The sequence below is a fragment of the Sceloporus occidentalis genome, unplaced genomic scaffold (genome assembly GCF_023333645.1).
Source record: "Sceloporus occidentalis isolate IW3139 unplaced genomic scaffold, rSceOcc1.0.p SCAF_19, whole genome shotgun sequence".
Lineage (NCBI taxonomy): Eukaryota > Metazoa > Chordata > Lepidosauria > Squamata > Phrynosomatidae > Sceloporus > Sceloporus occidentalis.
The window spans coordinates 5,233,344-5,305,432 of NW_028316999.1; the positions used below are offsets into that span (position 1 = coordinate 5,233,344).

At 43.3% G+C, this 72,089-nt stretch overlaps 3 protein-coding genes across 3 annotated transcripts; all 3 read right to left on the reverse strand.

Moving 5' to 3' along the window:
• Positions 1-23,019: 23,019 nt before the first annotated feature.
• Positions 23,020-31,336, reverse strand: LOC149302338 (retinol-binding protein 2-like). The gene is made up of 4 exons (XM_089482427.1): positions 31,264-31,336; positions 25,852-26,030; positions 24,088-24,186; positions 23,020-23,055 (listed from the first exon to the last, which is right to left on the reverse strand). Exons 1-4 carry the CDS (start codon positions 31,334-31,336, stop codon positions 23,020-23,022), a joined length of 387 nt encoding a protein of 128 aa, XP_089338553.1.
• A 6,468-nt stretch (positions 31,337-37,804) lies between these two features.
• On the reverse strand, positions 37,805-41,805 carry LOC149302339 (glutathione S-transferase-like). Its single transcript, XM_089482645.1, has 6 exons — positions 41,719-41,805; positions 40,456-40,507; positions 40,069-40,201; positions 38,682-38,823; positions 38,151-38,276; positions 37,805-37,927 (listed from the first exon to the last, which is right to left on the reverse strand). Exons 1-6 carry the CDS (start codon positions 41,803-41,805, stop codon positions 37,805-37,807), a joined length of 663 nt encoding a protein of 220 aa, XP_089338771.1.
• Positions 41,806-64,517: 22,712 nt separating this feature from the next.
• LOC149302340 (glutathione S-transferase 3-like) lies at positions 64,518-68,896 on the reverse strand. Its single transcript, XM_089482643.1, has 6 exons — positions 68,810-68,896; positions 68,014-68,065; positions 67,320-67,452; positions 66,731-66,872; positions 64,994-65,125; positions 64,518-64,661 (listed from the first exon to the last, which is right to left on the reverse strand). Exons 1-6 carry the CDS (start codon positions 68,894-68,896, stop codon positions 64,518-64,520), a joined length of 690 nt encoding a protein of 229 aa, XP_089338769.1.
• Between the last annotated feature and the right edge of the window lie 3,193 nt (positions 68,897-72,089).

The following is a 72,089-nucleotide window of genomic DNA, read 5'->3' on the forward strand; positions in this document are numbered from 1 at the left end:
TTGTGAGACTGGCTAAAGGCGACGGTGGTGTCTTTTGGCACATCCGGCCTAAGGCGACCGTGATATGGGTGTATGTGAGACTGGCCGAATGCGACGGTGGTGTCTGTTGCCACAACTGGCATGAACTGAACGTGGTTTGGGTGTATGTGAGATTGGCCGATGACGGCGGTGGTGTCTGTTGGTGCATCCAGCTTGAGGCGGTCGTGGTAGTGGTGGTTGTGAGACTGGCTGAAGGCGACGGTGGTGTCTTTTGGCACATCCGGCCTTAGGTGACTGTGATATGGGTGTATGTGAGACTGGCCAAATGCGACAGTGGTGTCTGTTGCTATAACTGGCCTGAACTGAACGTGGTTTGGGTGTATGTGAGACTGGCTGAAGGCAACAGTGGTGTCTTTTGGCACATCCGGCCTAAGGCGACCGCGATGTGGGTGTATATGAGCCTGGCTGAAGGCGACGGTGGTGTGTGTTGGCACAACAAGCCTGAAATGAACGTGGTTTGGGTGTATGTGAGATTGGCCGATGACGGAGTTGGTGTCTGTTGGTGCAACCAGCTTGAGGCGGCCATGGTAGTGGTGGTTGTGAGACTGGCTGAAGGCGACGGTGGTGTCTTTTGGCACATCCGGCCTTAGGTGACCGTGATAAGGGTGTATGTGAAACTGGCCGAAGGCTATGGTGGTGTATGTTAGCACAACCGGCGTCAACCGAATGTGGTTTGTTTGTATGTGAGATTTGCCGATGACGGCGGTGGTGTCTGTTGGTGCAAACAGCTTGAGGCGGTCATGGTAGTGTTGGTTGTGAGACTGGCTGAAGGCGACGGTGGTGCCTTTTGGCACATCCGGCCTAAGGCGGCCGTGATATGGGTGTATGTGAGACTGGCCGAAGGCTATGGTGGTGTATGTTAGCACAACCGGCCTGAACCGAATGTGGTTTGTTTGTATGTGAGATTTGCCGATGAAGGCGGTGGTGTCTGTTGGTGCAAACAGCTTGAGGCGGTCATGGTAGTGTTGGTTGTTAGACTGGCTGAAGGCGACGGTGGTGCCTTTTGGCACATCCGGCCTTAGGTGACCGTGATATGGGTGTATGTGAGACTGGCTGAAAGCGACTTTGGTGTCTGTGAGCACAACTGGCCTGAACTGAACGTGGTTTACGTTTATGTGAGACTGGCTGAAGGCGACGGTGGTGTGTGTTGGCACAACCAGCCTGAAATGAACGTGGTTTGGGTGTATGTGAGATTGGCCGATGACGGAGTTGGTGTCTGTTGGTGCAACCAGCTTGAGGCGGCCATGGTAGTGGTGGTTGTGAGACTGGCTGAAGGCGATGGTGGTGTCTTTTGGCACATCCGGCCTTAGGTGACCGTGATAAGGGTGTATGTGAGACTGGCCGAAGGCTATGGTGGTGTATGTTAGCACAACCGGCCTGAAACAAATGTGGTTTGTTTGTATGTGAGATTTGCCGGTGACGGCGGTGGTGTCTGTTGGTGCAAACAGCTTGAGGCGGTCATGGTAGTGTTGGTTGTGAGACTGGCTGAAGGCGACGGTGGTATGTTTTGGCACATCCGGCCTAAGGCGACCGTGATATGGGTGTATGTGAGACTGGCCGAATGCGACGGTGGTGTCTGTGAGCACAACTGGCCTGAACTGAATGTGGTGTGGGTGTATGTGAGATTGGGCGATGACACAGGTGGTGTCTGTTGGTGCAACCAGCTTGAGGCAGTCATGGTAGTGGTGGTTGTGAGACTGGATGAAGGCGACGGTGGTGTCTTTTGGTACATGCGGCCTTAGGTGACCGTGATATGGGTGTATGTGAGACTGGCAGAAGGCGACGGTGGTGTCTGTGAGCACAACTGGCCTGAAATGAATGTGGCTTGGGTGTATGTGAGATTGGCCGATGACGGAGGTGGTGTCTGTTGGTGCCACCAGCTTGAGGCAATCAAGGTAGTGGTGGTTGGGAGACTGGCTGAAGGCGAAGGTGGTATCTTTTGGCACATCCAGCTTAAGGCGACCGTGATATGGGTGTATGTGAGACTGGCCGAATGCGACAGTGGTGTCTGTTGCCATAACTGGCCTGAACTGAACGTGGTTTGGGTGTATGTGAGACTGTCTGAATGCTACAGTGGTGTCTGTTGGTGCATCCAGCTTGAGGCGGTCATGGTAGTGGTGGTTGTGAGACTGGCTGAAGGCGACGGTGGTTTCTTTTGGCACATCCGGCCTTAGGTGACCGTGATATGGGTGGTTGTGAGACTGTCTGAATGTGACGGTGGTGTTTGTTGGTACAACTGGCCTGAAATTAACGTGGTTTGGGTGTATGTGAGATTAGCCGATGACAGCGGTGGTTTCTGTTGGTGCAACCAGCTTGAGGCGGTCATGGTAGTGTTGGTTGTGAGACTGGCTGAAGGCGACGGTGGTGTCTTTTGGCACATCCGGCCTAAGGCGACCGTGATATGGGTGTATGTGAGACTGGCCGAATGCGACGGTGGTGTCTGTTGCCACAACTGGCCTGAACTGAACGTGGTTTGGGTGTATGTGAGATTGGCCGATGACGGCGGTGGTGTCTGTTGGTGCATCCAGCTTGAGGCGGTCATGGTAGTGGTGGTTGTGAGACTGGCTGAAGGCGACGGTGGTGTCTTTTGGCACATCCGGCCTTAGCTGACTGTGATATGGGTGTATATGAGACTGGCCGAATGCGACGGTGGTGTCTGTTGCCACAACTGGCCTGAACTGAACGTGGTTTGGGTGTATGTGAGATTGGCCGATGACGGCGGTGGTGTCTGTTGGTGCATCCAGCTTGAGGCGGTCATGGTAGTGGTGGTTGTGAGACTGGCTGAAGGCAACAGTGGTGTCTTTTGGCACATCCGGCCTAAGGCGACCGCGATTTGGGTGTATATGAGACTGGCTGAAGGCGACGGTGGTGTCTGTTGGCACAACCAGCCTGAAATAAACGTGGTTTGGGTGTATGTGATATTGGCTGATGACGGAGGTGGTGTCTGTTGGTGCAACCAGCTTGAGGCGGTCATGGTACTGGTGGTTGTGAGACTGGATGAAGGCGACGGTGGTGTCTGTTGGCACAACCAGCCTGAAATTAAAGTGGTTTGGGTGTATGTGAGATTGGCAGAAGACGGAGGTGGTGTCTGTTGGTGCAACCAGCTTGAGGCGGTCATGGTACTGGTGGTTGTGAGACTGGCTGAAGGCAACGGTGGTGTCTTTTGGCACATCCGGCCTTAGTTTACCGTGATAAGGGTGTATAGGGTGTATGTGAGACTGGCAGAAGGCGACGGTGGTGTCTGTGAGCACATCTGGCCTGAACTGAATGTGGTTTGGGTGTATGTGAGATTGGCTGATAACGGAGGTGGTGTCTGTTGGTGCAAACAGATTGAGGCGGTCATGGTACTGGTGGTTGTGAGACTGGCTGAAGGCGACGGTGGTGTCTTTTGGCACATCCGGCCTTAGTTGACCGTGATAAGGTTGTATGTGAGACTGGCCGAATGCGACGGTGGTGGCTGTTTCCACAACTGGCCTGAAATGAACGTGGTTTGGGTGTATGTGAGACTGGCCGATGACGGCAGTGGTGTCTGTAGGTGCAACCAGCTTGAGGCGGTCATGGTAGTGGTTGTTGTGAGACTGTCCGAATGCGACGGTGGTGTCTGTTGGCACAACCGGCCTGAAATGGACGTGGTTTGAGTGTATGTGAGATTGGCCGATGACGGAGGTGGTGTCTGTTGGTGCAACCAGCTTGAGGCGGTCATAGTAGTGGTGGTTGTGAGACTGGCTGAAGGCGACGGTGGTGTCTTTTGGCACATCCGGCCTTAGGTGACCGTGATAAGGTTGTATGTGAGACTGGCAGAAGGCGACGGTGGTGTCTGTGAGCACAACTGGCCTGCACTGAATGTGGTTTGGGTGTATGTGAGATTGGCAGAAGACGGAGGTGGTGTCTGTTGGCGCAACTAGCTTGAGGCAGTCATGGTAGTGTTGGTTGTGAGACTGGCTGAAGGCGACGGTGGTGTCTGTTGGCACAACCAGCCTGAAATGAACGTGGTTTGGGTGTATGTGAGATTGGCAGAAGACAGAGGTGGTGTCTGTTGGTGCAACCAGCTTGAGGCGGTCATAGTAGTGGTGGTTGTGAGACTGGCTGAAGGCGACGGTGATGTCTTTTGGCACATCCGGCCTTAGGTGACCGTGATATGGGTGTATGTGAGACTGGCCGAAGGCTATGGTGGTGTATGTTAGCACAACCGGCCTGAACCGAACGTGGTTTGTTTGAATGTGAGATTTGCCAATGACGGCAGTGGTGTCTGTTGGTGCAACCAGCTTGAGGCGGTCATGGTAGTGTTGGTTGTGAGACTGGCTGAAGGCGACGGTGGTGCCTTTTGGCACATCCGGCCTAGGGCCACCGTGATATGGGTGTATGTGAGACTGGCCGAAGGCTATGGTGGTGTATGTTAGCACAACTGGCCTGAACTGAACGTGGTTTAGGTGTATGTGAGACTGGCCGATGACGGCGGTGGTGTCTGTTGGTGCAACCAGCTTGAGGCGGCCATGGTAGTGGTGGTTGTGAGACTGAAGGCGACGGTCGTGTCTCTTGGCACATCCCGCCTTAGGTGACGTGATATGGGTGTATGTGAGACTGGCTGAAGGGGACGGTGGTGTCTGTGAGCACAACTGGCCTGAAATGAACGTAGTTTGGGTGTATGTGAGATTGGCCGATGACGGAGTTGGTGTCTGTTGGTGCAACCAGCTTGAGGCGGCCATGGTAGTGGTGGTTGTGAGACTGGCTGAAGGCGACGGTGGTGTCTTATGGCAAATCCGGCCGTAGGTGACCGTGATATGGGTGTATGTGAGACTGGCTGAAGGCGACAGTGGTGTCTGTTGGCACAACTGGCCTGAAATGAACGTGGTTTGGGTGTATGTGAAATTGGCCGATGACAGAAGTGGTGTCTGTTGGTGCAACCAGCTTGAGGCGGTCATGGTAGTGGTGGTTGTGAGACTGGCTGAAGGCGACGGTGGTGTCTTATGGCAAATCCGGCCTTAGGTGACCGTGATAAGGGTGTATGTGAAACTGGCAGAAGGCGACGGTGGTGTCTGTGAGCACAACTGGCCTGAAATGAATGTGGTTTGGGTGTATGTGAGATTGGCCGATGACGGAGGTGGTGTATGTTGGTTCATCCAGCTTGAGGCAATCAAGGTAGTGGTGGTTGTGAGAGTGGCTGAAGGCGACGGTGGTGTCTTTTGGCACATCCAGCCTTAGGTGACCGTGATATGGGTGGTTGTGAGACTGGCTGAAGGCGACGGTGGTGTCTTTTGGCACAACCAGCTTCAGGCGGTCATGGTAGTGTTGGTTGTGAGACTGGCTGAAGGCAACAGTGACCATGATAAGGGTGTATAGGGTGTATATGAGACTGGCAGAAGGCAACGGTGGTGTCTGTTGGCACAACCGGCCTGAAATGAACGTGATTTGGGTGTATGTGAGATTGGCTGATGACGGTGGTGGTGTCTGTTGGTGCAACCAGCTTGAGGGGTCATGGTAGTGGTGGTTGTGAGACTGGCTGAAGGCGACGGTGGTGTCTTTTGGCACATCCCGCCTTAGGTGACCGTTATATGGGTGTATGGTGCCTTTTGTCACATCCGGCCTTAGGAGACCGTGATATGGGTATATGTGAGACTGGCTGAAGGCGACGGTGGTGTCTGTGAGCACAACTGGCCTGAACTGAACGTGGTTTGGGTGTATGTGAGACTGGCTGAAGGCGACGGTGGTGTCTTTTGGCACAACCAGCTTCAGGCGGTCATGGTAGTGTTGGTTGTGAGACTGGCTGAAGGCAACAGTGACCATGATAAGGGTGTATAGGGTGTATATGAGACTGGCAGAAGGCAACGGTGGTGTCTGTTGGCACAACCGGCCTGAAATGAACGTGATTTGGGTGTATGTGAGATTGGCTGATGACGGTGGTGGTGTCTGTTGGTGCAACCAGCTTGAGGGGTCATGGTAGTGGTGGTTGTGAGACTGGCTGAAGGCGACGGTGGTGTCTTTTGGCACATCCCGCCTTACGTGACCGTTATATGGGTGTATGGTGCCTTTTGTCACATCCGGCCTTAGGTGACCGTGATATGGGTATATGTGAGACTGGCTGAAGGCGACGGTGGTTTCTGTGAGCACAACTGGTCTGAACTGAACGTGGTTTGGGTGTATGTGAGACTGGCTGAAGGCGACGGTGGTGTCTTTTGGCACATCCGGCCTTAGGTGACCGTGATAAGGGTGTATTTGAGACTGGCCGAAGGCTATGGTGGTGTCTGTGAGCACAACTGGCCTGGACTGAATGTGGTTTGTTTGTATGTGAGATTTGCCGACGATGGCAGTGGTGTCTGTTGGTGCAACCAGCTTGAGACAGTCAAGGTAGCGGTGGTTGTGAGACTGGCTGAAGGCGACGGTGGTGTCTTTTGGCATATCCGGCCTTAGGCTACCGTTACATCGGTGTATGTGAGACAGTCCGAATACGACGGTGGTGTCTGTTGGCACAACTGGTCTGAAATGAACGTGGTTTGGTTGTATGTGAGATTTTGCGATGACAGAGGTGGTGTCTGTTGGTGCAACCAGCTTGAGGCGGTCATGGTAGTGGTGGTTGTGAGACTGGCTGAAGGCGACGGTGGTGTCTTTTGGCAAATCCGGCCTTAGGTGATCGTGATAAGGGTGTATGTGAGACTGGCAGAAGGCGACGGTGGTGTCTGTGAGCACAACTGGCCTGAACTGAATGTGGTTTGGGTGTATGTGAGATTGGGCGATGACAGAGGTGGTGTCTGTTGGTGCAACCAGCTTGAGGCGGTCATGGTAGTGGTGGTTGTGAGACTGTCTGAAGGCGACGGTGGTGTCTTTTGGCACATCCCGCCTTAGGTGACCGAGATATGGGTGTACGTGAGACTGGCTGAAGGCGACGGTGGTGTCTGTGAGCACAACCGGCCTGAAATGAACGTGCTTTGGGTGTATGTGAGATTGGCCGAGGATGGAGGTGGTGTCTGTTGGTGCAACCAGCTTGAGGCGGTCATGGTAGTGGTAGTTATGAGACTGGCTGAAGGCGACGGTGGTGTCTTTTGGCACATCCGGCCTAAGGCGACCGCGATATGGGTGTATATGAGACTGGCTGAAGGCGACGGTGGTGTCTGTTGGCACAACCAGCCTGAAGTGAACGTGGTTTGGGTGTATGTGAGATTGGCCGATGACGGCAGTGGTGTCTGTTGGTGTAACCAGCTTGAGGCGGTCATGGTAGTGTTGGTTGTGAGACTGGCTGAAGGCGACGGTGGTGTCTGTGAGCACAACTGGCCTGAACTGAACGTGGTTTGGGTGTATGTGAGACTGTCTGAATGCGACAGTGGTGTCTGTTGGTGCAACCAGCTTGAGGCGGTCATGGTAGTGGTAGTTATGAGACTGAAGGCGACGGTGGTGTCTTTTGGCACATCCGGCCTAAGGCGACCGTGATATGGGTGTATGTGAGACTGGCCGAAGGCTATGGTGATGTATGTTAGCACAACCGGCCTGAACCGAATGGGGTTTGTTTGTATGTGAGATTTGCCGATGACGGCGGTGGTGTCTGTTGGTGCAAACAGCTTGAGGCGGTCATGGTAGTGTTGGTTGTGAGACTGGCTGAAGGCGACGGTGGTGCCTTTTGGCACATCCGGCCTAAGGCGGCCGTGATATGGGTGTATGCGAGACTGGCCGAAGGCTATGGTGGTGTATGTTAGCACAACCGGCCTGAACTGAACGTGGTGTGTGTGTATGTGAGATTGGCCGATGACGGCGGTAGTGTCTGTTGGTGCAACCAGCTTGAGGCGGTCATGGTAGTGGTGGTTGTGAGACTGGCTGAAGGCGACGGTGGTGTCTTTTGGCACATCTGGCCTTAGGTGACCGTGATATGGGTGTATGTGAGACTGGCTGAAAACGACTTTGGTGTCTGTGAGGACAACTGGCCTGAACTGAACGTGGTTTACGTGTATGTGAGACTGGCTGAAGGCGACGGTGGTGTCTTTTGGCACATCCGGCCTAAGGCCACCGTGATATGGGTGTATGTGAGACTGGCCGAATGCGACGGTGGTGTCTGTTGCCTAAACTGGCCTGAACTGAACGTGGTTTGGGTGTATGTGAGACTGTCTGAATGCGACAGTGGTGTCTGTTGGTGCATCCAGCTTGAGGCGGTCATGGTAGTGGTGGTTGTGAGACTGGCTGAAGGCGACGGTGGTGTCTTTTGGCAAATCCGGCCTTAGGTGACCGTGATAAGGGTGTATAGGGTTTATGTGAGACTGGCAGAAGGCGACGGTGGTGTCTGTGAGCACAATCGACCTGAAACGAACGTGATTTGGGTGTATGTGAGATTTGCCGATGACGGCAGTGGTGTCTGTTGGTGTAACCAGCTTGAGGCGGTCATGGTAGTGTTGGTTGTGAGACTGGCTGAAGGCGACAGTGGTGTCTTTTAGCACATCCGGCCTTAGGTGACCGTGATATGGGTGTATGTGAGACTGGCTGAAGGCGACGGTGGTGTCTGTGAGCACAACTGGCCTGAACTGAACGTGGTTTGGGTGTATGTGAGACAGGCCGATAACGGCGGGGGTGTCTGTAGGTGCAACCAGGTTGAGGCGGTCATGGTAGTGGTGGTTGTGAGAGTGGCTGAAGACGACGGTGGTGTCTTTTGGCACATCCGGCCTTAGGTGACTATGATAAGGGTGTATAGGATGTATGTGAGACTGGCAGAAGGTGACGGTGGTGTCTGTTGGCACAACCGACCTGAAATGAACGTGATTTGGGTGTATGTGAGATTGGCCGATGACGGTGGTGGTGTCTGTTGGTGTAACCAGCTTGAGGCGGTCATGGTAGTGTTGGTTGTGAGACTGGCTGAAGGCGACAGTGGTGTCTTTTGGCACATCCGGCCTTAGGTGACCGTGATATGGGTGTATGTGAGACTGGCTGAAGGCGACGGTGGTGTCTGTTGGTGCAACTAGCTTGAGGCGGTCATGGTAGTGGTGGTTGTGAGACTGGCTGAAGGCGACGGTGGTGTCTGTTGGCACAACCAGCCTGAAATGTACGTGGTTTGGGTGTATGTGAGATTGGCCGATGACGGAGTTGGTGTCTGGTGCATCCAGCTTGAGGCGGTCATGGTAGTGGTGGTTGTGAGACTGGCTGAAGGCGACGGTGGTGTCTTTTGGCACATCCGGCCTTAGTTTACCGTGATAAGGGTGTATAGGGTTTATGTGAGACTGGCAGAAGGCGACGGTGGTGTCTGTGAGCACAATCGACCTGAAATGAACGTGATTTGGGTGTATGTGAGATTTGCCGATGACGGCAGTGGTGTCTGTTGGTGTAACCAGCTTGAGGCGGTCATGGTAGTGTTGGTTGTGAGACTGGCTGAAGGCGACAGTGGTGTCTTTTAGCACATCCGGCCTTAGGTGACCGTGATATGGGTGTATGTGAGACTGGCTGAAGGCGACGGTGGTGTCTGTGAGCACAACTGGCCTGAACTGAACGTGGTTTGGATGTATATGAGACAGGCCGATAACGGCGGGGGTGTCTGTAGGTGCAACCAGGTTGAGGCGGTCATGGTAGTGGTGGTTGTGAGAGTGGCTGAAGACGACGGTGGTGTCTTTTGGCACATCCGGCCTTAGGTGACTATGATAAGGGTGTATAGGATGTATGTGAGACTGGCAGAAGGTGACGGTGGTGTCTGTTGGCACAACCGACCTGAAATGAACGTGATTTGGGTGTATGTGAGATTGGCCGATGACGGTGGTGGTGTCTGTTGGTGTAACCAGCTTGAGGCGGTCATGGTAGTGTTGGTTGTGAGACTGGCTGAAGGCGACAGTGGTGTCTTTTGGCACATCCGGCCTTAGGTGACCGTGATATGGGTGTATGTGAGACTGGCTGAAGGCGACGGTGGTGTCTGTTGGTGCAACTAGCTTGAGGCGGTCATGGTAGTGGTGGTTGTGAGACTGGCTGAAGGCGACGGTGGTGTCTTTTGTCACAACCGGCCTTAGGTGACCGTGATATGGGTGTATGTGAGACTGACTGAAGGCGACGGTGCTGTCTGTTGGCGCAACCGGCCTGAAATGAACGTGGTTTGGGTGTATGTGAGATTGGCCGATGACGGAGGTGGTGTCTGTTGGTGCAACACCTTGAGGCGGTCATGGTAGTAGTGTTGGTTGTGAGACTGGCTGAAGGCGACGGTGGTGTCTGTTGGCACAACCGGCCTGGAATTGATGTGGTTTGAGTGTATGTGAGATTGGCCGATGATGGAGGTGGTGTCTGTTGGCGCAACCAGCTTGACGCGGTCATGGTAGTGGTGGTTGTGAGACTGGCTGAAGGCAACGGTGGTGCCTTTTTGCACATCCGGCCTAAGGCGACCGTGATATGGGTGTATGTGAGACTGTCCGAATGCGACGGTGGTATCTGTTTCCACAACTGGCCTGAAATGAACGTGGTTTGGGTGTATGTGAGACTGGCCGATGACGGCGGTGGTGTCTGTAGGTGCAACCAGCTTGAGGCGGTCATGGTAGTGGTTGTTGTGAGACTGTCCGAATGCGACGGTGGTTTCTGTTGGCAAAACCGGCCTGAAATGGACGTGGTTTGAGTGTATGTGAGATTGGCCGATGACGGAGGTGGTGTCTGTTGGTGCAACACCTTGAGGCGGTCATGGTAGTGTTGGTTGTGAGACTGGCTGAAGGCGACGGTGGTGTCTTTTTGCACATCCGTCCTTAGGCTACCGTTACATCAGTGTATGTGAGACTGTCCGAATGCGACGGTGGTGTCTGTTGGCACAACCAGCCTGGAATTGACGTGGTTTGAGTGTATGTGAGATTGGCCGATGATGGAGGTGGTGTCTGTTGGCGCAACCAGCTTCACGCGGTCATGGTAGTGGTGGTTGTGAGACTGGCTGAAGGCAACTGTGGTGCCTTTTTGCACATCCGGCCTAAGGCGACCGTGATATGGGTGTATGTGAGACTGGCCGAATGCGACGGTGGTGGCTGTTTCCACAACTGGCCTGAAATGAACTTGGTTTGGGTGTATGTGAGACTGGCCGATGACGGCGGTGGTGTCTGTTGGTGCAACCAGCTTGAGGCGGTCATGGTAGTGGTGGTTGTGAGACTGAAGGCGACGGTCGTGTCTTTTGGCACATCCTGCCTTAGGTGACGTGATATGGGTGTATGTGAGACTGGCTGAAGGGGACGGTGGTGTCTGTGAGCACAACTGGCCTGAAATGAATGTGGTTTGGGTGTATGTGAGATTGGCCGATGACGGAGGTGGTGTATGTTGGTTCATCCAGCTTGAGGCAATCAAGGTAGTGGTGGTTGTGAGACTGGCTGAAGGCGACGGTGGTGTCTTTTGGCACATCCCACCTTAGGTGACCGTGATATGGGTGTATGGTGCCTTTTGGCACATTCGGCCTTAGGTGACCGTGATATGGGTATATGTGAGACTGGCTGAAGGCGACGGTGGTGTCTTTTGGCACATCCCGCCTTAAGTGACCGTGATATGGGTGTATGCGAGACTGGCTGAAAGCGACGGTGGTGTCTGTGAGCACAACTGGCCTGAACTGAACGTGGTTTACGTGTATGTGAGACTGGCTGAAGGCGACGGTGGTGTCTTTTGGCACAACCAGCTTGAGGCGGTCATGGTAGTGTTGGTTGTGAGACTGGCCGAATGCGACGGTGGTGTCTTTCGGCACATCCGACCTAAGGCGACCGTGATATGGGTGTATGTGAGACTGGCCGAATGCGACGGTGGTGTCTGTTGCCACAACTGGCCTGAACTGAATGTGGTTTGGGTGTATGTGAGATTGCCCGATGACGGCGGTGGTGTCTGTTGGTGCATCCAGCTTCAGGCGGTCATGGTAGTGGTGGTTGTGAGACTTGCTGAAGGCGACGGTGGTGTCTTTTGGCACATCCGGCCATAGGCGACTGTGATATGGGTGTATGTGAGACTGGCTGAAGGCGACGGTGGTGTCTGTGATTACAACTGGCCTGAACTGAACGTGGTTTGGGTATATGGAAGAATGGCCGATGATGGCAGTGGTGTCTGTTGGTGCAACCAGCTTGAGGCGGTCATGGTAGTGGTGGTTGTGAGACTGTCTGAAGGCGACGGTGGTGTCTTTTGGCACATCCGGCCTTAGGTGACCGTGATATGGGTGTATGTGAGACTGGCCGAAGGCTATGGTGGTGTCTGTAATTACAACCGGCCTGAACTGAACGTGGTTTGGGTGTATGTGAGATTGGCCGAAGACGGCGGTGGTGTCTGTTGGTGCAACTAGCTTGAGGCGGTCATGGTAGTGGTGGTTGTGAGACTTGCTGAAGGCGACGGTGGTGTCTTTTGGCACATCCGGCCATAGGCGACTGTGATATGGGTGTATGTGAGACTGGCTGAAGGCGACGGTGGTGTCTGTGATTACAACTGGCCTGAACTGAACGTGGTTTGGGTATATGGAAGAATGGCCGATGACGGCAGTGGTGTCTGTTGGTGCAACCAGCTTGAGGCGGTCACTGTAGTGGTGGTTGTGAGACTGGCTGAAGGCGACGGTGGTGTCTTTTGGCACATCCTGCCTTAGGTGACCGTGATAAGGGTGTATGTGAGACTGGCAGAAGGTGACGGTGGTGTCTGTGAGCACAACTGGCCTGAACTGAATGTGGTTTGGGTGTATGTGAGATTGGGCGATGACAGAGGTGGTGTCTGTTGGTGCAACCAGCTTGAGGCAGTCATGGTAGTGGTGGTTGTGCGACTTGATGAAGGCGACGGTGGTGTCTTTTGGTACATGCGGCCTTAGGTGACCGTGATATGGGTGTATGTGAGACTGGCAGAAGGCGACGCTGTTGTCTGTGAGCACAACTAGCCTGAAATGAATGTGGTTTAGGTGTATGTGAGATTGGCCGATGACGGAGGTGGTGTCTGTTGGTGCAACCAGCTTGAGGCAATCAAGGTAGTGGTGGTTGTGAGACTGGCTGAAGGCGACGGTAGTTTCTTTTGGCACATCCGGCCTTAGGTGACCGTGATATGGGTGGTTGTGAGATTGTCTGAATGCGACGGTGGTGTCTGTTGGTACAACCGGCCTGAAATGAATGTGGTTTGGGTGTATGTGAGATTGGCCGATGACGGCGGTGGTTTCTGTTGGTGCAACCAGCTTGAGGCGGTCATGGTAGTGGTGGTTGTGAGACTGTCTGAAGGCGACGGTGGTGTCTTTTGGCACATCCGGCCTTAGGTGACCGTGATATGGGTGTATGTGAGACTGGCCGAAGGCTATGGTGGTGTCTGTAATTACAACCGGCCTGAACTGAACGTGGTTTGGGTGTATGTGAGATTGGCCGAAGACGGCGGGGGTGTCTGTTGGTGCAACTAGCTTGAGGCGGTCATGGTAGTGGTGGTTGTGAGACTGGCTGAAGACGACGGTGGTGTCTTTTGGCACATCTGGCCTTAGGTGACCGTGATATTGGTGTATATGAGACTGGCTTAAGACGACGGTGGTATCTGTGAGCACAACTGGAATGAACTGAAAATAGTTCTGGTGTATGTGAGACTGGCCGAAGGTGACAGTGGTGTCTTTTGGCACAACCGGCCTGAACCAAAAATGGTTGTGGTGTATGTGAGAGTGTCCAAATGTGTCGGTGGTGTCTTTTGGCACAACTAGCCTGAGGTGAACTTGGTTTGGATGTATGTGAGACTGGCCGAAGGCCATGGTGGTGTCCTTCTGCACAACCGGCCTAACTTTGTAACTTTCGCTGAAGTCTACGGTGCTGTCTGTTGGTGCAGCAGGCTTAAGACGATTGTTGTAGGGGTGTATGTGAGATCGGCTTAAGACGATTGTGATGCAACCAGCATAAGTGACCTTGGTAATTATGTATGTGAGACTGGACGAAGGCAACAGTGATGTATTGATACATCCAGCCTAAGGTCATTTTGGAGTGGGTGTACACGAACTTGTCTGAGTGCATCTTTTGGAGCAACTGGCCTAAATCAACACAGGTGTGGATATTTGTGAAACTGACCAAAGGCAACAGTGGTGTATGTTGGCACATCCGACTTAAGGCGAATGTGGTGTATCTGAAACTGGCTGATGGCAACGGTGATGTCTGTCCGACCTTAAATGACATGTGTTTTTCTGTGCAACCGGCACAGTTGAGAGTGGTGTCTGCGCAACTGGGATTGTATGTGAAACAGAATGAAGGTGACAGTGGTGTCTATCTGTGCATAAAGCCTATCTATGTGTTGCCTATCTTTGTGCAATTGGCTGAATGCTATGGTGGTGAGTGTGTATGTGAAAGTGACCAAAAGCAACAGTGTTGAGGGTGTCTGTGAGCTTGCACATTTTGTTCTCCCCAAGTTCTCTGTCATCTGCAGGAAATCAAGGAACACTCAAGGCGAGGGACAGGCTCTTACTACCAACATCTCTTACTCTTAAGTCCTAGTCAAAATGAAGGAATGCAAAGTATGTCACCAGCTGTAGAAGTTTGGAGCATACAGAAATGATGAAATAACAACAATGTGAGAATGTAAAAGTACAATTGCATTCTAAAATATTCTACATGTAATCAGTAAACCTCTTAGTGCCCAGAGGGAAGGGCGATTCTTCAGACATGGTTCCCCAGAGGTTTCCCTCACAAAAGGGTTTTTCCTCTCCTGCGTGCTGAAGAATGACTCCTTGTGAGTCCAGAGGTGGCAATTTGTTAGAAAATCTGCTTCTGTCCTCAGATGTTTATTTAATAATAAAGTTTGTTTAGTCTCTCAGTTCTGTTTGCGTGTGTTATTCTTTTAATATTTTCTTGGAGACCCCCTGTGTGCCTCCTATCAATGTATACAGGGGCGTAACAATCATAGTAGTAGAGGTCATAACTGTGACAGGGCTGCCACTCTACGGAGCCCAGCAACTGCTCTGACCTCTTGGCCGTCCCTTTAAAGCTGCTAGATGCAGCTGGCTTCACAGAGAGTGTAAAGATCATCCAGTCGGATGTTTGGGGCCACTGGCAAGCTGTGAGAACAGTAAAATGGCACAGACATGCTGTTTGGGGACAAAGATGGCACAGACAAGCTTTTTGTGTAATATAATATGTCTAATATGTGTAACTTGGTTATATTTTTTAATGACATCTATATATTTATATATATATATATGTGTGTGTGTGCATATATGCGCACATCTATTGAATAAGAACTGGGAACAGGGGGACGGATGCCTTTCATCTAGGTTAGGATAAGTCACAATGTACAAAATTCAGTGTGGATAGCTGTATTTCTAACGGTTAATGGTAGTTAAGCTGTGCTGGTGACAGTTCCACAGGTACATTCCATCTAAAAAAGCTTATGTGATGCTACATATTTTTTCTATATGCCCAATAAAAGGTGTCCCCTTCTGCTAAAGACTCCCTTCATCTTATTAATATGCAATCAAACTATCAACAGTGCACAAGACTGGGCAATTTATTTTAAAATACATTGGAGGATGAAAACACCCAGGTATAATTCTCTGAATGTTTAGTTTCCAAAACACTGGTGTTGATCATGAGTTTGGTTGTTTTGATTTAGATGAAAGCTTAAGGCAAGGTCTTTGTGGATGGCTGAAAGATAAACTGAATCCCAGCACATGAGCTGTAGCAACTGGGTTAATCTGTTTTTCATAACCATATTTTTTCAAACAAAATCATTAAAAACATTTAACATGTCACAGCACATCTTTAAGTCCAAATATTGGACAGCAGGGTGTATTTATAGGAGGAAGGACACGCTATAACTCAAGTAAAGTCAAATGTTGATGAAAAAAAGTATTTGTCCCCAGTCCGATCTCCCCCCATATAAAAAAAAAAAAAGAAGACTTAATCCACCCGAGTAAGAAACGGCACAGGGCAGACACTGGCAAGAAAGGTGGAAGAGGACCAGCAGCAGCAGAAGGGCACTGGGTCAGAGCAAGCAGGCACTGGCAGATGATAGGCACATGCAGCCCCTTGGAGCAGGACTGAATTTCCCCAATATTACATAAATTAAAATAATTGATCATCCAGAGTAAGGATGGTTTAAGAGTAGCAGCAGTAGTAGTAGGGCAATGGTCCTGGGCAGGCAGACACTGGCAGATGCACATACAGCCATGGAACAGTGCCTGAACGTGCCTGCAGCTCCAGTCCTTCAAAGGAACAATCCTGTAACCTGGCTGGAGCTCTTAATCAGCCAGCAGAGCCCTGTTTTCCCAGACAGCACCCTTACTACAGGTGGGATAACACAGGTGGGGGAAGCCCATTGTATCCCTTAATCCCCTCCCCCCTGATACATTGCCTGTGTACCGATGGGATTTGTGATGGGATGTGAGTTGATGGGATTGGGGTTTGGGTTCGGTGCACATTGAGAACAAGAATGTTAATAGAATTAAGGATCCATATAAGTTCCGTGTGGTTTTAATAAAAGTTCTTGTTTTACTACGAATGGTAGTCTGACTGTTCCTTGGATAGCAGGAGCTATCTGTATGAGGGTGCTGACAGGGGTACCCAGCCTTGGGCACGGTGACCCTGTTACAGCTGGTAGTAGAATAAGTGCATGGAAATAGTTAACATATTATCATTTGAAATATCCTGGAGTGTCTAATTTTAAAAAATATATGACCGGCCTCAAATATGTCGCAAATAGCACAATGGCAAAATGGTTTTGAAATAGCAATATGCTACTTGTACTTGGTACCCTATAACTTTCAAAAAGACATAAAAGCATTGGGTATTTCCAAACTCAGGACAAATAGTAGTAGGGTTTTTTTATTGGCGGTAGATGAGTAAAAGATTATTGAAGTACAAGTCATAGTTAACCATAGTTAATAATTTTGATATGATGATATGATCAAACTAATGGTATCTAAAGAAATCCCTTCTTGTCCCGAAAAACAAACAAACAATATACTGTATTGTGTAGGTTCACTAAATGAAAGAGAAGAAAATTAAACACGAGCACAGCAGAAATGTTTAAACAGCCATTGTCAAAACAGGTACAAAAATATACAAAAAACAGCTGTGTCCTTAAGGGGCTCATATGTGTTTATTTAGATTATTATTAATTATGTTTATTTTTGGAGAATGGATGTCTTCTCTACCAATCAATGATTGGGATCTCCCAGGCATCCGATTCCTATAAGAAAAGAGAAAATGATGAAGTTAAATTCTTCTTACTTTACAATATATTGTATACCTTGCTAATATTTTACCGGATGCACTGTCAAATGCTACTGTCATCTGTATACATGTTCGCACATCTTTTTTTTTTTAAATAATTATATTTAAGCAAGGCCCTCCTAACCTTTTGTTTTTGTACGTCTAGCAGATTTATGACAGCATTATATTTTTCACAAAGAAATAATATGAAAGGTTTTTAATTTGCAATAGGAAACGTAATAAAAATATGTAGAATATTAACCCCTTCAAGACCAGGATGCACCTGGTACTTCCTGGTCATAGGTCACCCCCAGACCGGGACATACCAGGTACGTCATCGATGATGCGCGATCCAGCGTCGCTATGAACGCTAGGCTCATGAGGGGCGGCTGCTACTGACCACTGGTTGTCCCCAGCGATCCGTAGCAGCCACTCCCCCTCAGTTCCGTGCATGTGATCGCTTTGAAGCGAATCACGAGCGCGGAATTAAAATATTTTAAAAAAACTGGGGGATCCAAGGGAAGACGCAGTACGCAAATGCCGGTCCTGAAGGGTTAATACAATAAAATGACATATAACTGCACAACATGAGAAGCACACAGGCATCTAGTGCAGGTCACACACACCAGTAATACACAGTATACTGAATAGCAAGCTTGGGCAAACCCTAGCCAAGGTATTCGTAAGAGTTAACCAGACCCGGAAGACTCCATAGTCTTTATCTATAAAGGTACTGATCCATTCTATTTGACGTCATATTCCAGCACTCAGCTGTGAAGCACCACGACACAGCAGTGAGGCAGAGGCCTTGCACTCCCACCGCAGTACTTGAGCAGGGTAAGTGGACTATAAAGGGGGAGGTGGTAGATAGAGGGAGAGAATGAATTAATGTGTGGATTAATTGTGCAATTGAGTGAGAGAATTAATGTGTGGATTAATTGTGTGAATGAGTGAGAAAATCAGTTAATGTGTGGGTGAATTGTGTGAATGAGTGACAGTATGAATTAATGTGTGGGTGAATTGTGTGAAAGAATGAATTCATGTGTGGATGAATTGCTTGAGAGAATTAATGTTTGTGTGAATGAGTGAGTGACTCCATTTACTTTTTATACACTGATATCATTTCAGTGCTAAGGTTATTTAATAAAATCCTTTTTCACGAATAGACTCACTTTTCATGTGTTTTTCTGCTTGGGCAGATAGATGGGCAAATAGTTATTATCTGCTAACACATTTTATATTTCTATGCTTAGAAAACAAACAGACATAATATATATGGGCAAATTGATGCAAGCTGTTGTGTACGCAATTTTGTACCGAAAAAACTTCCTCTCCATGTTTAATATGAAGTGTTGGCACTTTAAGGTCTACAACTTGGTTTCATGCTGAAAATTGGGCACTCGGGCCCAAAAATGTTCGCCATCACTGTTCTATACCCTTTAAGCCAAAAACAGGAGCAGTAATGGATAGACTGTCACAATACACACATATACACTACTCTTACAAATGAACCCCCATAAACACACATACATGACCTTACACACATACATACGCATATTCACACTTGCTCTTAAAAATAGACATCGTGGCCTTACCCTTGCATGCACACACTTACTTTCCCTAACAAACAAGCACTTTCAAAACACACTCACAAACACTCTCTCTCCCCTTTCTCATACTGATTTCCCTTACTCATAATTACCTCAACTACAGGAGAACTCCGTTAGAGCCTCAGATTAGTCTCTTTACCCGGGGGAGACTCACCATTCAGCTTTTTAGTGGTTCCTCAGCATGCCATGTGCTTTAAAGCATCTATGGTGCCCACACTAACCACAATTACAGATCTGCATTGGCCATAAGAACAATTCTGTGCTACATAGATGAAAGAACCTCACTTATGTGGCTCTACCAAAAATCCACAGTGTTGCAGTAATTCACTAACAAATGAATTCTTGGTGAGTGAGGAAACACTTAACCATACCATGCCTTAGATATGTCTACTTTGCCTTATTGTAAATCCACCTACATCCCAGTGATGGACAAATAACACCTGACTTAGTTTTAAAGAGTGATGTTAAGGTGATATTTATAATGACCAGTTTCCTAATGATTGGACTATTCCATTGGTTGCTAATGAGATACCACTGCTTCTAACTTTGCTCCAGATATGCTCATTATCAATAAACCCTGGCGGGACTCTATAGCTAAAAAAAGAACGTGGCATTTTACGTTTTCAGTGTCTAACCAAATTGAGAAAACTGCTCAGTGGCCTTTAATGGTGCATGATGAGTTGATTCTCCCCTTTAAGTTCACCACCGATGAAAAAGGACTTGACGATGACAAATCCGGACACCCTGACTTGCAGTGAGATGAAGCTTTGTTACATTGGTTAAGTATAAATAAGGTATATATATTTTTTTTTATAGAGAACCAACAGATGTTCCTTGTGTTTCATACTTAATACATTATATGAGGTTGGGTATACTCAGGACATATACAGTCAACCTGAAAGGAGTTGCAAATTTAACATATAGATTAGGATAGGTGGTCCCTGTCCAGCAGGGCTTACAATTAAGTCGATAATAGAAGACATACAGATACAATAAGTAACAGGAAGAGCGAGTGTAATTTATTAGTTGTGATAATGTGACAAGTTAAATTAAGTTATATTTAAGAAAGTTTTACTTTACTAAAAGGGTTGTAGATAAATGGAACAGTTTCCCAGTTGAAGTGACAGCGGCTGAAACAGTGAGAGAATTCAGCATGTAAAGCAAGATCAATGACTCATTAAGGTTTGAGTCTCTACATCAGAAAAAATGGGCAGGCTAGATGGACGAATGGTTCTTATCTAGCATCAAATTCTATTGTTTTTAAGTTTGAGTTTCATCATTAAAAGTTTTTCCTTTTGTTTAGTTTTAAATTAATGAGGATTTGAAACATGTCAAATGTCAAGTAATTTCCTGAGGTCTCTGCAGCAAGTGCTTCTCTTACATATCCTGAAAGACTTCAGTGGTTCCCCTCATCACAACATGTAGATAGCAAGAAAAAAAACCTTAATGTAATCTAGATCAATATATTGGTTTTGTATGGCAGTATGTTCATATAACACTGTGTGTGTATATTAATAGGACAGCTTCCCATCTGACAAAACATTGTGTGCATATTATGGTTTGGTTAGGGCAGAGTATCCCAAAGAGTGGTGTATACATAACTACCGTATGTTAGTTCAGTGTTTGTTTCATTTTAGAGTTCAGTGTTATAAAACGGAAACCATGTGTTTTACAGAGCCAAGTGTCTGGATTACAGTGGACTTGGCCTATGCCATTCATACAGTACATGTATTATGGTGAAGTGGGCCTATGCTATTACCGTATTTGATCGATTATAAGACGACCCTGATTATAAGACAACCCCCCAAAATCTGAATATTAATTTACAAAAAAAAAGAAAAAGCCTGAATATAAGACTACCAATAGGAAAAAAGTTTTACTAGTAAATATTATTTAATGTTAACAATTTTTTCATATTTAATAAAAGCTATGATTGAGAAAATCGAGCAGACGTTCGCCGGCTGCCATAGAGAATTCCCCGCAGCACTGCGGGGAATTCTCCTCTCTGGCAGTCGGGGAAGGTGCGCGATGCACATTTTCCTTGGCGCTTGGTGATAGAAGCCCGGTGGAATGCCGGCAGCAGCTGAGGTTACCAGACAGGAGGATCCAGGTCCCCTGCAGCACTGCGGGGGATCTGGATCTTAGTCTCATAGTCAGACCTCTATTTGAGGTCTGATTAGAAGACAACCTCGATTATAAGATTATAAATTTGAGGGTAATTTAAAGTGATGCGGTCCTTTTATTGAGAGGGAGTTTAATTTTGTTGTGGCTGTTTGCCTTCTGGCATGCAGAGTTGGAATTAGCACCCAGTGCTTTCTCTGGTAGTAATAAGGTTACGGATTGGACTAGATTGGACATATATATGTTGTTTGCCTGGGGTGGGTTGATATACACGTATATAGAGATAGATATTTTAATCCCGATATCTCACGAGTCCGGTATCAAAATCGTGAGTGGTGGCAGACTACCTGGGGGAATACAGACAGGATTTGGGGGTTCATTTGATATAACGTATGCCTTGTTAAGGGGTGAAGTTAGTAAATCCAGAGGCCTGATGCTATTAACCCCCTCATGCCCACGCCCTCCACACAGTCACGGCTTGACAAGTAGTCCTGACCGTGACACACACAGCAGCTCTTGTTCTGCCCAGGGAATCAGGACCCCAGCGGAGTCATGTGAATTTACGTCACGTCACATGACCCTGCTCTGTTCATGCTTTCCCTGAGTGGAACAAGATAAGTTGTTTGCACAGAGTGCGAACATCGGAGTACGAATATGCGAAAATCAGGAAAAGATGGTGGGCTGATTTTGTGGAGCAATGGGCCACTTGACTAGATTTGCCCCCATGCCTTAGGCCGCCAGCCCTCCCCTGCCAATGGCCTCCACAGTTACCAGATCTCAAGCCAATAGAGCACCTTTGGGATGTGGTGGAACAGGAGATTCGCATCATGGATGTGCAGCCAACAAATCTGCAGCAAGTACATGATGCCATTATGTCCATATGGACCAATATCTCTGAGGAATGTTTCCAGCACCTTGTAGAAAGTATGCCACGAAGAAGGAGGAAAGTTCTGAAGGAAAAACAGGGTGCAATCTGATACTAGCAAGGTGTTCCTAATAAAGTGGCCAGTGAGTGTATTTGTGACAGGTAACGATAATTGTTGTCTAATAAGAGAGCATTGTGGAGTGTAATCCCACTGAATTCCTGACCATTACCGCCCACTCCCACAACGTGTGTTCCACTCCTGCCCATTTCTGCAACATGTGTCCAATTCTGCCTGCTCCTGCAACATGTGTCCAATCCTGCAAACATTCTCATTCACAGATACTTACGTATTCCCTGAATCACGCATACTTGTTAATACACCCTCCCCCACCCCCTTATATGAACTGCAGATCTTTCAGTGCCGCTGGCAGGCTTCTACAGGGGCAACTGCTTCCCTCTGTGTTGCTCACACTCTGTGCAAACAACTTCTCTTGCCCTGCCCAGGGGAAGCAGGAACGGAGCAGGGTCATGTGACGTAAATTCACATGACTCCGCTGGGTTCCTGCTTCCCTGGGCAGAACAAGAGCTGCTGTGTGTGTCACGGTCAGGACTACTAGCCAAGCCATGACTGTGTGGAGGGCATGAAGGGTTTAATAGCACCAGGCCTCTGGATCATGTGACGTGATGTAATTTCACGTGACTTAGCTGGGTTCCTGCTTCCCTTGAGCGGCACAAGAGACGTTGTGTGCGCGAGCAATGCAAAAGCAGCCTTGCAGAAGTGTGCGGGATTACAGGGACCCGCAGGTATATTGTGTGACCGCCCTCTCCCCGATGCAGTGCTCTACTGTGTTGTTGTGATGTCTCTATGGCATAAAATGTTTTAATCACTGCATTCAACAGCAATACAAAATGCATAATGTATATGATAGTTGAAAGACCCCTTTACATTTTATTGTTGTCCTTTAACATTTGCCTCTTCCCTCACCGACCAGCTCCTTACCTTGCATAAAATAAATATGGCTACATCTTGAGCTACCAGATCACATATGCTTTGACCTGTTGTCAGGTCATGAGCTCTGTCCAAACCAGCCACTACTTCTACACCCCTCTTCTTTTAAGTTTCTGGTATTTTTCCCCTTGAAAATTCCTTCCTTTTGCTGAATATGGTTGATTTGATATATTTTGGGGTACAGTGTTGCTTAATGGTGCATATTTTTGGGTGTAAGAAACTCTGTGTTCAAGGGCTGCAATTACTGATGATATAGTGTAAAGGAGACCTTTTTTTCCCTCACATGAGGATCAGAAATGACATCATATCTGCTGCCTGAATTTGGTTAACCCAGTAAGGAAACAGAAAAAGAAATCTGCTTTCGTATGATAAATCAATATGAAGAAGGCATTATATTATATTAATGTAAATACATTACTTAATTATCTTGAAAACTGCTGAACCATTTTAAAAACACAAGATACAGAACTTTTGTTAATGCTTTCTCAATCAACGGTTATCAAATAGACTTTGGATACCTTTGAATATGTTTTTCTTGCATAACTAACATTTTTAATGTTTTTGTTAATAAAATTTATTGTATGTAATGAAGGAAATATACATAGAAATGTATCAGGTGTGTCCGCTCTTTACAAAGCAAAATAACATTCTGGGTCGGTGCAGGCGCATGGATTCTGGTGCATAGTTTAGTTTTTCTTCTTAAAAACTTGGAGGCAAACCTGATCTTCACAGGTTAATTCCAAGAACATTAAACTACATTATTACCCCTCTTGCTGTAATTTCCCCCAAAAATGTGTTAGAACATGTTTTTGTTTAAATGCCCCAGAGATAGTTATACTGCAGACAATTTAAGGATCTAATCTACAAGGGCAAAGTTCTGTTCCCTTTAGTTCAGGTGGGTAACTAATGCATTTGCAATTTTAATTACAATGTGCATGGGAATTAGGTGGCCTAAAACTAATTTTAGATGTATTCACATATCTCCGCACAACTTTTATTTACTGGTGAAAAAACTCTTGTATTCTAGCAACTCCTTCCCTTAAACAGAACTGAGCAACCCAGGGTGAATGTTCCAAAACTCCAAACCTTTATGTCACATATGCCCTAAGCATCTTAATGTTGACTGTCATATTCCTAAACTCTTTATTATCAAGCAAGGAGATAATGAAAACTCTGTCAGTTCTTAAAGTAAGCTGCTTTCCAATACCTACTTTGTAGGTATTTACAGGTAATGCAAAGTGTTTTATATGTATGCATGTTTTAGACAATAATCGAAAAGTCCAAAGGACTTTGTATGATTTGTTGCTTGAACCCTTCAGAAAAACCAATTTGCAAGGCTCCCCTTACCAGATAGAGTTTGTCGCCCTCAATCCAATGCTTCCAGCCTCGATTCTTCTCCCCTTTCTGAACACAGACCAGTTTGTCTCCATCCCAAGTCACCAAGGTCTACAACAGAAAACACACCTTATCATTAAACACTTACTCACATACATCCATGTTTAGTCTTTGATATGATTCCGCCCTCTAAGAGGGCAATGAGGATTGTTTGACCAATATCATAGAACCTTTAGTCTGTTTTACAGGTACATATAATATGCAAAGGAATAAATCCCCGAATAGACATGTAAGCAAATTGTGTTTTATTAAGCATTGTATATCTCCAATTCTGCCAGGAAGAATCGCTTGTTATAAGTTGGACTCTTATGTATGTGCAACTGTAGAATGTCTCCTTTTTTCCATTCTGATGTTTTATTTTCAAGTCATTTACTTATAGAATAAATAAATAATAGATAGAATAAAGGTAGATATCACAAACACTAAAGTACTGTTTTTATCCATTTGTTTGGAACCCACAGATTGTATTGTTTGTGGGTATAATCTGGTGTTTCACTCATGATGTGCATGGTCTGTTGTCTGTTAATTCCCCAAGGTGCTCTCTGTTACCAAAGCCCATCCCCTCTTAACACAAAAAAAAAATCACTTTTTCCCTATGGCCCCTATAATTAAAACCACCCATGTTCCCCAGGGGAGCAACTACCTTAAACAATGTATTAGTATCCAGGGTAGGGATGTAGGAGCACACCTCCTGTGTGACAGTGGAACCTACGCTGCATAGCCTGTAAACCCATAATATCGAACCTGATATTATGATATTACTAATGATAGTATCTCCTTTAAAAGAACACTCTGTCTATCATACACTTTAGATGCTGAGTGTATGATAGTTAAGTGTCCCCTTTAAAGTAAAATCCCTCCTACATAAGAATGATCATACACTTTAATACTGAGTATATGATAGCTAAGTGTCCCCTTTAAAGCCAAATCCCTCCTATGTATTTGTCCACTTCCTCTGCCCCTAGCTACTAGTCTTGCAGGAGATGTGTTGGGTCAAACAAATCTGCTAGCTGGCGCACATATGCGACATACTCACCACCTGCCACCGCTGCCTTATGTGTTCTAGGGTTCTAACAAGACCCCTGTCTTATTTTAATGTTTGCTGTAGAAGGCGTCAAGATGAAGCTTGCAAAGCAATATTTCATACAGAGTTATTTACATACCTGAGAACTTGTTGGCTCTAGCTGCCCATAGCCTACCCTTGGGGGATGCAGCCAGGACTGCTCTCTGAGTCGGTCCCGCTAAGTAATTTATTTATTTTGTTTACAGCATGACATATCATAATAATAAAGAATATTTGTTTGATTTTTGTACTCAGTTGTAGTGTAGTGAATGCTTATTCCACATGTTTAAGAATATTGCACGTGCACTTCTCAACACACATTAAGGCAATTTTAATGACCCTTTTTGGGTTGTGGTTATTATAATTCCCCTTTTCCATTGCATAGTATGTTTCCATAAAGCTAGAGTTCCCCTCTAAAACCAAAAACAACATCTTACTTCCTTGTAAATATTTATGAAACCAAGTAGTTGACTTCATTAGTGTCTTGGATGGAATCTCTTTCTGTATGACTGTTATTGTTAAGGGCTAATCCTACCTAACCAGCTGCATAGGCCTGTGAGCTGGAAGAGGTCTCTTCCCTGAACTTCTGCATATTATATTATATTATCACTCTAACCTTGTCCCTTTGACTATAAATCTTGTACTGAATTTACCTGCACTAAACGATTATCCAGTCCCTTTGTCTTCTCCTCAAATTCTTCTCCCACAGTGAAGTTGACCTCATAATTCCTGAATGTGCTCAAAGTCTTGGTTTTGAAGCTGTCCCCATCTTGGATAAGTTCCTTGGTCTGGGTCAGGTGATTAGCTATTTTCCGTGTAGCAAAATCAATGTCTGAAAAAAAGAAAAATACCGGTATTGTGGAGACAAATGGAAGACATGTTGGTAGATGCTTTAGAGGTTCTGGCCCCACTTTTCCGGTTTAGCAGGGACTACACCGCTTTGCGACTGTGTGATCTGCTGCCCAGATGAAACATCGATGAACCAGCTTCCTGTTTGTTCCGGTCTCCTTGACCTCCGGTTCGGCTTCTGAATGTTTTGGAGGTTCTGGCCCCGCTTTTCCGATTTCGCGGGGACTACACTGCTCTGCGACTCTGGGATCTGCTGTCCGGATGAACCATCGATTTTTTTTTTGCCGTATTTTTCTTTTTTTTTGTTTTACACATACTGGAGGTCTCCCTCCCACCCTTTGAATTTTTCTATTCCACCACACGACACCTATTTTCCTTGGGTTTCTCCTTATTGGAGATCGCAAGGTCTTGTTACTGCCTCCCCCTTAAGCGGTCATTTTTTTCAGAGACCGCATGTTGGGAGTTTAACTCTATGTTTGGAGGTTTTCCCATCGAGTTATTACCTCTTTCGCTCCTTCATGTCAATTGTATTTTATTTTTATGCACTCAGCCTTTATTGTTTCTCTGATTGTACACGACGACCTTGTTCTTTAAGTTGTTTATTTTGTTTAAAGTGCTCTGATTTAGTGTCCTCTATAGTCACGAGAATGTGCTTACTTTTCATGTGCTATTGTTTGTACAGGGACCGGGCGCGATCCTCATTGTCATATGTGTGTGTGGTTTTCCCGGGGGGTCTCGGTCACTCTCTTTCACGGCATTTCACAATGCAGGTCACTCTTATCTTTTTTTTTGATGGGCCAGTTTATCATTTTTCTTTATTGCCTTTAATATGGCCTCTATTAATTTAATGTCTATTAATGTGAATGGATTAAATACACCACACAAGCGCAAGATGCTTTACACAGATGCAAAGAAAGCTCATGCGCATATCGTTTGTGTTCAGGAAACTCACTTTAAGCATTCCAAACAGCCACGGTGCTTCTTAAAAGATTATCCATTTCATTCTATGGCCTCCACCTGTAAGGCTGGTGTTTCAATCTTTATTTCTAAACAATTATCATTCCAATTACTTCGGTTGGTGGCCGACCCCCGGGGCAGATTTTTGATCCTTCACTGTATTTTAAATTCTACAGAATACACGTTAGTTTCTTTTTATGCACCCAACACGTCACAATTACACTTTGCCAGGAACCTGCTGTCCAAAATAGATACCCTCAGGAAGGGTCGTCTCATTTTAGCCGGGGATCTCAATGCGCTACTTGATCCTTTATTGGATACTTCAGCTTCCCTAAGGGGCAAATATGGTACACAGGTGAAATCATTGGCTACCTCTCTCGCTCATTCCTTTCATTCCTTCCAGCTCTATGATGTGTGGCGCCTCCGCCACCCTCTTGATAGGGATTACTCTTTTTTTTTCTGCGTTCCACAAATCATACACCAGAATTGATTTTCTTTTTGTTGATAAGCTTACTTTGCAAATGGTACGGGACTGCTCTATTGGTGTCATTACTTGGACTGACCATGCGCCGATCTTTATGTCTTTGAATGTCGCTCACTCTTTTATTGGTCAGGGCTCCTGGAGGCTCAATAATTCCCTGATTTCGGACGACTCTGTTAAATCCCAGGTTCAATCCCACTTAGAATTGTATTTTCGTGAAAACACACACCCACAAACATCTATAGAGACATTGTGGAACGCCCATAAGGCGGTGATCAGAGGCAAACTTTTTAGTATTGCCTCTTATTTGAAAAAACAGAAAGCTAACAATTCTGATTTAGATTCCCTGCTTTTACGTTTATATGACCTGGAAGCCCTAAATAAACAAAATCCGTCAGATCAGTTAACTACAGAAATTGCCCATATCAAACTTAGAATGGTTGAGATTCAGGCCGAACACACAGCCCGGCTGCGACTTCGTCTCCGCCAACGCTTTTATTCCAAAGGCAACAAGGCTGATACTATGCTAGCAAACAAACTTCGCCACTCAACGGCCCTGTCGCGTCCTCAATTTGTTCTTTCCTCACAGGGAGTTCCATTACGAAACCCCTCTCACATTGCTGATAGATTTGCATCTTATTACTCCTCGCTCTATAACCTCCATACTGATTCCTCAACTTCCCAACCTACGATAGGTTTTGATAGAATCTATCTTGATTCTGTGGCTCTACCTACTCTCACGGAGGAGATGGTAGCACGATTAGAAGCCCCTTTGGAACTAGATGAAATCCAATCCACGATTACTCAATTAAAAAAGAATTCCACTCCTGGTCCTGACGGTTTGACAAGTTTCTATTATAAGACTTTTTTTCCCAGTGCTGGGCCCTCATCTTCTCTCTTTATTTCATTCCTTCATGTCCACTGGTCACATGCCGTCTGAAAATTTATATGCCCATGTTGTTACGATCCCTAAGCCTGGAAAATCTACAGATCGATGTGAACATTTTCGGCCCATTTCACTTTTAAACAACGATGTCAATTTATATGCAAAACTTATAGCCAACAGACTCTCTCTGCTTCTTCCCTCTCTCTTACATTCTGACCAAGTGGGATTTGTGAAGAATAGACAAGCCAATGATAACACACGCAAATTTCTTGATGTTTTGTGGGAAGCCTCCAAAAATAAAACTCAGTCTGTTTTGATATCTTTTGACGCAGAAAAAGCGTTTGATCACCTCCACTGGTCCTTCCTGACATCCGTTCTTTCTAAATTTGCTTTTCCACCCTCCCTGATTAGGTCAATAATGGCGCTATACTCTTCCCCCTCCGCCTCTGTTTCCTTTTCTGGATTCATTTCTTCCCCATTCCATATCTCTAACGGGACGCGACAGGGCTGTCCACTTTCTCCCTTACCATACATATTGGCTCTAGAGCCCCTAGCGCAACGTATTCGTTCGGACCCGTTGATCAAAGGATTCCCTACTTTGAGTGGTGTGGATGTCACACTGGGTCTCTTTGCAGACGACGTTTTGGCTTCCATCACTCATCCTTTAACTTCCTTACCAGCCTTGCTCTCCCGATTCCAGCATTATGCCCAGGTCTCATATCACAAAATTAATGTACACAAAACACAAGCACTATCTCTAAATTTACCTGGTCCGATGCTACGTCTGCTCCGCGATTCCTATGCCTTTGATTGGAGGAGAGATTATCTCCTATACTTGGGAATTAAACTTCCTCGCCTGTTATCTAAGCTAAATGAATTTAACATTTGTTCAATTTGGAGGCAGGCTCTACAAGACCTTGATAGGTGGCGCTCCTTTGACTTATCCTGGTTACGGCTTCTCTACACCTTTAGGGCAGTCCCGTCCGTTGTCCCTCGTAAATTTTTACATCAAATACAAGTAGTTCTGAATTCTTTTATTAATTTTAAGGGTCATTCACGCATCTCAAAGCAGGCATTCTACTTTCACAGGTTCAAGGGGGGTCTGGGGGCACCTGACATTCTATCTTATTATCATGCAACTATTCTGGCGCAAACAACTCTATTTCACTACCAGGGTAACTTGCCTCAATGGGTGACCCTTGAAAATACCTATGTACATCCGTACGCGGTTGCCCAGATTTTATGGTTGCCTCCTCCTTATCGTCCGAGACTTCCATCACTCCCTCCCACTACATCATGTACACTTCAAATTTGGTCCCATCTAGCCAAACGTAATTCGGCTTTATTGCACATCACTAAAGCTACTCCACTCTCCTCCCTTGAGCTATTAATACCACATCTGCACCTATCCCGTTGGTATGCTGCCCATTACTTCAAAGTGGGGGACCTTTTTGATAAGGGTTCTCTCCGGACCTTTTTGGATCTTAGTTCTACTTACGCGCTGCCCTCCTCCGAGTTTTACAAATTTCTACAGATCAGACATCTGCTGCAATCTCAAACGTCCTCGTTAACCATTGATGTTTTCTTACCTGATCCAATCAATTATGTTCCAAAATCTCCCCCCCTCGAGGTATGATCTCTATTTGTTATAATTCGCTCCTAACCCATCTGTGGGAAAGCAAATTACCACACATGATAGCATGGGAACGTGAGTTGGATATCACCTTTCCTCTTGAGATGTGGCTTGACTCGGAGGAGGCAATGCGGGGTGTATCGCACTGTAGTAACCATATTGAGCTACAAAAGAAAATAATTTGTAGGTGGTACCTCACCCCAGCTAGACTGTCCCATATGTTTCCATCCTGCTCGCCTTTATGCTGGCGGGGTTGCCCAGACAGGGGCACCATGCTTCATGTCTGGTGGCTATGTCCCTCCGTTTCTCAACTTTGGAAAAGATTGCTACATCTTTTGGAATCCACATTACACATACACCTCCCCTTTACACCACAATTAGTGTTACTCCACATGTTTCCAGATGACATCCCTGCTTGTGTTAGGAAGCTGGTGATTCATTTTTTTTTTACTTTAAAATCGATGATAGCTCGTAATTCGAAGTCGGCTACTTTCCCGAAGCTCGTTGATATATTACATCATCTGGAACAAACACATCTTCTAGAGAAATTGTCATTTCAGAATGATCAACGGATGCCATTATTTGATAAAATATGGGCACCCTGGACACAACTCGAGCTTTCCCCGCTGTGGCAGGGTTGAATGTTGTGGTTTTCCTATGAGGTCGCGCCCGGTCTTTCCTTTCTTATGTGTTATATAGCCATATGGTTCTCCCGGTGGCTTGTTTTATTTTGGTCATGACATTGTAACAATACACTAGAGCACTATTTTGTTTTCATTTTCCTTTTTTTTTTAATGCTATCTGATCTCCTGGTTAAGCTCCTTGAGCCGTATGGCTCCTTAGTCGAGTCTCATGATACTGATGTGGTTATTCTTTTGATGCTATTGTGCATTTATGCATACTTTCCACCTATGACTCTTCATTGCGAGCATTGCCCTTGTATTACATTGTTTTATTTGCTGTAATATCGATGCTGCTATTGATATTTTCTGTGTATATTGTCCTACAACCTTGACTCGACGAAATTGAAAATGAAAAACTTAATAAAAAAACAGCGAGATCTATTAGAGTGTTACACTGAGGTTATAAATATACTCTTCTTCGCTTATTCCCCTAACCTCTATAGAATTAAGAATTATTGGTCACTAGTCTGTCCACAGTAAGATTTTTTTTTTATATTTAACACTACAGTATTTCATATTGGTCTAATATACAGCCCAATAGAATTTTGCAACAAAATGCATTGTATTATGTAGTACCTAATGCTTTCATGTAACCTTCAAAGTTTTCATTCTTCTCCATGACCCAGGTTCCATTGTAATCAGCCCGCATTATGTGATGTGATGGGTTGGGAGCAAAAATATGATAGGGAGAACAGACTGCATAGAGAGAGACCTCTTTATCTAGGTTTATATACTTTGTGGCAGAAACCCTTTATCATAATCACAGTGATTATGATAAAGGGTTTAAAAGTCACATATTAGCTGACACTAGGCTTTTTCTATATTAATAAGTCCATAGGGCAATGTTTGAGACATTAACCAGTTCAACACTGTGTTAGACTTAACTCAAGTAAGAATAGAATTACATAATCAATGTGACAAAGTTCACATGTGATCAAAATGTATTTTGCTGGCACTTGTATATTGGCATTTCAAAGGACCCTGCAACCTGCATCTTATTCTAATGCTTTAGATAGCTGCTTATATGTGAGTAGGCATTTTATATATGTTTTTCAGTAATCACTTTAATAAACAGTATTTTACCAGGACATTGTCCCTCTTTTCTCCCTTGGTTACTATTTTATATTATATAACTGCAATGATTTCACCGTTGAAATAGGGTGCAGTATGCCTCATACTCGGATGGGATTTGATGATTGAAGATTAAATTATTGGAACTTTTATTGGAATTTTTCAATTAAGAATAGAGGAACAAAATTGTTGACATTTATATAATATTATTTATTATTCATTATCCTTCACTAAAGCCTTGAGGGCAAGTGTTACTTTTTTCAGAGTTTGTTCTCTTGCAAGACCATGGAAACTTAAAATGCATCATTGAGGTGACTTTCTTTAAAAATAAGTTATTTAATTAAGCATTATCTAGACCCGACCAAGCTCTTCTTGTGGAAAAAGTTGTCTGGGGTGGCTCATCATCATGAATTCCAAGAACTGAAATTCTCCTGTAAACTCCATATCAGTGAATAAACCCTCTTAGGGCATTAGTTAAAGATTAACTTCATAAATCTTATATTTAAGATTTTACTGTTAGTAATTCACAAATATCCACCATACAGGCTTAAAGACATTTTACTGTCTCTGACACCCCAATAAAGAAAAATGGATATTTAAAAACTTTGAACTTACCCGACGTAGAAGCTGCAGCATAAGAAAGCAATGCCAATAAAATAAATGGGAACACTTTCCACACATGCACACATCTCCTCTAAGGAATATAGCTGGGGAATGTGGAAGTGGGCAAATTAATAAATTTTTCCTAGTCTATGAATTCTAGTTTTGTCATACCCTTGAATATATGTATTGTAAGAAGTGCTGCTAAATTGTTGTCATTATATAAATAAAAGATGATAATAAATGCATATTTAGGGATTTGTCAGAATGAATAGAAAAGTTATTTAATGTTATCGGCTTCAATGCCCCCTTCTTTATTACTTATTTAGATGTGCTTTATTGCAGTTATTAATGTACTTATAATTTGCATTATTATAGAACATACTGAATACAGTATATGCAGGCCCGGACTGGGACAAAAAATAGGCCCGGGCATTTAAGACTGAGCAGCCCATTTTTATTTATTTATTGTTAAAGCCCACCCTTCATGTACCATCTTTGCATTTCCCCAAATCGCTTAAACATTCATGATAGACACAAACACTTATTCACTCATTCACACAAATCATTAACACATACTCATTAATGCAGCCTCACAAATCATTCAAGGAATTCATCCACACATGAATTCATTAATTCTCATACGCATTCACACACTTCATCCACACATTTACTCATTCATTCTTGTACGCATTCACACTACCCCCTCTCCCCATCCCCTTCTTATCTGCCCCTTCTAACTATGTTCCCCCTTATCAGCAGTTGCGGCGGGCTTAAGGGGCAGGTGCCCTTTATGCCCTGCGTTAATGCGGCCGTAGAGGCCGCGTCAGTCCGGTCCTGACTGGGTCTATTTTAAGGTAGGGGCCTGGAGCTGCAGCTCCATCAGCCCCTAAGTCAATCCGGCCCTGCCGCGGCCCGGCCCACCAGGCAAAGGGGTGGGGCTTCCTTGGGGAGTACTTTGTATATAGTTTTTGTTTCACATGATTTGCACTGTTTTTTGCAGAGTACGTGTTTTTTTCTTTTTTTATATTTGTTTTTTGATACAAAAAGTAATGGACACGGTTCATACTTTTTGATATACTGAAAAGCCATGGTGGAGCCAGGTCCCCTAAAAAAAAGGTCCGTTTTTTCTGGTGAGGAGTGGCGTTAGGTAGCTCTTCTGAGCAGCCCCCCTCCTTTAAACGACTATTTCAGTGGTCTCAACCCTTGCGGGGAAGACCAAGAAGATCTGGCCCTCCTGCAGACCTTACGGCCTGGGAGGGAGGGAGGGAAGGAAGGGGCCGCATATCCTTCAGGAGTGCCACCCTCGAAAACAATAAGGAAGGGGACCTGGTGTCCACTGTGGCCTTACGGCACCTTGGCACTTTTAATTTTTTCTTCACAGTGAAGCACTGGCCTCGGGGCTTCAAAAATAAAGAATAAAAAAATTGTGTTTTCTTAATTGATTTGTTACACACACCCACTGGTGTTTTCTGAGTTATACACTAAGGAGCCCTACTAGCCCGAGATGATGTTTGATGCCATTTGAATCATAAGTACCTATGGGGTCATGTTGCACACTGCTTCACATGTGTTGCAATGGGTGCCATGTTCCATTCTCCAAGAAGTTCCAAGTCATGAGAACTAGCTTCAAATATAGTAGAGGATCATGGGTAAGACAGTCCTCATGTGAGACATAGAAAAAGATTATAATGTAACATTCCATGATATTTTTTGCATTAAACATATATTATCTACAACCACAAGACAATAACTAGAGGGCAACAAAAACAGCTCAAGTTAATAGATTTAAGTTATACCACCACCTAGTGTTTTTATTGTGAAGTGTAAATGGTGGTGAGTGGAGATGTTTACAATCCAAGACAGTGGGTGGGGTTAAGACAGCCCATGAAAAAGATTTGCATATTCTTGACACTAGCATCAATTCTGTTGTTTTTCAATACATATAAAGAAGCAAATATCAATTCAAAGTAACAGAAATTGCATTTTTTAATATGTAGATTCAAATCACTTTATATTTTTTTTGAAACATCAAGTCACCATAATATTAAAAAAGTAAGATTTGCCAACTATATATATTGTGTAAACCACATGCCACTATTGGATGTGAGGGTGATATAGCTGTGACATCTGTCACATCATTGATCGCTAGTTCATTAGGCTGATCTGATTGGCTAGGCAGGTGTCCCTTTCGCCCCTCATCCACCCTCTCCTGAAGCTCTGCGCTCAGTTGCAGAGGGATCCATGGGGTTCAATGTAGCTGCGCTTCCCTAACAGTACCTCCAAACTAGATCAAGTTGTAGGAGTAAAACCATAGGGGTAGTCAAGCTCCACCCACATCCATGTAGGCACAGCGTGTGGCAGTATGCCTTCCTTTTTTAACAATGGTTAATGAATATGTATACAAAAAGAATCAATGTGGTAGCATGATGCCATTTTATACCTTTTAGAAATTAATCATACTGACTCCAAAAAAGAAAAACACTAAATGCATCTGATATGGCTGTATGCTTTACACAATGCTTTTGCTCTTATTATATAGGTAGCATGAGTAACAGCATTTATTTGTCCCTAGAATTGTCACTTTGATAAATCTTACATTGGATACTTGAGAATAAAGATAATAAAGAGGATTAGCTCAAACAATAAAATGCAATATTGGGTTATTAATTCCCAACAAAGTTGTCTCATTGGCTCATAAGCAGCTATATAGTTTCAAGAATATGTAACATGCTTATTTGAGAGATCGCTTTTGGTGTCGCACCCATTTTATCTACATGTAACAGGATTCGCATTCAACAGAATGAGAGTCCTACTTGTTTTTATTTACTAATATCATGATACAACACTTGCTTTTATTTTTATCTAAACGGTTTGGCCAAAATTCTCTATCCTTCTAGATTGTAAACTTGTTTGAGCAGGGCAGGACAATCAAATTGTTATATTATGTTCTACTTATGTCCTGTTTACCCATTGTGGAGTGCAGTGGAATATGATGGTGCTATATACTGTAAAACAATAAATACTAATATTATATAGAACGGGTGGTATTTTATAAAAAAAAGACAAAGAAAAATTTATTCAGAAAACAGTAAGTAAGTTGGCAAATACATAATACTTCTTAATCCCCTTACGAACAGGCTATTTTACACTGCAAGCAGTCTCAGCATTTTTGCTACATACATGTTCATACTAACTGTAATTTGGCATAAAAAGTGGGTGATTTTTTATTTATGATTTTTTTTTTGCACATTTTACCCATTGTAAATTGCACACACATAAATAAATATATTCATTAATTGTCTGGTATTTGGAAACAGTTCCAAGGATTTTCCTGTACCTTTGGAATATTTAGGCAAATATTAGATTAAATATTAGTAAGCATCACTTTTTGTGCATTTATCATTTTTTTCAAATGAAGCTTTGAGTACAAAGGGTTATGGCACTAATTTCCTGCTGGGAGCAGTACAATTGTTGTAGTTGGGTTTAGTTAGTTATTATAGTTAGGTTTAGGCAAGATTTGTTTAAGCAGTTTGGACATTGCCTATTTGAACCTATATTTTTTCCAGTTGTTTATAGATACCTTGTTTCTAACCATCTGATCACTAGATATGATGGTAAAAATAGAAATGGCTAAAAACCTCATAATCATCAGAGAACAATTGAGAGGTATGTTGGCACCAAATTTAAAATTGGGTGTCCAAATCGTGTTGGCTAAGTACTCTGATAGACTACAAAAATGAAAATTTCCCCTATTTTCGTTAAAAGTGAAGTTTTTACTGGGTGTATATCCTTCTTTGTTTTCTTCTTTCATCAGTCTCATCATGCTATCTTAGATAACAGCTAGAGATTTGTGATGTCACCTATTATGACACATGAGGTAATGCCCTTGAAATATCATGTAATACCTCACATTTGAGGGATTATGGATGACTACCATACTTGTGAAATCCATCTTGACCTGGTCTGCTTGTTGATTCATTTGATGAACACTGGCATGCCATGGAAGAATAAAAAAATGGATCTGAGTGACTAATATCTAATATTGTTAAAACATCTACACTGAAACAAAAAGTAAAAAATACTTAAATAACACATTTTATGAGGATAAATTTGTTAATAAAGAAATCTGTTGAACTCTTGCACTTAACATTGTATCGTGTATTATTTCTTTATGCAGTATGCGCATTCCCTATTTTTTATTCACCATATATATTTGTACAGAAAGGTCTATGCCCTAGGCCTGTACACTGATGCTTATATGTTGATGTGCACATGAATACATCTTAGTTGTAGTACCAACGTGTTCTGTTTAGCACATACCGTATATTGATTGGGAAGAGAGGCATGTATTTGTATTTTGCAGTAGCATCTATATTGCGTGTACTGCTTTTTGATTTAAAAATAAAAATTATTCAAAGATCATGTTCATTCCAATTAGGATTCCTAAAGCTTAAAATGTGCTCAGTCATGCTGACACAAATATAAAACACACAGATTTCATTATCCTCTTCATACCCTCTCTGATCTTAGAACTTATAGATGTTTAAGTAAAGTCATCTGCTTACTGCACATGGATGGAATTTCCTGAGACGACAACATTTTCTCAGATCTAGGCTTCAATTAGTGCTTTCTGAGACAGCTTACAGCCCATTTATGGCCCAATATATACATATTATTATTATATTTTTGAACAGGACTGCATATTAAGTACTGAATGACTTCTTTGTTTTGGGTCACTATGTCAAGTTTGACTTTGGGCTGGAGGCTGCACATGAGCTTTGTAGGTTTGGATCCATCATGGTCTGTGGCCCATACATTTAAGCACTTATACCTAGCTTTCGGGGGAGGGGGGGTAATGCACATATAATATAGTACATTTTCAGGCAGTCTCTATACTGTATGTTACCAATAAAACCAATTTTAGAGAGTTAAGCAGACATCTCGATGCACTTAGCTCCTTTTTTGGCTTCGACCTGTCTATACTTGTACTTCTATGTCAATGTCTCCTCTAGGTTTCCCTCATATTATGTTTCTTTTATTTTTCTACAAGATGTTTTTCACAACTTCACTTCACACAAAATAAATAGTCAGTATGTTTTCTGGTGCTTTACATGTGTGTCTGAAATCCAAATGACACTTCTGTAAATCTATCATAATCCTCTTGGTGTCTTTCAAATTACTTGTGTAGAACTTTGTTGTCAATGCAACCCTCCCTACCATCTTATGAGTCTTTATTACATTTCTTCTGTGATTTTTGCAATTTACGACAACAAAAATTAAGTGAAAAGTAAAATTAGTAACTAGGATTTGCCTATATTTTCTTTAATAAAAAAATTCAAAAGACAACAGATTAATAGACTATTTTATTGTGTATACCGTATATAACAATACACATGTTGGTCCCCTAGTGAAATCAATATTCTGTATTCTATTTTTATGTGAATCAGAAGAGAAAAATGGTCTTTACAGTTGTTACGTATTTTTCATCAGGTTTAGATTTCCTTTGACTTCCTGGCTGGAGAAATTTCTTAATCGTCGGAATCTCACTTGTTCTTTCTTTGAATGCCTTAAAATGAAAGGTTTATAAAAGCAAGTTGTCCGTCAGATCACAATATTCACTGTGTCAGATGGCTTGCTTGCAATGTCTAGCTGATATATATAACAATAAACTCAGACCATACTGTATATTGAACATTGTTAGCCCCTTCACTTAAAATATGTGGAATTTCAAACCCTCTTCAATTAAACAAAATTATATAATGACCCTTTTAGCTTTCACCCACATTTACCTGAAGTCGAGGGAACAAAGGTAAGATGTCACTGTACAATTCCTCCACCATTAGTATGGCCTCCAGGAGATGTATGTCCGCCCAACTTAACTGATTGCCAACCAAGTAATCCTGATCTTTTAATAGCTAAAGAAAAATAAATCAGATTTCTTAGTATTTGGTTACATCCTCCTCGGTCAGAGGAGATCACATTTACTCTTAAGACACATGGTGAGATTGTGTGTGTGTTAATCGTATTATCTAAAAAATAAAGCTTACACAATGATGGAAAGGGTTATGAAATATTCTCCTAGAAGCATATTTGGCCACCTTCAGGTAAATCTCAGCTTTGCAACCTGTATGCCATTTACCGTTTGCGGTATTCAACGATATTCCCAGGGGATGTGGCACCCCGCAAAAATATGACTTTAGTCTTAAAGATCCATAAATTTGCCATTTTTCATTTCTTTCAGTTGAATAATTTGCATAGTTTTGAAAAAAAACAACAACAACATTGAAATCCGGTTTCAGGTAAATGTTCTTAATACATACCTTTTCATAAACAGGGAAATACCGGTTTATTGTTTTGTCTTTTATGAGGTCCCTCTGTTTTCCCTTGTCAGCTTCAGGCAGAAAGGCGAGACCTATGATCGGTGCCATAACATCTGCGGTTCCTTCCACATACATGTCAATACTGAAAAATAAGTTATAGCATATTAATAAGAAATTATAAAATATAACTCACCATTACATAGATGTTTAATTGTTAATCAGTATGCATGCAAGTATGATATTCATTCTCCAGCAACCTCAAACTATAAAATGAGATATCAGCTTAGATGAGACTAGAGGTGAGTGGGTCTTACATAAAAGTATTCGGTTTCATTGTGTAATACACGTTTGTTTTCCACGGTTTTATGCAGATTTTGCACTCTTTGTGCATTATAACAAAGGACTGTTGTATGTCCACACCTAGCCCTTGTAAGACACAGCATGGTGCTTCTGTACCTTTCATTCTTGGTGAATGGTTGGGGCAACCAACACTAGCAAGATAGAGTGAAACCCATTGTTTTTTAGTAAACAAATGTGTGATGCAAAACAACAACGTATAAGTGTTTACAAGTTTCTCTTCGCCATAGTGCAAACTGTATGAAATATACAACACCAAGATAAATGTGCATTATCTAATTCCTTATTTGATAATAATGATAATAATGATCTCCAGTTTCAGAGGTTGATTCCCTGCCGTGGAAAAACCAAAGAGGAGTTCGTACAAGCATTGGTGGACTATGACTTGCAACAAGCAGCACAAAGTGATGCCTCAAACACTTCTGAGGGAGGCACAAAGAGCGTGGGTGGGTGGCCAATACAATGTGTTGATTTCATCATTATAGCAAATGTCCTTGGATGAATAAATAGTTGACATGTCTATAGAAATTTACAAAATGACCAAAATGTATATTTTTCATAGTGTAAAAAGAGGCCACTAGGTGCACTCTAGGCCACTCATTGGGTTATTACGCTCATTGGTTTTCTATATGCAGAAAATTATTTCTCATATTAACAGTGTTAACTCCTAAATAAAGAGAATTTTCTAAAACTAAACAAAACATCAAATGAAAAACTTTAATTATTCAGCAAGATGCAAACAGCTCAAACACCCATACACAGTAACTCACAAAAGTACACCCCTCACATTTTATTATATCTTTTCATGTGACAACCCTGAAGAAATAACACTCTGCTACAATGTAAAGTAGTGCATGTACAGCCTGTATAACAGTGTACATTTGCTGCCCCCTCAAAAAAACTCAATACACAGCCATTAATGTCTAGATCTTGGCAAAAAAAATCTCTATGTTGAAAAGTCCACTTTAAATGTGAGGGGTGTACTCACTCTTGTTTGATACTGTATATATAAAATACTTGAATTACTTACTACGCTCTCTCCTTCAGGTCCTTCCCGTAAAGGTTGTATTTTCCAGCAATGTAGTGCAGAATGGCTCTAGTCTGTACTAACTTTATCCCATCGATTTCCACCATTGGGACTTGCTGGAACAGCAAAGATCCATCTAGCAAGATTAAAAAATGAAATCATTAACATGACCAAAGACAATAGACACAACTAGGCTTGTTTTCAGGCAGTTCATATCAACCCACATATTGTTATTGTATCTGCAATCCTTGTCATTTCTAGTCACAACCCCTGAAAAATAGAAACGAGTCATGCAGTCTAGGTCCGATTTTTCCTAATGGGACAGGATAGAGTTATATTTCAGATGCAGTTACATTTATTAAAAGTATGCTATTTAAATAAAAATCTTACCATTAAGTAATTTGTCATATTGTTCTCTTGTTTCAAATAATTCCTCTTCAAACTGTAAAAGAAAAAAAAATGAATGCAACAATTTTTAAAACATTCAAACTCATGCGAAATAACCTTTTCATTACTTTAAAAGCTGTGAGATAATGTTTATTTTCTTTTATGTTGAAAGGCAAATAGGTTAATGATAGCGGCTCTTTTATTACCTGAACATATCTAACATTCTTAATGATCCATTTACTTTATTATCTGAATCTTTCCCACAAAGACTGAAGATAAAGCTTAGTGAACACAAAAAGGTACAGGACAAAGGAACATGTATTCAAAAAGTTTAATGGTACTTGCAGTTTCATTTATTTCCAGTACAATACACTAAATAATCCTTCTATTTGGAGGGCTTTTTCTCCTCATTAATTCATATATAAATAAGCAATTTCAGGACATGCAGTCAATTAGATGTTCGCTTAGCCACTTCACATAATTTCAAAGATCTCCCTTACGAAAAATGACTGCAGTTTTTTCTGAAGTAATACTGCAGTTTTTTGGACATGAAAAAACTGCAATACTGCACTTTTGCTGCAGTATTACTGCATTTGTACTTCACTGTACTGCGGTTTTACTGCAGTTATTTTTGTAAGGAAGTACAAATGCAATAAAGCTGCAGTACATTGAAGTACAACTGTAGGTTTGCAATATATTGATGTAAACGTGCAGTATTTCAGTTTTTTCATGTCCAAAAAACTGCAGTATTACTTCAGAAAAAACTGCAGTCATTTTTCGTAAGGGCTATGGAAAAGTTCAATGTACTTTATATATTATAAAAGCTGATATTAGGGAAGCAATCTGGTCAGTGGCAAAAGGCACATGAATGTCAACCACCCTATAAAACTAACATATATAAAGCTAAATTATATTTTTCAAATCTTGTCTTTCTTTAACATAAGATATGGCTTAACACCAAGTGCCAGTTGTTTTTAGAGTACTGAAGTCTGGTGCTCCAGCTACTCACTCAAATAGATAGAAGTAAAGATCAATTCAGAACAATAGTTTGTTACTTGAGTGTAAAATGCCTTGAATTTTGATTTAGAAAAGTTAGTATGATAAATTATGTACGATACCAAGTAGCTGTCACGTTTAAACACAGAGGAGAGGCTTTTGTAGAACTACATCATTACGAGCACATTTTAGAGAGTTTTTGTAGTCTTTTGTAATATGGAAGATTTCGGTTACCACTTGGTTCCAACGTATGAGTTTCTGTATACCAACCTCTACACCTGCTGCAGCCAACAGCCACCTGACTGACTCCATTCTGCCCCTTCCATTGAAATAGTAAAGTTTGGGTTTCCCAGACATGATCGGTTTCCTTTAAAGATATAATGCGTCACGGGTCAGAAAATGTTTATATGATCCATATGTTTATTTGTACCCAACTATAAGATTACCCTTTCCCCACTATACATTTGGAGAGAACACCGACCAAAGCCTGTGATTGTCGCAGTGACCTATAGTTTAAGGACATTTATCTCTGTTGAACAGTTAAATATGTAGATATATGTATAATGGTAAAAATGCAAGTCATGCTATGTTGGTCCCATAGTTACACTAATCATCATAATGCAGAAAACACACCCATACTACTGGCAGGTTTTGGATCGCATATGCTTTTCTCTACTGAAACCAGCAAATGTACTCGAGTACACTTGCTTCAAATGCTCAATGTCCAGCTAGCATACATTCATTTGACTTAATTGGCAGTGCCGCTGAGCATGTGCAGGCGGCATACCTAAGCTTCCTGCTTTCAGTAGAGGAAGCCGGGGCAGAAATTAAAGGAGATAGCTAAAGAATATTTGCACCAATTTACTCGCAGTACAATGGGAGTACATGCCAAATGGACTTCAATATGCGTTAGCATGAAAATAGAGCTGGAGTGGTCATTAACATCTGTTTGTAGAGCTTGTATTTAGTTCTGTTAAATTGTTCTTATTTGCATTTTTTAAACTGAAAGAATTAAAAAGAACAATTATCACTTAGGATGTAACCAGCCATCATTTCTTCATGTTTCACAGTTAGGTCACAGCCACCACATACTGTAAAAATGTCTGAAAATAACCGTATAATGCTGTAAAATCATGACATCAAAATTGTGTAAATTGAAAAACAATAAAACTGTTAAATTTAGAAGAATATTCTGAAAAACCAAAAATACAATTGTAAAATCCAGAACCAAATACAACAACTGTTAATTTTGCAGTTAGAATACGCCAACCAGGGCCGGCCGAAGACTTAACGCCACCTGGGGCGAAGTTTAAAATGCCGCCCCCCGCCGACGCCGGGGGGGGGGCGGCATTATCTACCCCCCCCGGTACTTACTCTTAAACAGTCCTGCGGCGAGTCTCCCTGTGCTGCCACGGTGCCGGCTTGTAATGCTGAGCGCCGGAAATTCGCGTCACTTCCGGCGCTCTGCATTACAAGCCGGCACCGAGACCGAACAGGGAAACTCGCCGCAGAGGAGAGAGAGAGGGGCGCCGAGCGGGTAAGCGAAAATCACTCGGTGCCCCTCTCTCTCTCCTCCGCTTCAAAAAAACCAAAAAAAAAACCGCTTGGGGCGGCAAAGTGCCGCCCCTTCTGAAGTGCCGCCTGGGGCAATTGCCCCAGTCGGCCCCATTGTAGGGCCGGCCCTGACGCCAACAGAATCACATTTATTTGTAGAATCTAGAGATTACAGCCGTTTAAACACAGAAAAACTGTAATAATAATAATACAGTGAAATTTACCAGCTGACAGTGTTAGAATAATGTTTGTCAGGCGGATACAGAACAAAATTGTATTACATTATACAAATGTATATGTTATTCTTTACACATAAGAATGTGTACAAGTACAGTAAAATGATGTTAATATGAAGAGTTTCAAAAACTAATTGTGTTTGTTTAGAATTGAGCAGGCCTAACAATAGATTAGTAGGCTATGTAACAAATCTATAATAGTAGTAGGTCAGACGCATTTGATGATCCACTGCCCATGCTGTATTTGGAACATCTTTAAGCTTGGCCATTTCAGTGTGCCCTATAAAACCATAAATTTTTGAAAACTAGACACCCCAGGGTATTTCAAATGCAGGTATTTTAACTATTTGCATGCACACATTTTACCACCAGCATTTTTTTCAAAGTTTGTAGTAGTATTTTTTTGTGTGCATTTCCCCCCCCCACACGTACTTTAGGTATGAATTAACAGCTCCTGGTATATGCCGCTGTCACACAACACCCCAATATGTGTTCAGCAACATCTGAGTACAGTGATACCCCACATGCATGGGTTTGTCAGGTTTTTGGGGAGCTAAAAGGCCACATTTGGGATGTGGCTATAGAGGCAAAAGGTGATAATTGTTGACCTTATTTGCATGCGCCTACCCAGAATCCCTTGTGGTTACGGCAGCACCACGAGATTTCTGAGGGAAAAACAAACCTTTTGGCTTGTCTGGTGTCTGTAGATGAGTGTTTTAATAATGTGTCTACTACACCCTCAATTTTAGTGGAAGGGTTTCCATCACCTTTACCCACCATAACTTATGTAATGTTATTTCTCCTGCTACCCCAAGCAGGCCCGGACTGGCCATCGGGCACACCGGGCATTTTCCCAGTCGGCCGGGTTGACTTAGGGGCCGATGGAGCTGTTGCTCCATGCTCCTACCTGAAAATAGGCCCAGTCAGGACCGGATTGACTGGGCCTATGCGGCCTTTACAGCCGCATTAACGCAGGGCATAAGGGGCATCTGCCCCTTAAGCCTGCCGCAACTGCGACCGGGTCCGCCACCTTAAGGGGCCGGGAAGCCCCCACCAGGGCCGGCCTCACGGGTGTGCGGCCGCACAGGGTTTAAATTAAAACATCCGGGGGAGTTTTTTAACTTTATTTAATATGGAGGATGTTAAATAAAGTTAAAAAAGAAACCCGATGTTTTAATTTAATCCCTGTGCGGCTGCAGACCCCTAAAGCCGGCCCTGGCGGGGGCTTCCCGCCCCCTTAGAGTGGCGGACCCGGTCGCAGTTGCGGCGGGCTTAAGGGGCCCTACGTCAATGCGGCCGTAGAGGTTTTAAGGTAGGGGCCTGGAGCTGCAGCTCCATCAGCCCCTAAATTAATCCGGCCCTCCCGCGGGCCCGGTCGCAGTTGCTGCTTGCTCCGGCAACAAGTAGGGTGAGGGAGGGGGGTGCAGTGAGAAGGGGCAGAGGAGGGTGAGAAATGGGGAGAGGGGTACATAGTGAGAAGGGGGAACATAGTGAGAAGGGGCAGATAAGATGGGGAGAGGGGGGTAGCGTGAATGCGTATGAGAATGAATGAATAAATGTGTGGATGAATTGTGTGAATGCGTATGACAATTAATGAATTCATGTGTGGATGAATTGCTTAAATGATTTGTGAGACTGCATTAATGAATGTGTTAATGATTTGTGTGAATGAGTAAATGCGAAGATGGTACATAAAGGGTGGACTTTAACAATAAATAAATAAATAAAAATGGGCTGCTCAGACTTAAATGCCCGGGCCTATTTTTTGTCCCAGTCCGGGCCTGTTTACACTATATATAAATATACACATATAATAGCCAGATATGCGGAATGGTGTTTTGTGTTCCGTTTCTACCGTGTTTTAGTACAGCGGAGCTAAATTATCTATTTTTAAGCAAAGCCTTTTAGCTGTTCCAGGCACTTCCTTCAGAAGAGCCTCGTTAGCCTAGGTTTTGTTCCTAGCTCTATAATGATGCATCAGAATTCTAATTTCAGAGAGTTTTCCTCTGCGTTTCTCACCCCTTTGTGTATATTTTGTTTTTTTTCTTTGTCCTGCCAGCGGAAATTTTCTGCTCCAGCGATATTGAAGAATTCTTGAATGAAGCTGCTTTCATGAAAGAATTTGACCATCCAAATGTCTGCAAGTTAATAGGTAAAATATGCAGATAGGACTTTCAGTGTATGTTGCCTACTCTATAAAGGAATGAGTTATGTCTCAAAAATACATTAAGCTGAATTATCCTTACAAAAAGTTGTATCCTCTCCAACAAGTATTTTAATATGCACAATTATTTCTCATATTAATACCAGAAATGCTACCGAAATAACACGAAACGAACCTTTGGGTTTGAGGTATTGTTTCTTAAGGTGTCACTGAACCCTTCAATCAGGGTTGAATGCATAGTTAATGCAGTGAAATAATACGAAGGAAATTGGTTGAATGTACTAGTTTTGACATCTCAGCTTCCCCGAGATAAAAAATGAAAAATAAAAATCTTTAAAACAATTACGTCACTTGACAAACTATAATGGACACACCATGGGAAGTTCGAATAATTGAATTTATTTGGGTATTAAATGTATGGACAGCAGTTTGCTTTTAATATTCATTCAGTTAATTCAACACCATGAGGGAACCTAGCCCCTCAGAGAAAACATTAATTGGGGCCTGTAGCATGTTAAATAAACATTAGCAGGTCCACCATTTTATTGTTACGTTTAATCACACTGTAACCGCACAGAAAAGCTTCAGAAACACTTTCGTATCAGCGTCTTCCTTTGTGTAAGTATTCCTTGAAACATTTAGAATAGGGCAGCACTTAACACAATTAGCACCCTGTTTCCCCGACAGAATTTAGTTCTGAAAGTTCAGCAGATTAGGTGGATCAACAAAATGGATGCCAGGCCAGGCAGACTTGCACGAGAAGTGCCCTCGTTAACTTTCATGTTGTGAAATGTTTAATTGTTAATAAGCCGTATCCAGTCTGTAATTAAAGTCATGCCAAAGTCGTTTTTAACTGTACGATGTTTGTTTAAAACCCATGTACCTGTATTTAATGGTGACCTTTTGAGATGTGTGACCTCCTTTAACCCCTTAATGACAAATGTCAAAATGCATTGTTTTCAATTTAGGGACCGCCCATTGTCCTTAAGGGGTTAAATTTACAGATTCATTCCACATTAAGAGGAAAACTGCATTTGCAAAGCAAATTGACTTGACACATCTTCTGGTAATGGGTTTGTTTACAAAATGTGCTAATGGCTTTCCACAAAGGAATTAAAGAGTCACAGATATTGGTATTTAAAGAGGCTGTGTCACTTTCCGAAATCCCACATTTTGTAATTAAGTAGCTACAATTTATTAAGGCATATTTGATTTTTGGAACCCGCTAAGCGAGCAGTCAACTTAATTTCCTGTTGTCAGAATCTACATGATTATTCCTTCCCATTCTCGCCTCCAGTGAATTGCACCTTGGACTTTTCAGTTTTGTATGCATTAGCCCCACCTTTTTCAGCTAGGTGTGCAGTGCATACAGGAATATTTTTATCACACCAGCCCAACTGGCCAGGGCTTCCACGGGGACTCCTTTTTGTATATAGTTTCTACACGATTTGCACAATTGTTTTGCACAATGCATGTGCGTCTTTCTGATTTTTGAGTGATATTTTTTTTTTTTTTATTTGTACTGGGATACATCCAGTATTCTGTAGCGTTATTTATGCCCTACAAATAATGCTACAGAATACAGGATGATGAGATACATCAAAAATGCAATGGCTTTTCTGCTGAGGAGGGGGTAGGTAGCCAAGAAGATCCAGTCCTCCTGCAGGCATTTTGTCCTGGGAGGGAAGAAAATGGCCACATATTCCTTCGGGAAATGTGACCCCAGAAGAAATGAAGAAGGGGACCTATTGTCCTGATATTATGATATTATGTTTCAATACTAAGATCAAGTGAGTAAATGTGAGAGAGTGAAAGCTTGGTTCTCTGGCCTTAAAGCCGGCTTGTTTGGAGCCCCAAGGTCACCAGGTGTCCCCAGACGTTGGCCAAGGTCTGGGCGCAGTGCACTGGGAGTTTTTGTTGTGAGGGTTACGCACATCACTTCAGTTTTTGCACTTGCAGGTAAGCACGTTTGCTTGTAGGGGTCCAAGTTACCAATCATTTTTTACATGCCACTACCTCCAGCCTTTTAGGCTCCCCTAAATAACAATAACTCATACCAGCCTAAAAAGGTATGGGGCTTCAATGTGGAGCACTTATGTACATAGTTTCAGTTCTGCACAGTGCATACATTTTTTTTTTTTTGTTTTTTTTGAGTGATGAGTTTTTATTCTTTTTGCACGCTGAAAAAGCCATGGTTGAACCAGTTGAACTACTGTGGGCTTCCCGTTTTTGGCACTAGGACCCCCCCACCCCCTCATTGTGGAGCCAATGACCTCGGGGCGTCAATAAAAAAAATGTTCATTACTAGGTTTCCTTGTTGATACAGGAAGAATAAGGAAGCTTAAAGCAGCCAATGAGTGGCAGGAACGCACTCCTTTCCTAAAGTGGCCCTCTCCGCAACATTTGCTAAGTCAACACTCGAGCTGAGTGGGGATAAGTATATCACTTGTGAGAAGGAGTGTTTGGCTGAATACATCGTCAACGCGACACATAGTTGGGAAGTCTGGAAAGGGGCAAATGCATATGGGGTGATTTTGTGGAACCCCCATGCAGGAGGGATACCGCAAAGATGTAAAGGGGCCTCTCAGCTATCATATGCATTATAGTGCATATAGTGGCCGGAGCGTCCCATTAAAATTATTTCCCAACTCAATATCGAAGTAGTAAGCCTTATTAGGTCTTGAAACAAATGATTTCTTTCAGTGCATTAAGGCAACAGGCCAGCCATAATATACACTTTAATGTGTATGATAGCTGTGTGCTCGTTTAAAATTATTGTGGTGTCCCCAACACCCCAGCTATTTTCAGGCAAACACTGTGTACGTGGATATACTTGCCTCCAGTCAGCTCTGCAGGCAGGGGTCTATCCAGACCCCCATGGGCATGCACAGAAATCTCAAGAACTGACAATGGAGAAGGGTGGCTGTTATGTTTCACATATGAGAAAAGCCTCTAACGACAAAGCAGGGTGAACACTGTGATGGTAGCCGTCTGAGACTTTTGGGCATACAAGGATTAATGTGTGTTTTGTATTTTCAAACTGATGTTCCTTCTTTGTATAATCCCTTTATGTTTATTGGTGCTGCTTCCTGTCTGTACTGCCATTATCTGGAGCTGATGTTATTAACCCTTTGTTGTGGTGTGAACTATTGTATCCCAGGATGTATTTCATGTGTTTAAAAGTTCTTGCCCTGTATAATCCCGTTATGTTTATTGGTGCCGCTTCCCGTCTGCAATACCATTATCTTGAGGTGATGGTATTGATCCTTTGTTGTGGCGTGAACTATTGTATTGTATTAATGAAATGCCTGAGTTAATCTCCTTATTTTAACTTTCCTTTTGTATACAAAGTACTTGGTTGTTTGTAGTGTTTTACCCACCCCTTGTTTTCCTATATAACCTTGTATGCCTTGCAATAAAGAGAGAAGTCTTCCCCAAGAGTTTGGTGTGCGTCCATTTCTTGGGAGGGTTGCGGCAGAGTCTTCGGATCTGTCAGCATTGAGCTTAACACTTGGCAGCCTCTGTAAGGGCTGTACTTGGAGGCAGAGGGATCAATACCTGCCTTCCTATCCAGTGGTTAAAGGACTCGATGCCTACCCCAGCTCAGGTCAAACCTGCTACCGTCTACTGACCCTTCAGCCTCGCTCCAGAAGTTTACCCTACTGAGACCAGCATCCTGGGGGAGATATAGTCACCGACTTGACCCCGGTCTCAGCAACGCTCCTTTCTGGACGATACATCCTGGGGGAGAGGCTGCTCCAGGTATCCGTATCGTCACATTTGGTGGCAAGCGGTGGGATGTACCTACTCTACCTTGGTGAGTACTAATACTAATGGACTATGTACTGCTGACTGTTCCCACTCTTCGTGAACTAGTGACTGCCCGAGGAGGTGATCCTGGCCAGCAGCGAAAAACAGCATTAATCCAAACCCTGCACAACATGGATGGGGAACAACACAACATGGCTACCCCGCAGACAGAGTTTGATCTCCGGATGAGGGAGGTTCTTGCTCTCTATGATAGGCCTGTCACCTTGGAGGAAAAGTTGGCACTGCGGGATAAAATTCGTTTGGAACTTCGAGAGGAGCAGCAGAGCTGCAGCCAGCGTACACAAGGGGAGTCTGACTCCCATGGATTACAAATTGATTTAAGGGTGACTCGACAATCCTTCCTACCCTTTGATGAAACTAAAGAGGATATTGACGCCTTTCTACAGGGCTTCGAAAAGCAGTGCCAGGTCTATCGGATCAGAGAGGCTGACTGGGTTCCCCTGCTGCAAGGTAACCTTACGGGTCGTGCTAGAGCTGCCTTTCTGGCTCTACAAGGTGAGGGGGCCCTCCATTATGCAACAGTAAAAAGAGCTATTTTGGACCGATATGCCTTAAATGCCAATACGTATCGACGGCAATTCCGAAATGATAGACTGAAAGATTCAGAAACCCATAGTGAATGGGCCAGTCGCATAAACAGGTCCTATGAGCAGTGGCTCCTAATGGCAGATATCCAGGACTTTGATAAACTAAAACAGCTGATGTTAATGGAGCAATTCTTTTGGCACTGCCACGAGGACATTCGGAACTGGGTAAGGGATAGGAAACCTCTTACCCTCAGTGATGCTGCCCGGCTGGCAGACGAATATGTGGCAAATCGAGATATTGATATGCAGGTTCGCCATCATAACCCACTAACAGAGCCACTGACCAGACAGCCGTGGGCCAGAGCGCCAGCTGGCAACACCAGACCTAAGACAGAGAACACACCACCTTTTCCCACCCGAACCACATCCTTTACTTCTCGGCAGTCCTCCTCCGGAAAACAATGCTACAGATGCAATGGATTTGGACATGTCCAAGCTCAATGTCCGAGGTCTGCTGTTGTGGGATTTGTCCAAGGCGAACCATACTGCAAATGTTCTCCTGTGACTGAGACTGTCTATGAGGCCTACACTACCCATCTACCTAGTAACTCAAGTCTAGACAGACATATGCAGGCTGTTACTGTGGGCGGGCGACCCTTCACAGGATTGAGAGACTCTGGGGCCACTATCACCTTGGTCAAACCTAAATGTCTACCTCCAAATAACCTGTTACCTCAGGAGGTTACTATCCGCACAGCCGGGGGTGCTTATCATACCCTCCCCACTGCCAAGATCCACCTGAATTGGGGGACAGGACAAGGGACTGTCGTAGTTGGAGTAATGGATGGATTACCTGCGGATGTATTATTGGGAAATGATCTGGGAATGTTGGTTAGCCAATACTGGCCGCAGGAAGAAATAACTGCTGTAACGCGCAGCCAGACCAGAGGAAACGGCAACCTAGATGTATCTGAACCAGCTGGAGACCCTTCTATAGTGAGTACGCTGCCTTCTGACTTTCCTGACCTTGACTGTTCACCTTTAAAGTGGCCCCACCCTGCTGACTTTAAGACACAGGTAGCAAGGGACCCATCCTTGTCATCTCTCCGGTCCCAAGCAGATTCAGGGGGCAGGGGGGAAAACATGGTTCGAGTGCAATGGGAGGATGGACTGTTGTATCGTATAATAGAGAGCCCAAACCCCGCACAACCCTGGTTAGAGAAAAAACAACTAGTGGTACCTCGACCCTACCGGGAGACACTTCTTAGAGTCGCCCATGAGATTCCGCTGGCGGGTCATTTGGGGGTGAAACGGTCTACTAAACGCTTGTTGAAGGCTTTTTTTTGGCCCGGTGTCACAGAAGAGGTGCGTAACTTTTGCAAATCCTGTGATACCTGTCAGCGGGTTGGTAAAAGTGGAGATCACTCCCGAATGCCTTTACATCCCTTACCAATCATTCAGGAGCCCTTCTGGCGGGTCGCTGTAGACATTATTGGTCCATTAGCCAAACCCAGCCGATCAGGGAAACGATATATTCTTACAGTGGTTGATTATGCTACCCGCTACCCTGAAGCAGTGGCGTTATCTTCCATCACTGCTAAGAGGGTAGCTGAAGCCCTTATTGTCATTTTTACCCGTGTAGGTTTCCCAGGGGAGATCCTCTCGGACTGTGGTGCTCAGTTTGTCTCGGACCTCCTACAACAAATTTGGGAGTTGTGTGGGGTCCGAGCCATTCGGACCGCCCCCTACCACCCCCAGACCAATGGTCTCTGCGAGCGCTTCAATGGCACATTAAAAAGCATGATTGGGGCTTTCGTGGACACTGAGCCAGACTGGGAGAGATATCTGCCGCACCTCCTCTTTGCTTATCGGGAGGTGCCACAGGAATCAACAGGATTCTCCCCCTTTGAACTACTATATGGGCATAAAGTACGGGGACCATTAGACCTACTCCGGGAGTACTGGGAAGAAAAATCACTCTCGGAAGAAAATGCTATCCTTCCCTATGTTCTAGAACTGCGGGAAAAATTAGTGACGCTAGCCGGTTTTGCCCATGATAATCTACGAGCTGCTCAGACACGTCAGAAGGTCTGGTATGATCGCACAGCTAGATACCGTGAGTTTCAAGTGGGACAGAAAGTTTTAGCTCTGGTGCCTAATCCCCAGAACAAATTGCAAGCTAAGTGGTGTGGACCTTGGACCATCAGCGAGCGACTTAATAATACCACATATGTAGCAATGCGAGACCCCCCAGAGGGCGGTCAACGCACCTTTCACATCAATATGCTAAAGTTTTATGTGGAACGTCCTGAGACAGTGACAGCCATCTGTATCGCCCCTCAGGGGGAACAAGAGAATAAGTCTCTCCCTGATCTACTTGAAGAGACTCGTAAGGCAATCTCTCTTGACCAGGTTAACCTAAATTCCCAATTAGGAGAAAAGGCCGGCAGACAGGTCCGACAGGTACTTGAGATTAGGAGCGCTATGTTTACTTCCCTCCCAGGCCGCACGCACCTAGCACAGCATGGGGTTGACACAGCAGGACATCGTCCTCTGCGTCAGCCTCCTTATAGAGTGCCCGAGGCAGTGCGACACCATTTAGAGAAAGAAATAGCAGAGATGCTTGCTCTGGGTGTCATTGAGCACTCGGATAGTCCCTGGGCATCGCCAGTAGTGTTAGTCCCTAAAAAGGATGGGACCACTCGCTTCTGTGTTGACTACCGTCGACTCAATGACATCTCTGTTACTGATGCTTACCCCATGCCCCGGGTAGACGACCTTTTAGACAAATTAGCAGGAGCCCAGTATCTGACCACCCTGGATCTCAGCCGGGGCTATTGGCAAATTCCTCTAGCGGAAGAGGACCAGAGAAAGTCGGCCTTCATCACCCCATTTGGCCTATACCAGTTTAAGGTTATGCCATTCGGGATGAAGAATGCCCCAGCCACATTTCAACGGCTTGTGGATCGCTTGCTCGATGGAGCGCAGAGTTATGCCTGCGCTTACCTCGATGACATTGCCATCTATAGCCGTAACTGGGATGAACACCTACACCACCTTGGGGATGTACTAGACCGAATACAAGCTGCAGGACTTACTATACGTCCTGATAAATGTCAGATAGGGATGGCAGAAGTGAACTACCTGGGTCATAACGTAGGAAGAGGACATCTCAGACCTGACCCCCAAAAGGTTGCCGCTATTGTAGACTGGCCCACCCCGACTACCAAAAAACAAGTCTTGGCTTTCTTAGGCACTGCTGGTTATTACCGGAAATTTGTGCCATCATACAGCAGTATTGCCAAACCCCTGACGGACCTGACTAAGAAGGCTTTACCCCGTATTGTCATCTGGTCTCCGGCTTGTGCTCAGGCATTCCAAAAGCTAAAGGAAATATTAGCCAATGCTCCAGTGCTAGCAGCCCCTGACTACTCTAGGAGGTTTGTAGTCCAAACTGACGCCTCCATGTTTGGTATTGGAGCTGTCCTCAGCCAGATCAATGAAAAGGGAGAAGAACACCCCATAGCCTTCCTTAGTAGGAAATTGCTGGATAGGGAGGTAGGGTATGCAGCCATTGAGAAGGAATGTCTGGCTTTAGTCTGGGCCCTTAAAAAGTTCCAGCCCTATCTCTATGGCAGGGAGTTTACAGTAATGACTGACCATAACCCCCTGCAATGGCTGAATCGAGTATCTGGGGACAATGGGAGGTTGTTGCGCTGGAGTCTCTCTCTCCAACCTTATAATTTTAATGTCCAATATAGACCAGGCCGAGCTCATAGTAATGCAGATGGACTATCCCGCCAAGAGGATGTTTAACTAAATCTCTCGTACATATTGCAGGTCAGACATTGTGAGGTCTCGGGAGGGACCACCCCAATCTGCCCTCTATAATTGGGGGAGAAGTGTGATGGTAGCCGTCTGAGACTTTTGGGCATACAAGGATTAATGTGTGTTTTGTATTTTCAAACTGATGTTCCTTCTTTGTATAATCCCTTTATGTTTATTGGTGCTGCTTCCTGTCTGTACTGCCATTATCTGGAGCTGATGTTATTAACCCTTTGTTGTGGTGTGAACTATTGTATCCCAGGATGTATTTCATGTGTTTAAAAGTTCTTGCCCTGTATAATCCCGTTATGTTTATTGGTGCCGCTTCCCGTCTGCAATACCATTATCTTGAGGTGATGGTATTGATCCTTTGTTGTGGCGTGAACTATTGTATTGTATTAATGAAATGCCTGAGTTAATCTCCTTATTTTAACTTTCCTTTTGTATACAAAGTACTTGGTTGTTTGTAGTGTTTTACCCACCCCTTGTTTTCCTATATAACCTTGTATGCCTTGCAATAAAGAGAGAAGTCTTCCCCAAGAGTTTGGTGTGCGTCCATTTCTTGGGAGGGTTGCGGCAGAGTCTTCGGATCTGTCAGCATTGAGCTTAACACTTGGCAGCCTCTGTAAGGGCTGTACTTGGAGGCAGAGGGATCAATACCTGCCTTCCTATCCAGTGGTTAAAGGACTCGATGCCTACCCCAGCTCAGGTCAAACCTGCTACCGTCTACTGACCCTTCAGCCTCGCTCCAGAAGTTTACCCTACTGAGACCAGCATCCTGGGGGAGATATAGTCACCGACTTGACCCCGGTCTCAGCAACGCTCCTTTCTGGACGATACATCCTGGGGGAGAGGCTGCTCCAGGTATCCGTATCGTCACAAACACTAGTTGCACAATCCCCCATTTGGACTTGTAAACCAGTTAAACAAGTTCCTGGTAATTGTTTTTTTCCCATTTCTAAAGAAGGTTCTCCCGCAGTATCTGCACAGGGATCTGTTCTGACAGAATGTTTCAACCCAGCCTTGAACCCTTTTTCACATGCACAGAACCCATCTGGGCATGTATGGGTTGGAATGTCATAAAGCTGGTCATCCGAACTGTCCTGACCAGGCCCGGACTGGCCATCGGGCACACCGGGCATTTTACCGGTGGGCCGGGCCGCAGCAGGGCCGGGTTGACTTAGGGGCTGATGGAGCTGCAGCTCCAGGCCCCTACCTTAAAATAGGACCGGGCTGACTGGGCCTATGCGGCCTCTACGGCCACATTAACGCAGGGCATAAGGGACACCTGCCCCTTAAGCCCGCCGCAACTGCGACCTGGTCCGCCACTCTAAGGGGCTGGGAAGCCCCCACCAGGGCCGGCCTTAGGGGTCTGCGGCCGCACAGGGCTTAAATTAACATGGAGGATGTTAAATAAAGTTCAAAAAAACCCGATGTTTTAATTTAAACCCTGTGCGGCCGCAGACCCCTAAGGCCGGCCCTGGTGGGGGCTTCCCGGCCCCTTAGAGTGGCGGACCAGGTCGCAGTTGCGGCGGGCTTTAGGGGCTCTACGTTAATGCAGCCGTAGAGGCCGCATAGGCCCAGTCAGTCCGGTCCTGACTGGGCCTATTTTAAGGTAGGGGCCTGGAGCTGCAGCTCCATCAGCCCCTAAGTCAATCCGGCCCTGCCGCGGGCCCGGTCGCAGTTGCTGCTTGCTCCGGCAACAAGGTAAGTAGGGTGAGGGGTTAGATAGTGAGAAATGGGGAGAGGGGATAGATAGTGAGAGGGGGTACATATTGAGAAGTGGGAAAGGGGGGTACATAGTGAGAAGGGGCAGATAAGATGGGGAGAGGGGGTAGTGTGAATGCGTATGAGAATGAATGAATAAATGTGTGGATGAATTGTGTGAATGCATATGACAATTAATGAATTCATGTGTTAATGATTTATGTGAATGAGTGAGTAAATGCAAAGATGGAACATAAAGGGTGGGCTTTAACAATAAATAAATATGGGCTGCTCAGGCTTAAATGCCCGGGCCTATTTTTTGTCCCAGTCCGGGCCTGACCCCAAGCCCCAACTATTAAGCAAGTATCACAACCTCATGCTGACAAGTGCCATTAAGGACGAAACAGCTGTCCATGAGTGGTGATCTGGCTACTGCGCCTCTTTCCGAGTTTTGTCTAAAGGCTGTCTTGTACGACGGGCAATTACTCTCAGTGGATCCATGTATAAAGTGGATATAGAGGCAAAATGTAATCATTGTTAACCTTATTTGCATGCGCCTACCTAGAGTCCCTTGTGGTTGTGGCAGCACCATGAGATTTCTGAGGGAAAACAAGCCTTCTGGCTTGTCTGTTGTCTGTAGATGAGTGTTGGATTTATCAGTTTAAAATTTTTTTTTTTTGTAAATTACAACAGTTTTAAATTGTACAATATACTATTAAAAACTGTAAATTTGTTTACATTTTTGATGTATTTTTTTTACAGATTCTGGCAACCACAGCTGCCAGTTTTTTTTTTCCTGTAAAAGCCAGTTTACATATATGTGCACGCATACACAAGCAGTGTGCTCCTGTGGATTAACTGGTCCCACCAGCATTTTACATCTAATTAAAGTGTAGACAGATCAACATGTATCAGAAGCCACTGAAGGACTTCAATCAGAAGAGTGCAGCTAGATAAAAAAGGATCTAGAGCAAGAGTAATGGATATTGTCTCTGGGTCTACATCCTTTTAATCTAGCAGGGCATCCATATTCCTTAAGGCAAACAAAATGTGTTCCCCAACTCATACTCCAGAAAGAAGAACATAACAGATAAGAAAATTTTTATATTTCGTTGAAAAAGGTAATGTGTTCAAATTATGGCAATGGCTGTTCATTAACCCAACTCAGCTTCAGAAAGGTTAAATGGTAGAACTTGTCACAAGTGATTCAGTACATTGGAAATCATATTATAACAGGAGTGGAATTGTCCTTACTGGGATTATTTCACAGATTTATACATCATTAAATATGTTTACGTTTTTACGTTAAATTTCAGTTTATCATACGCAACATACTGATACTTGAACTATATTAATACATATGATTTATATATCACCCATTAATTCTGTAGACATAGACACAAAAACAACAAACACAAATGGAAGGTGGCCTCTTTCATTGTACTTCATGATTGATGAAACGATTTCACAGTGATCTCACTACTCAAATGGTAAAGTAATGTTGATTACCCTGTTAATCTGCTGAGCAATGTCTTCCAGACAAATTATGAGCATACCTAGGGACTCTCCAGGTTTGACCTAGAGTCTCTGTGTCAGTTTCTTCGTTCTCCTGGCAAGGGGAGAGGTCTTTGGCCATGTCTACTCTCTGCCAACACGTCACTCACTAAAGGCTAGCCCACTACTCCAGAAAGGGAGAGCTCTGGGTAACCTACCTACCCATGGATATAAGGTATGAATAGACGCTACTTCAGTATCGCTGAGATCAGTCAGCGGCACGTACACTGCATTTATGTGGAAAACACTAGTCATGGAAAAAAAATCTTAGTCATGATGACAGACCCAGAACACACATATCCTCTTGCTCAATCTCCTCTGGCCTTCAAGTCGAGGAAAACCTTCAAACTTATCTCGTCTGTCTGGGAAGGTTCATGCTAACTAGGAATAAATTGCCACACTTAACAGCGGCGAGATACCAACAATTAACAACATATGGTACTGTGTACCTAAACAGGTTACTCTGTCTTTGCTTTATGTAATGTTTTCTTAAAACAGTTTCAAACGTCACTTTATAGATCTGATTTAGAATTCCGTGTTCAGTTCTGGAAACCTCGGGTTCAGAAAAACATAATTTAAAGACAGCGCAAAGAGTGGCCACTAAAACTGTACACGGCCTTACTAACAAAATATACCGTAAAAGACTTACAAGCCTTAATATGTAGAAATATAGAATCAGCAGATAAGAACCATTCGGACCATCCAGTCCACCCATTGTTCTTGCTGCAAAGACTCAGACCTTAATCTGTTCTTGTTCTTGTCTTAGATTCAGGATACACATATATCATGAATATTTAAATGCCACTTCACACTGTTCTACTGCTCTACTGCTCTACCACCCTTGTAAAGAAGAGAACATGCAGATTTATTTTACTTAATACATTTTTGTGTATTGTGCCCTAAGAGTTGGATTTTGTACATGTATTATTTTAGTCTATATTTTATACGGTTCATTTAATCGAGCCCCCTAACACCATTTCTGACCCAATCCGAGCACCTGCCACCAAACCTAAAAAAGAAAACTACAACCGGTCACGATTCACATACAGGAGATGTGGTCGACGAAAGATGCTGAGTCAATGACACCCTTTCAAAAACAAAGAGCACACAAGAAACCGACATACAAGCAATGTTCCTACCTTAAAAGTGACCCAGCAAGGTTAATAACTTACATATTTTTGTGATGGCGTAAAAGGAACTTAACACTTTGGCAGCTGAAAGTATAATGATTTTCTTGTGTGTCCATCCTTTAAACATAAAATCGACTCAAACAATACATCCCCATACAACACATTTTTTCCATGTGGGTGGCTTGGACAATTTTCAGATTATTGCTATAGTTACATTTAAGCAAGATCATTAGGAAATAGCTTATACTTCAACTAGGGAAACCCATAATATATAATATTTCTTTTTCCTAGACAAATTAAATCCATAGATATCTAATTTAATACAAATTGTCACGTAACGTGCAAAAATACAAAAACACAAATTTTCCCTATAAATTTAAAGTCAAGTAGCTAGCACTTTAAGGGTTAAAGAGGGACAAACAGGACAGCTGCTCTGGGTTGATTTGAGGAGGCCCACAGTGGGTCGCTTGTATGTTTAACAGCCGTGTTTTTTTGTTTTATTCAGCAGGGAGTCCCAATCCCAGCTCAAACGTTTGCAGATGATGCCGATCAAAGTATAACATAACTTTTATTTCTTTCTTATGCATTCAAAATATGCGGCAATACTATTTAAACAAATGTCAGCTCAACTCAAATATCTAACTTTGATTGCGGAAAGTGTCCAAAAACGATAATATGCTTAAAATGATTATATGTGCATTTCTTAATGATACTGTAACATGGACAGTACTGGAAACAAGTTATAAAAATGGTTTTACAACAAATAAACAAGCGGCGAGAAATCTCACATATAATACATTTTCTCTGTTTTAGGGAAAGTGGGTGCTAATTATATAAAGAGACAAAATACTGTGCCCAATAAAGAAAGTTTTCTTACTAATGTAATCCTATACTAAGCATGCATATTATATGTTAGTTTGTATTGTCCATTCAGATTACATGGTTTATCACAGAAGGCTGTTCTTTATGGGAGTGAATTGTGTCATGTCCCAGTACATTTCCAGCATTGAAACCAGCAGTAACCAATTCATGCCATTGGTGTACTAGATAACCTAACATGCCTATCTCACAGACAATGTACATGCTACACAGAGACTGCAGGGAATCCACTGTGTATGTGATAAAATTGCATATCTGTCCCTTTAAAGCAGGGGTGGGCAATTAATTTTCCCATGGGGCCACATGAGAAATTGGAATGGTTTTAGAGGGCCAGACCTCTACAAACTACAAACTCCGAAGCCTTGTCCATTTTGTTAACTTATGTGCTGTTTAATAAAGTTATTCAAGCCTACGTCATTGGTAGAGGTGCTTGAATAAGTAAGGCCTGAATAACTATTAGCACAGCACAGAAGTGAACAAAATGAACAAGGCTTCGGAGTGCATACCGTATTTTTCGCTCTATAAGACGCACCTGCTGATAAGACGCACCTAGATTTTAGAGGAGAAAAAAAAGGAAAAAATATTTTGAGCTAAAAAATGGGCTAAAATATTTATTACAATAACTGAATAAGCTATGAACACAGTAAGACACACACAGACAGTAAGACACACACAGACACAGTGAGACACACACAGACACAGTGAGACACACACAGACACAGTGAGACACACACAGACACAGTAAGACACACACAGACACAGTAAGACACACACAGACACAGTGAGACACACACAGACACAGTGAGACACACACAGACACAGTAAGACACACACACACAGTAAGACACACACACACAAACACAGTAAGACACACACACACAGTAAGACCTCCCTCCCTAACCCCCCTTCTCAGTATCTCCCCTCTAACTCCCTAACCCCCCCTTCTCAGTATCTCCCCTCTAACTCCCTAACCCCCCCTTCTCAGGATCTCCCCCCCCGCCCCGGTCACTTACCTTAAACTCCTGTGTTGGAAGCGTGAGGCGTTTGTCTCGGGTGCCGGCGCTTCACTGCTGATCGCCGGCGTCTGACGTCATATGCCGGCGCCCAGCGTAAAGCGCCGGCACCCGAGACAAACGCTTCCAACACAGGAGTTTAAGGTAAGTGACCGGGGCGGGGGGGGGGGGACACCGGACTCATTGGTGAGTCACCAGGACACTCTTTGCGGGCCGGTCCGAGCTATTCAGCGGGCCGGATGTGGCCCGCGGGCCGTGCTTTGCCCAGGTCTGCTTTAAAGTGTTAACTAAAGAGCCCTGAGACCACGCATCTTATACAATTACCCCTAAAGCATATGTTGCATATATAATCCATTATTGAGGAATAAACTTGGGGAAGATATATTTTGTAAGAAATCAGAGCAATGCTAAGAGTTATTAAACAAATATGCATAGAAATCTTACCCTAAGCCAAGTTTACTGGAAAGATGAATATAAACAAATCTAGCTAGCTAGCCAGAGACTTCTTTATCAGCTGCAAGTTGTAAGTGTCTCTTGATAGAAAGACAAGTGCTCTCTAGTGGTTGGCAGAAGAAGGAGGGTGTGCTCCATTCCACCAATCACAGACCAGTATATCTGTATATGATTGGTCCATACATAAACTGCTATGTGTTTCAAAGCCACCAATCTGTAACATTGTATGATATATTCAAATACCTAATATGTATGGTAATAGTGAATGTCATTGTGGTATATGCGCAATGTTTGTCAACTCACTGATTGTTAGTTAAAAGTTTATCTTGTTGGCTATAAACATTCTTTTGCCAGTTCTTTTATTAGTACATTTTTTATTTGGTAATATCATTTCATATATTAGATGCAATCTAAGAAAGTTTTGCTTTACTGAGAAGGTGGTAGATAAGTGGAACCGCTCCCCAGTAGAAATGGTAGAGGTTAACAAGTGGGCAGACAAAGTGCTACACAGCAGGTCCTGCTCTCAGCTGGCAAGCAAAGTGTGTGATCGGTATCAATCAGCCCCGATTATCTGGCTTCTGCTGCCTTATGTCACAGAGTGCAGCACCCAGGAGCACGCACCTCGGGCTCACAAAAATATAGGGGAATAAAAATATTGCATGATAGGATTTGATTTCATTACGGGAACCTGATGATACAGAATCTGCACGCTCCCGACCACAAACTCGCAGTTCTTGGGTACGCGAGAGTGACCCGCGCGCGCGCCGGGGTGGGGTGGGGTGGGGTGGGGGGCGGACACTGAATTAATCAAAAGGAGGCTCCACAATGTCACAGGGGGCAGGCTTAAATAAGTCGAGCAAGACCAATAAGATGAAACTGTTTTGCATACTGCTCAGAAAACAATTTTGGACATTATAAAACATAAATAACTTGACTTAGAAAAAAAATCGGATATTACTATTTACAAAAGTAAAATATGTAACGAAATTAAAATCAAATCTGACATCATGAAAAACCACCAAAGCTCACCACAGCTTAAAGAGCACAGTTCTACTCGAGTCATATATATCGAGTGGATTCACAGTGTACTCTGGATGTGAGGGCGATCTGGCTGCGACATCTGTCACCCCATTGATCGCTAGGGTTGATTCGGCTGATCTGGTTGGCTAGGCGGGTGTCCCCTTCCTCCCTCATCACTCCATGTGCGTCCCTCCCGAAGCTGCGCGCTCGGTCGAAGAGGATGGCCATCCCCGGTAGAGAAGCACCGATCATCGGTCAAGGGTATACGAATAGCTGCGCTCCCCTGCCAGAACCTCCAAACAAGCTCAAGGTCCCTTTGTAGGAGAGAAACGTAGGGTAGTCAAGCTCCAAGTCTTCAGACACATCCAAATGCGGCGCTGCACGTGGCAGTATGCCTTTCTTTTGCTATATATACAGTTACGCATATGTTACACTGCTTATTTATTATACATAATTTTACACTGCTTATTTGGTGTATATTAATCATGTTAGGGCTACGGAATTTCACGGCACTATAGAAAGCAATAAATAATAATGTCACACTGCTTATTTGTATATTATACATATTTTACATTGCTTATTTGGTGTATATTATTCATGTTACTGCTTTGTTTGGTGTGTATCATACATATGTTACACTGCTTTATTTGACGTATATCATACATTTGTATTCGGTGTAAATTTACAGCTGATCAGCATTTACAGCTGATGCGTGTATTGACAATACCCAAATCCTTTTATTTCGCGTGTCATAAGAATTATACGAGGGTGGCAGTTATTATACCCTATGTAAGTGAGCTTGCATGGATTTAGATGTATTTGCAACGGAGTAGCACAAATCAAATGTGCACATTTGATGTGTTATATTTCACCACCTTGTTTTGTATAGAAAGTAACGTTATTGCATTATGTGCATCAATGTTTCACTGATACTGATTAATGTTAGACTCCATGGAATATTAAAATCTGTATCAGAAAGAATGCATTGACAGTGATGTAATGCAACAAGCAACCGTTGGGGTGGCAATACAATCCACTTTGAATTACAGTGTAAACTTTTCGTGCTTTTTCTTGCGACCCGAGTTTCTTCCAGTGTTTAAAGCACACAAACCATTGTGATATTGTTTAATGACCCCATAGTTGTAGAGAAAACCATAGAAAACACTTTCTTCATACTTTATGACATTTTGTTTATCAGGTGCTTATGGATTTTAATTATATGTTTATTAGGCTATTGATCTGTTGGTTATGTTGTGCTAATTTATCAGGTGTTTTCAACTGACTGCCTTTATATGTACTACCCAATAGAGTGTGAACTACAATTAAGAATTATTTCAGCATCAATCAGGTTATACTGCACCCATTACCGCCATACCTGGGAACTCTCAGGGTTTGGCCCCTGAGTCTTAGGGTTTTTGCCCCAATCTCAGGTTGAATGGGCAGTTTCTCAAAGTCACACAATTTTAAACTGACTCCTTCTTATATTACACTGTTGTGCAGGGGAGGGCTGGCAGCCTAAGGCCTGGGGGGCAAGTCAAGTGAAGTGGCTCAGCCCCCTCGCACTCACCTTTCACCCCTCACGCTGCTCCCATCACTATGCGGCCATCAGACTGCTGGAAAACTGATCTAAACGGCCACTGGGTGCTGATGCCACCGGCCGGAGCTACTTTAATCCTTTTTTTTATTTATTTAATATGCCGGATCTGCTTGCCATATTAAAAATAAAGTATTAAAGTAGCGCCGGCCGGCAGCATCAGCACCCAGCAGCCGTTTAGATTTGATTTCCAACAATCTGATGACCACATAGTGATGGGAGCAGCGTGAGGGGTGAAAGGTGAGTGCGAGGGGGTGGAGCTTTCACCCCTCACGCTGCTCCCATCGCTTGGCGGTCATCGCATACGGCCGCTGGGTGCTGATGCCGCCAGCCAGCGCTGCTTTAATACTTTTTTTTTTCATTTAATAGCCGATCTGGCTTGCCATATTAAATTTAAAAAAAAAGTATTAAAGTAGCGCCGGCCGGCGGCATCAGCACCCAGCGGCCGTTTAGATTAGATTTCGGGCGGCCTGGGGGGCAATTGCCCCCCGGCCCAGCCCGCCCCTGCTGTTGTGACCATATATAAGGCTACCAATTGGTATGTTATAATTGATATCCCTGCTTGAATGCAGGTGACTTGAGTAAGTACATTTTTAAATAATGACAAGTCAAGGTTTCAATGAGGACCAGTATTAGAGCCATTTAGGTAACATGTTTGGTGAGTCACTCCCTATACTCTTTACTATGGGCTATTAAAGGGTTAATATTTCAGAGAGTCTCAGGGTCAGCTCATTTATAAAGTTCTCAGGTATGGTTACCACCTGACATCCAGTAAATTTTCATGCTTAAATAACATGGGTTACCATTCAGATAATTTTTTTATGTGCTTGTGATTGCTACGGACGTGTGTTTGTTGTTGCTTGTTGTTATAAGACAGATGACATGGTAATCACACTGGCCAATTGTTCCGAACTGCTTATGTCTAGAGCCCTTCCATGTACCTCCAAAGGGCAACCCACCCTTTCATCTGAACAAAAGACAGACTGTATTATGTGTGGGCCACAACTTTATTAAATTCTCCAGCCAGTATTAACATAACCAAGGATGATCTCTTATGGTTGACGGTGATATCACAGTGACATCACTGAGCTTTCTATATATATTTTTTTAATTTATTTGTTATTAAATAATGACCCCTCCAGGACAGCATGCACCATGGCACCAGGGGTAGGTACTTCACTGCTTGAAGTATATTTAAGACATCATATTGATTAACAGGAACATCCAGAGTCATCTCTGTCTTTCTTGCAGGAGAAACACTCTGGAGTGGTACTTTCTAGGAGACAAATTACCAGGCTTGACCCCTCATAACAGTGAATAAATGTGTATGGTTTTCTGCTTCAAAGGGTAATGACGACTTTCTGCACCACCACTCTTCACGGTGCACACTAAGTATCCACATATCACAAGGAAATTGTAATACAAAAGCAATCATTACAACAAATGGGCCGTTCACAACTTTTATTGTTACTTCCAGGCAACTCTTACTAACTACTCAAATCAACAAGAAGTAGTAAAGCATCATAAAACCAGGGTGCTGATGGTACATTGTGCTGTGTTTGTAGCAACAGCACTAGACGTCCTAGTCTAAGGTCACCTTGTAGTACATCTGGAGTACTGTCCTCACTGTTGCCACATATTTGTCACCAGGAAGGGGTTTCCGCTGACTTCCTGGTTGCTGGAATGCCCTGATAGTAGGGATTTCACTTATTCTCTTTTTGAAGCTCTAAAGAAAGCATATTAGAGGAAAAATACTAAATCATGAAAAAAACATTGATATGTATATTTTCCGATCTATTATAAAGGGTATTGGATCCTCACAGTGAGAATCCAACAGGTCATTTGGACACTGTCAGCAGAAACCTACATTGTGTATGTGTGTACCATAAACCTAGCTATTTTAATGTATCGCAAAACAGGTTGACAAACAAAAAAACACAAACCATATGTAACTTTAACAAAAAATAATTTGGGTAATTAACAGTTTCCTGTTAGTAAAAGCTACTTGCGTATTTCAATACTAAAGGCTTGAAAGAATAATTTTTGCATAAAAATCACCTGCAGCAGAGGGAAATGGGAGAGAATGTCAGGACATTTTTCCTCCACCATTAAGATGGCCTCCAGGAGTTGTATATCTGCCCAGCTAAACTGATTCCCAACTAAGAACGTCTCTCCATGATCTTGTAGCACCTGTCAAAAAAGATTGATCTCACAATACATATAAGTGAAATTTAGTTAATTTATGAACATTTCTTTAGACTACAGGACATATATTAATAAAACCTTACAAATTCTTTGTCGTTTTTTTGAGTATTCTTAACACATATTGCACCAGAGTCTAAAGCTCTCAAGCCTCCTGGAGCTTGAAACACTGCACCACTTACATCACATACAACATAGTGTCCAATGCAATTACGCAAGTATGGTTGCTGAAATTGCCATCCAATACCCCATGTGCAAGCCGCTTACCGCCGGATGCCTAATGTCAGCACAGGTAGAGGTCCGGTTAAGAAAGGCTACAGTTCAGTTTCGCAAATATTAGGATATACTGTAGGCTGTGCACATGGAGAAAAAACGGGTCCTAATGATACCCATGTAATACTTTAGGAAGGTTTTCCCCTTTTTCTCCTAATAACTGCCCATTAAGCACACATTGCTAGGGCCCCATTGACAAAATATACCGCTAAAAGAGTTGGAACTTCACGTTAGCCTATATTGTACAAAATGTATTAAAGTCTTTGAGTCAGACCTGGCAGGATTAAAAGAATGATATAGGACATCTTAATATAAATAGTGTATCGAATGTATATGTGTGTATGCGGACGCGGGGAGAAGTGGCCTGGTGCACCCCTGCCTTAGACCAATAAGAACCTTAAGCAGCTGCTAAACAAGCTGATATGATAGCGCCACCCATGGGTAGCCTAGAAGATGAGGATTCAAAGGCTTTATCTGTCAATGCTGGGTGGACTTTCTTCTTCAATTCTTCTTCAATTCTAATAAGGGTTTTTAGAATTGGAATAACCATTGAGGTGGTTGCTTTGTGCATGATAATGTGTGCCTTGTTTTCTTATCTACAGGATCATAAAACTTGTTTATAGGGGTAACAATACATTGAATACATTTTATTGACATGTATATGTGCTTTCTCACCAACACAAGATAAGTGGAGCACAGTTATTTTGTCTGCATAATGTAATACTGTCCATGGCTTTGTAGTTTATTAAAGAGGCACTTCAGTCCCACCAATGAAGAATGTAAAACAATATTTATCTTAAAAAAAAACAACATTTAAAACATGCTGCAGCTGTAGGGCTACAGTTTACTGCTCCATCTGTTTTGTGATTTTAACACCATTTTTTCAGCTTGAAGCCAAATCAATTGGAATGCTTTCTATTTATCCACACAGAAGGTCTCATGTGGTGTATTCTGGCCTAGGTCGACAATGCCTGAGGTTACGGCAGCAGGTCTTGGGGTGCGATGGCTCAACTGGCTCAACTCTCCTCAACTGTTCCATTAACACTATAGAGGGCTGTGCTGGAGAGTCCTCCATATCTTCCTTCTGTGCCACGCTTTCTTTAAAATAGGGGAGTCAGAATATGACTTCATACCCTGACATACAGAAGTAAGGAGAGAGGAGCAGAGGAGGTGGCTCATTTTAGGCTTCAGGAAGATAAAGAGGGCAAATTCATGGGGTGGTGGAGAGGTTCTGATAAATCCCTCCATGCATTTGCAAGAGGAAAAATGCTTATGTTAAGTAAAATACAGTTGCACTTACAGTACATAGACATTACTTACCTTTTCATAGACCGGGAAGTATCTATTCTTTGCCTTCTGTCCAATTATCTCAATGTGCCTCTTTTTTTCTTCAGGCAGCAAGAATGGATGGAGTAAAATGATCTCCATAAGATCGGTGGTACCCCCCACATACATATCAATTCTGTGAAAAATCAAATAACAATAAATAAATAAAATCGGATTTCTGTGCCATGATGCACAATCTTGCAATGTGCCAAAGAATAGTAAACTAAAAATATTTTAGTTATTTCAATAAGCACCTTTGCACACACAACCCTGTTCCTCCATCTCAATTGTTTGGGACTGCCACCACATGGTAAGAAAAATCAAGAAACATTTGTTGTCTTAATGCCTATTCTTAACCCTTTGAAAACTAGTTAACATATGACACAAAACATGCTCCTCGCATGCTTAGCATTCACATTAGATATCAATGCAAAGAAACTGAACTCCTCCTACATCTAACAAGAAACTGGTCCTATCAACCTACTGATTCCGTGGTTTATATAGACTTTAAAAAACAAGGCACAGACCAACTAATAATAAATGTAGCAACATATTTAAATGTATACATAACCATGGGACATACATTGCTCTCTCCTTGAGGTCCTTGCCATAAAGATTGTTTTTTCCTGCGATATACTGTTGGATGGCTTTAGTTTGTACCAACTTCATGCCGTCGATTTCAACCATTGGAACTTGCTGGAAGAGGAAAGCTTCCGCTGACAATACAAAAAGTAATGAGATCATTAAAAAGAAGAGGAAGCGGAGCTTCACTGAGCCCTTTTTGAATGTAAATTACCTAGTGGTTTCAACACCTGGTATCTACACCATAATATATGTGTGCATACACTGAGTTTTCTCCCTTTAATGTTCTTTTCCTACCGCATCTGGTTTGAGTAATGAACCCACTGCTGGTGCCATTTTTCATAAAGTCCTCCTCACTATAGGTGCAAAAGCCTCAGCTCCTTAGGGCCATACAAGCACAGGAACCCATTAACATCTGAAGACAGATCCCACCTTCTCCCTGCCTCGAGTGGCTTTGCACCAAAATATTTTGCAGTGTATGTCCTCTCTAGAGTGCGAGCAGGGAGTGTGAGCTTCCTACAACCGTTTGTTTCTGGCCTAAAGACACTACAAAAGTTGGGTGATGTCCTAATGAGGACATGTATTACTGAACATATAACTGGGAATAGACGGATGTGTCGACGGAACAATTTTTAAGCTTCGGTTGAGGAATAAAGTCTCTGCAAAGAAGTTATGACATTTTAAAAGGACGATACCTTTAAGTAATGCTTCATACTGTTCCCTTGTTTCTAAAAACACTTCCTCAAACTGAAAAAAAACAAAACAACAGTCATAAAACGTACACATCGTGACTGTAGACTTATATTCTACATGGATTTACAGATAGATGAGGATGTTCTATTTAAAAGACAATTGTAGTGAGAAAAACCCTAATGCAACATAATGATAGGATAAGGGCTTAGAGCTCCCACCGATCCCCTTATAGCATGCTGGACGCATTCCATATTGCATAAAATATTGGTCAGATCCAACCGACGATCCGTGAGCATTACAATGAATAACGGTGGCCATTTTGCGCATGGTGGCTTTTAAATCTTTGTAACATTTAGCCAAGTAATAATTAACATTTACATTTGAACTGCTAGGTGGGTTAGGCTTAGGCTCAGTGTTTCTAAACACTGTCAGTCATGTGCAAAATGGCTGCCATTGTAATGCCAACACCAGTAACAAAAAGGGCTGCTGTGCACGTGCGAAACATCTCATACAGAAGATGATCCGCATCTTCAGTCTGATCTGACCAATATTTAATGCAATATGAATGTGTCCATCTTTTTTGGGGACTGTGGGAGCTGAAAAAATAAAGTTTTACTGCAATTATGTTGTTATTAGTGTAATTAGTTATTAGTAAGGAATTTAAAGAAAAAATTGTTTTTTTTTGCCAGTTGTATAAAGAATTGATTTAGAGCCTCAGCTGTCATGAATATTTGGAAATCTGTTACAAAAATGATATCCAGTGAATTAACATCTTTAAGTAAATAATAAAGCGCAAACCTCAGCGCCAGCCGCAGCAAGGAGCCAGCGTATGGATTCCATTCTACCTCTTCCATTGAAGTAGTAAAGCTTGGGTTTTTGAGCCATAGTTCAGGTTTCTGTAACATAAATACAATGAAATAAATGTACTGTACTGTAATGATGTCTCTTGTGGAAATGCTTCAGAGCATGGCTGTCCAGCCATCGGCCTGTCATGTACTCATTTGCAGCCCGTGGTAACCCACAGGATAGGCTCTGATGCCCACTCAAGGAGGAGGGAGCCCAGTGGCTGAGGCTGCTCGCATAGTGAGCAAGCAGCTATAGGGAGGTAAGGATGTGGAGTTGTAATAGAGTGAGGATGTTCTAGTGTGAATGTGTATGTATTAGTGCATGAGAGTGCATTAGTGTGAGTGTGTAGGCATTAGTGTGATTGTGTATATGTGCTAGTGTGAGTGTGTATGTGTGTTTGTGTTAGTATCTGTGGGTCCACCTCCCTGTTTGTTAGGTCCACAAAATCCAGCTCTCCAAGTTGGACAATACTACTGTAGGGAATATAGCAACATCAGAAAGTAATACGTTTTTTTATATTGAACAATGTAGTTTGTATTTTGGTTTTGGGTCTAAAACCAACTTGTGTTTATTGTTTGAAGCTCAACCCTTTTGCTGTATCGTTGCATTCTCCAATTGGAAACAGTAATGCAAAAGTAACATTGAATGTCTTAAAAAATTCTCACATTGTCTATTGTTACTTCAAGTGTTAGCAGTGTCATGGAGTAAGGAGTACGGGTCAAGACTTTGGGTGACAGCAAGTATCCCAGTGCAATCATCACTGATGGGTGGCGGGAAACTGAGGGAAGCCCAGAACACAGATGTTTTTTTTTTAATTATGGAACCAAAATTTTGAGAAAATTGCCTTTTAATGCATACAAAAGAAACACAGTTCTACAAATGCCCATTATTTTGGGGGTGACATTGTCATCATACATAAAGGCTTGCTCTGATTTCATTTAAACCACACAAACAAGAGTTAATGGCAAGTGCTAACCAGTAGGACCTCAACTAAATTGCACATCATGCCCAGGACCTTTGAAACGCAAGCTAACGTTGCCAATGTGTAAGAAAGGTCATCACGTTTAGAAAAACACGTTACATTTCAAAGCGAGAATGTCTATAACCTTCATTCCAGCTCCTGAATAGTAATAAATTTAACTCTTTATGTGCCAATCTGCGGCTATTTAATAGAACTGCTTTGAAGCTTTGTGTGACGGTAAAACAGTGGAGGTTCTGTTGGATTCCAGGCAGATGGCCAAATCCAGCTGGGAAAAGAACATATTCAGCAGAAACATCTGAGTATATACTATGCATCTAGTAGAAAGGATGCCAACAGCAAGTTATTGTAAGGCGAATAACTGAACTTTTATTAACCCAAGGCTAGCTATTAGTGCTGTGAAAATGTCTTTGGTGTGTTACAGAAGCCAGGTTACCTGAGTTTTGGGGCTGAAAAGCTGGGTTACCCGTGAGTTTTTCGAAACAAGCTTAAATTAAAGATTTAAAATACTTTATCTGAAAAATGACACTTTTTATAATAAATACTATATGAAAGAGTTCCTTTCCAGCATTACATCGCTGTTCACGATTACAAAACTAAAAAGCTTTACATTAAATTAGAAAAATAGAATTTGATGGCATATTAGAACCATTCGGCTCATAGTCCGCCTACTATTTCTGCTGTAAAGATTCAGACCTTAACTGGTCTTTGGTCTTAGATTAAGGATAGCCATATTATCTCTACCACCTCTGCTTGGAGGCTGTTCTTAGCCACCACCCTCTCAGTAAAGCAAAACTTCCTTACATTACATATAAGTCACTAACTCTCTAGTTTTAGACAATTTCCTCTTGCCCTTGCATTTCTTCTCCTTTGACATATATCTGCTTCTTGTGCTTTGTTATAACTCTTTGTGTATTTAATGCTTCTATCACATCTCTCTCTTCTTTCCTCCAAATTATACATATTGGGACCTTGGCTGATACGTTTTACCCTGCAAAGCATTTGCTATTTTAATAAAACTGTCTCTAGAATGTCTATAACCTCCTGGACAGGAACAGACTGGCCATCTGGCAAACTGGGCAAATGCCCTTTGGGACCTGGCCGACATCCCTGCATACTCACTCTATCTACCGTTACAGATCAGGTGGTCCCTTTACATTTATGTGCTGTCCCACTTCCAAATATATTGGGTTGATTCTGTAGAATCCTCCCATATGCATTTAACCCTTTTCCCGCTCCCTCGTTATTTGCTGTGCAGACAATGTGCAGCTGAACACATCTCCCTGCACCTGGTATACTTATGGCCAGTGAGCTCCAGGGCTGGCTCGATCTCTTCAGACCCCCGGTAAGCATGTATGGAAAGCACTCACATTGATATCAATGTGTGCAATTTTCTGACACTGATTGGAAGCCAATGAGTGGCAAGAATAACTGGACAACAGAGAAGGAGGGCAGCTGCAGGGCTAAAGCTTCTGCCTCATATTTAAAAAAGAATGACCATTTGCCATTGTTTGCCATTGTCATTGGTTAATGATAAATAGTTTATTCTGTACCCTTTTTTCAATTTCTAATCTGGCTCCCTTCCTGAACATACAACACGCTCGCAATATCTCCAAGACAGCATTAATAAAGGTCAGCCTATGGTTACCCAATAATGCTAGCCAGTGTATAATAAAAGAAAAAAAGTATTTCTGTGGCTGTAGAAAAGTATTTCTAGAGCTGTAGGTAGAAATATATATATATATATATATATATGATGTTCTTAGTTGAGAATCCAAAATTTCTGTATCAGAAAATATAAATCTATATACATTTACGTCTACTGGTAAGTAAGTTGCACTAAAAAAGGAGGATATCACAATGCAGTTAAAGTATTTTTTCCCATTTCATGTCCTTGATTTACCCCAAGTCTATTTGATCTGCAGCCAGGCATTACATGTATGCGGCACAGTGGCTCTCTTCCCAGTACATGTTTTCCCTTGAAGTCTATGGCATTCTTAAGGTGCCATTCTGCAGTCCACCTAGTACTTTCCTTAGTTCCCTACTTGGTTGCCTCATAAACCCCTGTTCTGGTGCAAACTGTAACAGCGAAACACTTACATAAGCAGCTGTCCAGGACTTTGTTGGCAGATCTGGGGAGAGCTTGCACCAGGGATAGCTATCGTGTACAGAGGAGAACTATCTGCAGCCAGCAGGAGAGTCAGTGGGGATAAAGGGCTCACAAGAGGCACGTCCAGCCTCCAAATTCTGCTT

Excerpts from the sequence above, each read along its gene's own strand:
- LOC149302339 (XM_089482645.1), bottom strand. The coding sequence starts at position 41,805 with ATGTCTGGGAAACCCAAACTTTACTATTTCAATGGAAGGGGCAGAATG. Across the intron at positions 38,824-40,068 it reads GACCTGAAGGAGAGAGCGTA|TATTGACATGTATGTGGAAG; the intron begins GTAAGTAATTCA and ends CTTATTTTTCAG. Across the intron at positions 38,277-38,681 it reads ATTTCCCTGTTTATGAAAAG|CTATTAAAAGATCAGGATTA; the intron begins GTATGTATTAAG and ends ATTTTTCTTTAG.
- LOC149302340 (XM_089482643.1), bottom strand. The coding sequence starts at position 68,896 with ATGGCTCAAAAACCCAAGCTTTACTACTTCAATGGAAGAGGTAGAATG. Across the intron at positions 67,453-68,013 it reads GTATGAAGCATTACTTAAAG|CGGAAGCTTTCCTCTTCCAG; the intron begins GTATCGTCCTTT and ends TTGTATTGTCAG. Across the intron at positions 66,873-67,319 it reads GACCTCAAGGAGAGAGCAAT|AATTGATATGTATGTGGGGG; the intron begins GTATGTCCCATG and ends GATTTTTCACAG.
- LOC149302338 (XM_089482427.1), bottom strand. The coding sequence starts at position 31,336 with ATGCGGGCTGATTACAATGGAACCTGGGTCATGGAGAAGAATGAAAAC. Across the intron at positions 24,187-25,851 it reads TGGATAATCGTTTAGTGCAG|ACCTTGGTGACTTGGGATGG; the intron begins GTAAATTCAGTA and ends TTTCTGTTGTAG. Across the intron at positions 23,056-24,087 it reads AGGGCGACAAACTCTATCTG|GCAGCAGATATGATGTCATT; the intron begins GTAAGGGGAGCC and ends AACCAAATTCAG.